This window comes from Galleria mellonella, unplaced genomic scaffold (assembly GCF_026898425.1).
Source record: "Galleria mellonella isolate WM207_F2 unplaced genomic scaffold, CSIRO_AGI_GalMel_v1 utg72, whole genome shotgun sequence".
Taxonomy (NCBI): domain Eukaryota; kingdom Metazoa; phylum Arthropoda; class Insecta; order Lepidoptera; family Pyralidae; genus Galleria; species Galleria mellonella.
Genome location: NW_026442144.1, coordinates 319849 through 378384, shown reverse-complemented (window position 1 = coordinate 378384; position 58536 = coordinate 319849). Strand labels below are relative to the sequence as shown.

General features: G+C 31.5%; 1 protein-coding gene across 4 annotated transcripts; it reads left to right on the top strand.

Annotated features, from left to right (window-relative positions):
* Nucleotides 1–2175: 2175 nt before the first annotated feature.
* Nucleotides 2176–47220, top strand: LOC113516802 (FYVE, RhoGEF and PH domain-containing protein 6-like). Of its 4 annotated transcripts, none has more exons than XR_003402243.3 (9): nucleotides 2176–3417; nucleotides 15755–16016; nucleotides 17412–17498; nucleotides 24012–24329; nucleotides 27386–27526; nucleotides 35172–35385; nucleotides 42357–42449; nucleotides 43706–43759; nucleotides 46486–47220. XR_003402243.3 is itself a non-coding variant. In XM_052900883.1 (9 exons), the coding sequence occupies exons 1-8, from the start codon at nucleotides 2297–2299 to the stop codon at nucleotides 44907–44909; spliced, it is 2277 nt and encodes a 758-aa protein (XP_052756843.1). In that variant the 5' UTR covers nucleotides 2176–2296; the 3' UTR covers nucleotides 44910–44920; nucleotides 46486–47220. The 4 variants fall into 4 exon arrangements, 3 of the variants coding, with proteins under 3 accessions (XP_052756843.1, XP_026757078.1, XP_026757076.1); XM_052900883.1 differs by lacking the exon at nucleotides 43706–43759 and adding an exon at nucleotides 44869–44920; XM_026901277.3 differs by having other exon boundaries at nucleotides 43706–43755.
* Nucleotides 47221–58536: the final 11316 nt, after the last annotated feature.

Genomic DNA, 58536 nt, shown 5'->3' with positions numbered 1-58536 from the left:
AGACATTCTAAAACTTGTTTAATTGATATTTCATATACTGCGTGTTTACCAAAAATATTTACATACAGATTTTACTTCACAACAAGCAATATATTGTTCAGCAAAGAAGAACGTCACAAACGTAAAATGGGATCAATACGGGAGCAAGTAAACTCTGTCGGCTGTAAAAATAATTGAAAAGTCAATTCAGTATTGGCAAAGTAATCGCGTAATATAGTTGAAAAAAAAAAAAAAAATAACAATATCCTTCTTTTGAAAAAGTTTAAAAATTAATTCTCATCATCATATTAGCTGTTAACTATTCATTGCTGAATATAAGTTTCCCCTTATTGGGGGGATATGCCAGTAGTTGTCACAATGGCAACGCATGGGGGTATCATGGGCGAAACAGTATACTCTGTTATGTCCATGGTGCTGTTCATGTCTATAGGCGACGGTTACCACTTTCCATCAGGTGGACCGTCAGCTAGTTTGCCATTCTAAGTTGTATAAAAAAAAAATTGTCAGGCGGTTGCCAGTCGCAGTTACATTTTGGTGATGTTTAAAGAGAGACGCTGATGCCTATCTTGTAATTACTATATAAGAACAAGATCCTTTATTATAATATAGTTGTATTTTTGCATATGTAGCATTCTAAGTTGTATAAAAAAAATTTATTTAAAATCGAAAGCGAAAGCGAAGTCAAATGGTCTGCCATGAAAAAAATACTAATTTTCGGATTAAATTTTGTATTTTTGTTTAAACCAAAATTGGTCCAGCAAATAGAGCTTAACATTTCGATTCTACCACAAAAGTACAAAGAAACGATATGATATGAAAGAAACGATTTTGAGTATTTTTAAACGGTATGTATTTAAACGTTAGATATATAGAAAACATTTCACGGTAGACCCCTGTTTGTTAAAATTTAACAAACAGAAATACATACTTAGTTTATTTAAATATTTAGAGTATTTAAATAATTCGCCATAGACTAGGTATACTTATTATCTGCGTCCACTTTCACATTGTATCATCTATTTCATCATCTTTTTATACGATACTGAATAAAAAAAATAGGAAAAACAAAATAAATCCAAATAGTGACAATTTTGATAATAATATGAACAAACATTGCGCAGCGCAATCGCATTTAGTAACTCTCATTCTTCTTTGTTTTTTCATGAAAAGCTATGTCTTGAATTTAAACGTTCTATTAATGCAATCTCTTGCCTCGTTCAAGAGGCAGGTAAAATTACACTTCTCTAATTTGACATTAACGTTTACATGTAAATTTATTTTGTCTATTTAGTATATTTTTTTATCTATTATTATTTATATTATATATGTTGTTTATGTATTATTATTTTCAATTATATATGTATTTTATTTAGGTTATAATCTTATTTTTATATTTAGAATTTTTTTTTCATTTTGTCTGATTCCTTTTTTGTGCATTTACTGTGTCTGATTTGCGCCATCTACCTTTCTCTCTGTACTTATCCATTCTTTATGCCAGGTTGTCTGTAAGAGATTATTTTTAACAATTGCATATGCATTTCTGTATAAATACTCCTTGACAACGGAATAAAGAGTTTATTATTATTATTATTATTATAAATCCAAATAGTGACAATTTTGATAATAATATGAACAAACATCGCAACCAATCGCATATTGTAACCTCGGTTCTTTGTTTTAAAGTGAAGTATGATTTTGAATTTAAACGTAATACTTAATGCAATAAGATTGGTTTACACTTAATGTGACATTAACGACACGTAAATAAAAGTTTTGTCTTCTCAGTGTTTTTTTTTATCTTTATAGACTGTGAATTTTGTGTCTAGGTATTATCATCAAAATAGCAAATTTACATTTATAGCATTCGTAATTGTATGAATTTTTTCAAATGGAAATTAGTATTTTTATAACATAAGTATATGGTTTACGTATTGTGTGTCGATTAAATAAATAAGAAGTTTACTTACATTTGGAAGCTAAAAATTTACATGCACAGATATAAATAATTTTCAAATCCATTAAAATCCAATTGCTCGTACATTATATGTGTTATTAATTAACAAGAAGGTACATATTGCGTGAAAGTTAATTATTCACGTCACGTATCCGGCACGCAGCGTATGCACGGGCTCGAGGGTCGACGCGCGGGCGCTGTCAGCTGAGTTGTCAGTCGTGTTTAGTTACGAGACGGCGTACGCGTCGGTTGTGCGCATTCGTTGTTCGCTTGATATGTACTTAACTACTAGTGAAATCCCGCGAGTGTATTTATCGATACCTGGAGTATTAGCTTTTTGCAATGACACGTGAAGGACTCTACGGTCGTCCGGATGATGAGTTTCAATCATCATCCGGTAATGTTTCCGATGACGAAGATATTGTACTAAGGAAGAACAAAGTGAAAGATATGATAGTTCGTTTTGAAAAAACATCACTAACAAACAGTTGCCGTGGTTCTAGTGAATCCTTAGAAAAATCTAAAGACACATTGAGTTTAACGAGTGTTGTTAGTCCGATACAAGCTCATTTCCAACATTTGTATCCAGTCACAAAATCTCAAGATAGAAATTCAAACGTATCAGTGAATTCTTTGCTATCGAACATATCGGAAAATGGGTATGATTCGAGTTCTTCTGGTTTTGTCTCTGATAGAAAGTCCTGTAGAGCAAGTTTGCAACCTCACAGACCTGCTCCACCACCACCTGAACCTTTTAATGATAGTTCTTCATTAGAAAGTAAATCGCCTGCGCCGGAGGAAACTAGGTTTACAGAAAGGAGGTATTCCTTTACAACTCCTAACACATCGCCTCAAGCAAAACGACGCTCGCGACCACCACCTGTTATACGAAGAAAATCATCGGCAAACGGCCAAACACACTTTGGAGGAGAAACCCTTTGGACTTACGGTGTTAGTCAAACCGAATTGGAAAAGTTATTGAGACTTAAAAGATCAGTACCCTCTGACAACGAGGATGAAGCAAAAAGTGATAGTAACGATTCGGATGCAGGTAGTAGTAGTGACAGTGATAAGTCGAATAGGGGTGCAGAATACGTTGTCAATAAAGATGACGATGCAACGGACACTTTATCAACGGATCATTCGACTGATACGTTGATAAATGAAGACGATGGTGAAGAGCAGGACAATGTTTCAATTAATTCAGGTGATTCTAGTGAAAATAGTACAAGTAATATGGACAATGTTGACAATGTTAGTATTAAATCTATATCATCATTTGATATGGTTCCGTATCAAAAGTACGATAGCATAACAATATCATCAGACGAGTACGGTTCGGAGGTGTGTCATGCACCCTCTACAGAATTCCTTACAGTGAGTGCAGTGAATGAATGGTGCATATCGCAATCAGTAGAACCTGTAGTCATTCCAGTGGAATCTAAAAAACAAAAGTATCGAAGGTGAGCTTTGACTTGTTTTCATTTTTAGATAGCAAGCGAAATATTTTCACTATCGCTGTACGACTTTGTCATACAGTGATAACAGGTAATGAATATTATCGCGTTTCTTTTAAAAGAAGTATATGTAGATATGATTAGATTACACTTGTCCATGATATTATCTAACTAGTTGTACAAAGGTACATGTTTATTCAGAATTGTGACTATATTTGAATATTAATATATGTTGTTATATGTACAAAGTATTCAAAGCAGACCAAAATGTAATTCATAATTACCTGCATGCTGCGGTACTTGACTATCATATTTACGTAGGTATTAAATGGAGTTTCACCTTGATGTGTATTCATTTAGTTCCAGGCATAGGTATGCAGTTAATTAATATTAACCTAGCGTTTGAAGAACAGGTGTCTTGTCTTATTATAGGAAATCTACAAGTATTTATATAGATATAAAACTTTTGCTGTAATCTTGGAAACTACACATTTGGTAAATCTATGTTGAAGGTTTTCTTACTAGAAATATTATATATCTCTTTATTAATAGAATTGAATACCATAATTTAAGTTGTTATTTCTTTTTGCAATGCAAAGTTTATTTGTTTCGATAATTTTGATTTTGCTTTGATGACGAGTAACAACGATATTATCAACGTGGAGTGTAGGCTACAAGGTCGTTCAGTACTTATTATTCTGCTAAACAAACCACGCTAAATCAGTCTCGACCATGGTATAAATAATATCAGTAAATAACGTTTGAGTTGGTAACTCCGAATATGCTTTGCAATCTATATTTTACTTCCTTACGTACAATTATATATCTGATAGCAAATTTATTTGCATAATCTTTAACTAGATGCATTATTGATAAAAGTTTTTTATAATAAATATGAGTAATTGTAAAATTGCCATGTAGTCCTGGCATAGAATAGGCCACTCCTTCATTTCCCGCGGGTGTTGTAAGAATTGACTAAGGGAGGGCGTGGGATAGGCAGCAGCGTCCCTTTTAAAACATCTCTAAAGCTCAACTGTGGTTGCCAACCCGCCTTTCAAGTGTGGCAACTACTGATGGGAATCTCCCGAAGGGGAGGTTTATGTTTAGCAGTGGATCGTTAAAGGCTGATATGATAATGGTGATGAGGAATTGTAATTTTGTCTATTTTGATTTATATATTCAGTAATTATTGTCACTTCATTATCCCATAATTAATTTTGGTTTATTTTCCTGTAGTTTATTGTCAAGCTCTGGTTCAATATAATTAGGTACAAAGTCAGTATGTAATTATTCTTTGACTTCGAATATTTCAAATGTTCATCAATTACTCTAATCTTAGAATGTTATTTAAATGTTATCATGAGTAAACATTCGTCAATATATATTTTGTACCTTTCAGTACTTATTTTCCGTATTTTTCTCCATGAGGACTGATTGTTCTGCGTTCTTCGAATATCTTTCGTGTTTAAGGTTTTTGTGCAATAATTTTATATTTATTATTTTTGGTTATGCATTATTCGGTCAGTGAATTTCTTCTTTTATATTATTTTAATAATATAATAAAATTCTGGTTATATGATGTCTGTATATGAGAGATATTTAACGAAAATGGATATAGATCCGGTTTCCGGACATGTTCTTAAAGGATATTTTTTTATACAATTTAGAATGGCAAAATAGCTTATGGCCCACCTGATGGAAAGTGGTAACCGTCGCCTATAGACATGAGCAGTACCATGGACATAACAGAGTATACTGTTTCGCCATGCGTTACCATTTCTGAGGACTTAGGTTTTACTCTTCTGTACTCTGTAAATTCACTGTCATATCCTACCCTTCCAACTGAAACACAGGCATGCAAACACAACTGCTTCACGGTTAAAACACGAGTGGGACAGAGGTACAAACGACTTTTGTATAAAGTCTTCTGGTACGGTTATTTAAAATAAACTTACATTGAAGCACTTTTGAATAGTCATTACATTTTTTTTAATCTACCGCTCGTTCGGAAAGCTGTCTCATCACAAGAAGAACGACGAAATAATTTTATTATTACTTTACATTTTTAAGTTTAAGTGTGTGAATACAAACCACCAATTAGCACTAATTCAATTAAATACTCAAAAAGAAAAAATATTGAATACATAACCAACTAGTTAAACAATTAATTAATTAAAAATTGATATATAGGACATATGACAGGATATGTTCTTAACTTACAAACTGGTATACGTTTCATTTTGATACGCCATCTAGAAGTGATCTATTTAATTGGTTTTCCTTCGCACGTACTAATGGTATTGGAAATAAACAAAATAATTCTATTCAAGTAATCAGCAACTTCTGAAGTTCTCGCGTAATGTAGCTGCCAAAAAACTAGTATATAGATAAAATGGAAGTGACATTTGCAGATTCCTTTATTAGAATTTACTTTAACGTTAATATGGTCAATTTTTGAGTCTATTAATTTGTATATATTGAGCGTATGTTAATAATTTCAATAGTAGACATTTTGTAAATAATATTTTAAATTCATTAACACAGTGGTTATTCATTTCTACTACTAAACTACCTGTAGATGATTTTGATTTGCATTCTGTTATTATATAAAGGAATTGGTGTAATTCGATATAATACATTATTACTATTTTGTAGGTATCGAGGTACTATTTGATATATCAAACGATAATTTCGCAAATTTACTAATGTTAATCGATGTAATCAAGACTTGTCGTTGCTGTCATTTATTAATTTGACTGTGCGTCATTAATTTTGTCTGACAACCATATACAGAGTACAAAGTCAATAATACAGCTCGCCAGGTGTAGGAGGCAATGGTCAGTCATCATTATGAATATCAAGTAGTCACAATAATAATAAAACAATCAGGTTTTTTAACGTTACACTTTAATACGTTGACGTTATATATGTACTTATACTTATCTACAATAAATACTGTATTGATATGCTCTATTTATCTTGCTAAAGTGTATATTATATTCAGTTAATGTAATAGATATTCATTGTCGGCAATTTGTCCTAATCTCATATTTCGTTAAAATTGTATGTCATTTATGTACGACATGATAATTGACGGAATTTCGAGAAAAAATTAAATTAGCTTAAATTCGTGTAAATTATCACGAGATCATGGACGTTCACTTTATTTTGCTTATTTCACTTAATGTTAAATTATTATTTTTTTTACATCTTTTCACATCACATTGAAATAGGCACAACAATTTTTGATGGTGCATATTACTTATGGATTTTCGATTTTAGTAACTAAAGAATAAACCAAAAGTTCAAATTCGAATAAATTGCCAATATGAAGTAATGGTAATGACACAAACGATGATAAATACAAGTTATTACGGTCGTCTGTTTATTTTTACAAATTAAATGCGTTTTGCGATTTTAATTTTGATAGAACTTATAATTTTATTTTGTTTATCTGACGAAATCTTAACTGTCTTGATAATTTTAGTTAGTTTAAAATTGCTTAAAGTAATGAAAGATATTGAAATTTGTAAATTGTTTTTTGCATTATGTACTCGTTTTTCTCTTTACTTCTTTATTCCATTAGAGAAATCGGAGTGATAATAAAATTGTCAGCTTCATTTATTGATGAAATATGACGGCATGTGCTATGTATCTAGTTGGTATTAAATTTCATGGACCTGACTCGTCTATATAACTACTTTATATACAGAGTATATAGATAAGACCAAGTTTATATTTCTAAAAATTATAAATGAAAGCATTTATGTTTGAAATGCAATACAATACATTTTAAATATGGGTCAAAGTCTTTTTCAGGAATTAGTGCAACGGCACTCTTATTTTGGAATTTGGAATACATCCCACAGCATTATGTTTTTGGTATTCTTTATAATCATTGTGATATAACCATCACATACCTTTTACTACAGGCAGTGTTAGGTCTATCTGAATAGTTCCTGATAGACCTACTGCTTCCTATTCTATTATATATTATTATATATATTTTATATTCTAATATATTAATGTACTTTCTATCAGGTAACGTGGTTTGACATTTCGAGTTGTATATAAAAAAAATGTAATGTATTTTTTACTCAATCCAGGAATATACTTTTTACTTTTTCTTGAATGTGGATTAAATAGGAATCTCGAATATATACCTAATTACAATGGAATTAATTATATTTTCACTCAACATCGTTGCTTATGACCTCAAAATCTTGAAGATACATTTTCTCATTTGTCTTAATACACTAATGTGTAAATAAAGAATGATTGTACTATTTATAATTGATATCCAAACGAGTGTTACTCTAAACAATGATATTTAGGAACTGCTAAACATAGTAGTTCCTAACTGTGACGTCACAGTGAGTATTTTTAAAAGCGCGCAGGCGTTGATGCCAAGGTTGATTACGTTTACATTCCAACGTGGGAAAAGAAAAACAAAATTTTTTGACATATTAATTAGTGTAATATCAAATTAACTATTAAGAAATAGATATTTAATACTTAATTAGTATTGGCCACTGATTAAACAATATCGAACTCGACTAGAGACTAGTTTATCTGGTAATGGTAATCATAGTATATATACATTACAATGTTGTAACGTAAATATACGTTACGATAAAACTTCTCATTATTCTGTTCTTTGTACTTTGAACTGTATGTTAAAGAGAATCTTATATTGTTTAAACTTATTCTAAAATAAATAAGTACCTTGTAAAACAAAGAAAGCTGGAAAGGAAACGGATAATACAATATAAAAGTGGAAGAATGCAGATGATATTTGCATTCGTCATCGCAGAGGCTTTGACTGGCTTATGAGGAGGAGCAGTTAAGTATTCATAACCGGTATCTATGCAGGATACGGGGTTTTTTAAATAGATGATAATGAAATGGTAATCTGCCTGCGCCATCAGTATACCCTTAAGAATGACGATAGGCGAGTATGAAAGCAGGTTAGTTGACTAATAGTGACGAATTTGAGAATAATTAATTAACTATGATGGTTTTCAGGCACCATTTCCAGGGAATCGCATGGTAATTGTACTGATAGGTTATATTACTAATAATATCGTTGTTAGTCCTCATTACAATAACAATCTCCTGTCCCCCCAAAAGTAGGAAATGGGTTCTAAAACTGGAAGAACCACTAGAAGTGTGTAATATATGAACATACTCAAAGAAGGTGGCTTAAAATAGGTAGGAAAAAAATAAAATTAAATCCAATTAATTGATAAATTCATAAATTTGAGAAAAAACATTATCATTGAGAACGAAAATTAAGTTGACAGCATACTTGATAGAAAATTTCACAAAAACATGATCGATATATCACGGACATCATTATCATCATATCAGCTGTTTACTTTTGTACAGAGGGATAACACCTTAATCTTCAGGAATGGCAACGCATGGGGGTATTATGGGCGAAATAGTATACTCTGTTATGTCCATGGTATTGCTCATACCTATAGACCACGGTTGCCACTGTCCATCAGGTGAGGCCGTCGGTTTATTTGCCATTTTAAGTTGCATAAAATAATAACCGTCCACTACTAAACCATAAACCTTCCCAATAAGGAAAGTTTTGCCTGTAGTTGCCACGCTTGGCAGGAGGGTTGGCAATCGTAGTTAGCTATGGTGTCTTAAGAGAATCATGCTGTGTTATTCATGATACTCTTAAGGTCCTAAAGTTCTAATATTTTTAATGTAAAAGCTTATAAAGGTGACTAAATGGACTTGAACGAAATTTGATATACACATAGGATAAACATCTTGAATTAATATATCATTATCATATTAGCTGTTAATTATCCACTGTCAAACATAGGTCTCTTCCACAAAATCACGTTGTAGTTCAAAAATATATTATAAGAAGTATATTTAGTAATTAATTAAACGGATAGAATATGTCCGAAGTAATTTTTTGTCATTGATGTGTCAGAAAATATATGAATACAATAATCCTTAGTAATTAGGATACTAGAGAAATGGTTTATAGCTATAAATATTTGCCTTTAAGAAGTTTAAATTACACAGAAGTGAAAGTTGAAACAATATTATGCACATGTGCACGGATTCTTTTATTTTGATACATAAAATAATGTGCAAGTTGTTGAACGTTAATATGGTTAACTACAGCTTTCTTTTTAATATAACGACATTTTAATTACGTAGATGTACGTGTAGATGTATTTTTAAATAATATACATTTTGTGTTGCTTTAATAAGAAAATAGAAAAATCGCCACAAGGCGATTATATAAATACAGAGAATTTAAAAAGCGTCATACGTACAAATAATTAGAATAAAAGTAATAGTTATTTTATCGTTATTAGTATATCTACTGATTAACCAGAATAAAAAATAGTTTATCCTAATCTACTTAAAGCTAATACTTTACCATTCCAAATACGTGAATGGATGCCAAATTTCTTGCCAAACTCGCTATATCAGATTTACAATATTAGTAAGGATGAGTACACAAGATACTCGTGCATTTAAAAAAATGTATTATATAGAAAATAGGGCAGATACTATTTGTTCTATTATATAAATTGGAAAGTTTGTAAATATGTTTAGATATTTGTTGATCATTTATATCCAAAGATAGCCGAAAGAGTTTCAAGATATTTTACTGAAAAACAAAATAATGTTTTAAACAAAATTATTATAATTCAATAATCAGTGAAAGAACTTCAATCAAATTTGATGTACAGATGGAGAAAGCATACTTCGGATTAGCATTAAGGCTAATTTGTAATCCTAATTTTTTAATAAGAGGGTAAAATCGAGCGATAGTTTACATTATTACAAGCACACTAGCTGTTTAGAGTATATATGTTTATAATGTTTTTTTATTAGGATTACTCTATGTATGGATATAAATAGGGCTTACTTGTAAAAATCTTCTTCTGTATATTTTGCTTTGTGTTTTGTTTTGAATTTTACATAAGTCGACCTATCTATTTTGATACCTGTGTAGTTGTTTATCAGTACATTTTATAATATCTGTTAATACTCAGATAGCTTATCAATACAACTGATAAACTATTAATGTACATATATACCATACATGAGATGGTTGCAAGGAACCAATAATAAGAATCAGTTTATTTATGTGTTATAATTTCAGATATTTCGCAATGAAAATCGACTACGACTTTAACAAAATGAGTATAGGACCAAATAACCAAGTAAATCTTTTTAATAAAAAAAAATATAAAATCTGAATTCATCATCATCAATCAGCCTTTAACTGTCTACTGCTGAACATAAGATTCTCCCTTGGGGAGTTTTGTCAGTAGTTGCCACATTTGGCAGGCGGATTGGCAACCGTAGTTAGGTTTTGGAGATGTTTTAAGAGGGATACTGCTGCCCATCCTTCGCCCTCCCTTAGTCGCCTCTTAGAACACCCACGGTAAAGAAAAGGATGGATGGATGATCAATATAATAACTATTATCATCAAAAATAATTTATTTACTAAACTGGCAGTATAATTTGTTTCTAGTTCGATATTTTTTTTATACCACTGAGGTGGCAAACAAGCATACGGCCCACCTGATGGTAAGCGATTACCGTAGCCTATGAACGCCTGCAATACCAGAGGTATTACGCGCGCGTTGCCGACCCTGAAGAAACCTCTTTATCCCCTTTATCCTCTTTATAACGATATTTATAAATATTCTCACTAAAAGTGATTTTATTATTAAAATTATATTAATAAAATGACTGAGGATGCAGACATGTTCCACGATCATATTTAAATAAATGTATTTACGATGGTTATTTTATAAATATGCAGGAGGATGACGTTCCAAAACTGGTTGCATTAGTAAATCTATATAAAAAACGAGCACCAAATACCTATATATGTAAGCGTATCACTTTAGAACGGCTGCACCCATTTGGCTAATTCTTTTTTTGTTGTATTTGTGATTGTTATATATAAATAAAGTAGGATACATTTTTTAAAGAAATTGTTTGAAAAAATATACAGAAAAAGTTTAATGAAAGACTATGGGATAATATAGTTACAAAAATCAATTCAGAATTCACAACGAAATCGATGTAATTATCGTAATGATGCCAAAAATGTAAGTAATATCATGTACAATATTGAACGCATCATATGAGATATATAAAGAAACATTAAAATACAAATACCTACGAGTATGTAAAGTAAAATAATATAATCGTAGTGTAAAGTCTCTGAATAAACCTCGACAATAATGTTTACATTGCGACGCATGATTCATCGAGACAATTTTTGACCTAATTGATAATTAATGTAATAATATTTTAATGTGGACTTATCTTTTTACTTTAATTGTAACTAGCGACCAACCTCGGCTTCGCATAGGTACAAATTGTATATATAAATCCTTCGTATAAAATATTAAAAGTGCAATTTGGAGTACTAGTTCTAGCGTGATGGTACAATGAAAATACAGTGGAACAGACAGGAAGACAAAGATCCTAAAAGTTATTTTTTTATTTACTCTTATTTATATTATTAATAATTATAAGTTTATTAGATTAGCTAAATTATAAAAATATTAAGTTGTAAAATAAATATTACATAGGTAACTGTAGATTGAAAGAATAGGCCACCTGTTCCTTTTTCGTGGATGTCGTAAGATATATTGATTGGTGAATAATATTATTATATTAATAATTGTTGAATAAGAGAATTAAATGGTCGAGGGATAGGCGGCAGCATCCCTCTTAAAACATCACCAAAGCTTAATTGTGTTTGCTAACCCAGCCGCCGAGCATGGCATCTACTGGCAAAATACCCCAAGAGAGAGACCTATGTTCAGAAGTGGATAGTAAACGGCTGATATCATCATCATTATCAACGATAGACTGTAGACATCGTACAACTGTGGACATGTGCTATATAATTATTTGTAATGCAAGGATTGGTATGCATCATAAATGATAAGTAAATATGTATACCTAAATGCATGTATGCAATATTATGGTACTTGGGCTACGATATATGGTATTGATTTCATATATATTAGGTTAAGTTAATAATACTTGAGACTTTGTACAAAAGTCGATTGCTTGGGTACTTCTTACCCATTCGTGTTTCAACCGTGAAGCAGTTGTGTTTGCATGACTGTGTTTCGGTTTGAAGGGTGGGATATGGCGTGAATTTACTGGGTACAGAGGAATAACAACTGAGTCCTCAGGAATGGCAACGTATGGGGGGGGTATCATGGGCGAAACAGTATACTCTGTTATGTCCATGGTACTGCTCATTTCTATAGGCGACGGTTACCACTTTCCATCAGGTGGACCGTTAGCTTGTTTGCCATTTTAAGTTGTATAAAAAAAAAAAAAACACCTAACGAGTTTCTCGAGTTTATTAGCGTCAATACATAATACAAGTCTTAACAGTACGTATATAAAAATTTCCAATTGAATATCTATAAACAAACCATATTAATTATTTATTAACAACGTATGTTTATCCTAAAATGAGTTTTGACCTGATTGATAAAAAATAATATGCTTATCTTTTTATTTTAATTAAGAATCTTCGAATATCACGTTTAGTAGGTATTTGTTAGTATGTTTTATATTACTGCAAATTATTTGTTTTTATTTTATACTGAGAATCCGGTCCAGCTTCGCTTCCACGGTTAGATAGAATATTCGAATATAATATATAGCCTACTAACTTTTACTCGCGACTTCGTCCATATGATCAGGATATGTCTAATGATCGGGATAAAAAGTAGCCTATATTTTTCTCCACTTGTATAGTACGTATATATCAATTTTTATAGTAATTCAAACCAGAGGGAGACTTTGTACAAAAGTCGTTTGCTTGGGTACCTTTGTCCCATTCGTGTTTCAATCATAAAGAAGTTGTGTTTACATGACTGTGTTTCGGTTTGAAGGGTGGGATATGGCGTGAATTTACAGGGGAGGAATAACATTTGAGTCCTCATGAATGGCAACGCATGGGGGGTATCATGGGCGAAACAGTATACTCTGTTATGTCTATGGTACTGCTCATGTCTATAAGCGACGGTTACCACTTACCATTACGTGGACCGTCAGCTTGTTTGCCATTCTAAGTTGTATAAAAAAAATTGTTTAAGCCGTTAAGGCGCTATGAGGTACTAAACTTACTTTAATATTTATAGTATAAGTAAGGATGTCATCGTCGCAGACATATTGCTTTCTATATATAAAAGAATTAATAATAATTTTGAAAATATGTTGAATAGTTTTTGAGTTTATTATCCATTATAAATAAACAATTAAATCTTTCCTTTTCATAATATTAATATAGATTATGTCATACTTATCTGTTTTCACACATTACGTACTTATATAATTTAAACCGCTCGAGATAACCTCTTGTTTTTAATAATTGGAAATTTGTAGGTACATACAGGATCACATAAAAAATATTTTTATTTACACCAACGAATACCTTAATTATTAACTCAAAACCTTATATTTTTACTTACAAAAATGTTGCAACTATGAAGATAGTCTTCATTAAAGGTTTCTGTGCCTTTTGTTATGCAAAATTAATTCTATCACAAATTAATTTAACAATGGTATCGACTCAGAGCCATCATTACCTCAACTTATCTTTAAATTTACATTTTTAAATTGATAGTTTAGCAAAACTATTATGATATGGATCGAGAATTAAATGTAAGGCGGATCTTATGGGATTCTATTAAAATTTAGTTTGTACTGGTTCTTAGAATAATATTATAATTATGCTGTAATATTAAATTGACATTTTAATAGTAGAAATAGAGAACGATGCTTTACTATTGTTGATAAAATTTATAGATTTGTATCAATATCGATACTTTTTTCCTTCAAGAAATATAGAGAAAAGAGTTTATTTTGTAGTCAATAAATGATAATAATGTAGGTATCTATCGTAGATTAATATTTTTTATTAATAATCACCAAAACCTTCTAAAAACCTATTTTAATTATCTTTTATCACTTTTTTCAAGGTTAGAAAAAAAAATATTTTAATAGCCAAAGTAAATTTATATTATTATGTATATATATATCTACATAAAGATGGTTATATCTATAGAAAAGTTGATGTGTGATGCTTACTTGAGAATATGCATTTATGGTCTGAACTTAGTGAAACTATAAACAAACAAACAATTGTTCGAACCATAAAATATCCTATTGATGTCTAGTAATAGTACCAAATAAAGATATTGATTGATATTTTGATTAGTTACTAACTTTATGTAGAGTGTTTCTATGATTATAACAAGATTTCAGTTTTATTGAAATTGAATAAAGTCGAGACGCCATCTGCTTTTTATATATGACCTTGTCACTTGGGGCTACAGTGACACAGCATTAAAAGTTAGGTTAGCTGTCGAAACCGCGGTGATTGGCAAGAGGCAGAAAAATGAGGCTGTGTGCAACACGCAAATCTTTGCACCGCTTACCATAACGACTGTTAGACCGTGGGATTCAAGTGTGGTTACGAAAAATTTCTATCAGTGCATCGTGTAGGGAAATGCAGTTTGCAACTCTTTCATTAAACACCTGTGCTTTAGGATTTTTTTAAATTAATCCAGTATCGGTTCTGAGTTTGTTTAGGTAGCAGACCGATTTACACAATCTTTATATATATATATATATATATATATATATATATATATATATATATATATATATATATATATATATATTTACGTCGAATTATTGTATACTAAAAGATTGTGAAATAAAAAAGACAATCACGCACCTTCTTGACCTTGTTTTACTCCAATTCAAATATTTGAGTATGTTTTAATCGATGGAATGATAACCCCGGCTACGTTGTTGGTATATGCTACCAATGAGGATTGATAGGTGAGGACGAAGTAGGGCAGTTGGTCAAACGTGATCAATTTTACAATAATTAATGATGAGGTTTCCAGGGAAACCGCATAGACTTTGACCTTATAGGGTTTATTTCTAGCAAACGCTGTAAAAATTTACTACTAACTATCCCTTTCTTCCTGTTATTTACGTAATACGTGAATAAAGCCAAAAGCATACATACACTCACACACACACACACACACAAACACACAAACACACACAAATACACACACAGACACAAATACATACATACAAACACACACACACACACACACACACACACACACACATACACACAAAACACACAAACACATACACACACACAAAGCATTAACCTTGTGTTTTTGGACTTAGGCGATATTTTGATTTTCTGTCTAGTACGTATTTAAATTGTTAGTTATAATAATATATTTGTGCTAATTCTATATAATATTTGTTTCTTTACAGACGATTAACGGAACGTGTCAATGAGTTGTTACACACCGAGCATGTATATGTGGAACGATTGAGGCATGTTGTTGAGAACTATATGCCGGAGTTAGGTCTAAGAGGACATGACACTCGCATGCCACCGTTATTGATGCAGCTCAAGTCAGCTATTTTCGGCAACATCGAAGACGTATTCAAATTTCATTCCGAAGAGTTCCTACCAGCAATGAGAGACTGTGAAAATGACCTTAGGAAATTAGGACAATGTTTCAGGAAGTTTGTAAGTATTCCTAATTTAATATCAGACTTTTAAAAACAGTGCGGAGAACTATGATCGATTATATTATAAATATATTTTAATCAAATGCAAATCTATAAGAATCGCTTTATACACAGTCATATGTATTTATGGAAACACTTTGGTACTTTAGCATAAAAATATATTGTCAGTTAAATAAATTACTAATAAGACAAAATATTTTTTTAAGAGTTTTCATATTAGAGGTAATCTACTCAATATTGCGTAAAAATTTGGATTCTGTTTTACCACGTGATGGCGATCGATTCTCGATCAAGAATCACGTGATCAAGAATCGATTGAGGCGAGATCGAGCTACGTTTTAATATTCAAGCATAATAGTTTTGTTTGTAAAGACTTGGCACCAGTTTTATATACTATATATTTCAGTCTTCGTTTTAATCACCTCGAGAGTGACTACAGTTGCTAAGATGGACTGTCACGTCACGACCATGTCATGCATTTACTTCATTATGTTATTAGTAATGCACGATTCTATTGCCCCGCTGTCGCCATATTACACTGGTCTAGTTTAGATTTAATCCGGTGAAAGTATAGGAATTTCGCTAGAAATATTCTCACTTAAAAAATTGTGTAACAGATAATTCACGAACAGTGACCAAAGTGTAGGATTTCTTTAAAAACAATTACCTAGTATCGTGTTGTATTTTGAAATATGTGTTGTATTTCAAAATACATCACTATACTAATTGTTTTCATGCTTCGCAAGAACAATTAAAATTCTACATCATTTACATGACGAACGTGTTACTGTAATTATTTTTATATACTTTTGATGAATCGTTAGAACACCCGGATGTCTCGATATCATATCCCATTATCATTAAGAAAACTGGTTAGAAATTAACATAGGCTAGACTATCAGGCGGATTGTATATTTGATTGAAATTTCTGTAGAAATATTAAAAATAAGGTTAATAAATCTCATCTGTAGTGAAAAGGAACCAAACGCAGTGCAAGGAAGGAAAGATATGAAAAAATATCTTGTACAAAGTTGCCTGGACAGTCCGTCAATAGTTCTTAATGTATGATAATGAAATGGTAACCCCGTCTGCACTATCGGTATGCGTTGGCAGGACATCAGTGAGTGGGGATAGGTGAGAATGAAACTAGGTCATTCAGCCCATTGTAACGAATCCAATAAGAATTAATCACGATGGTTTGCAGAGATACATTGCTAGCAATGGGGATTAATGTTTCCATCACTAACCATCCCTCTCTTCCACCTGTCGATAGTAAGTTGATACTTTACTATTAACTATACATCATTAGGGCGTAATTGGTAGTTATGAATGAATAGATACATCCCCTACCTACCTGTATTCTCTAAAGACAATAAAAGTTTTTTTTTTGCAGGAGAAAAAATTTAACATGTACGTGATGTACTCTAGAAATAACAAGAATGCTATTAGACTAGTGTATGAATACAAGGAGTTCTTTCAGGTGAGTTGCTTTTAACATTAATATATTGTTAATAATATAATTATGAACGGTTGAATAAAGGATTTCCCAAAGTTATAAAGTAGATAGTGACTCGTAAAATTGTGTGTAGATTATTTTAAAAAGATAAAAATTTTATCGCGTTAGTGTAATGTTTTTTTAATCATGATTTTTGGTGGAGCAAATTATTTATATTTGGAGTCGCTTAAAAATGTACGTACTCGTATATAGAAAATTACACGGTGAAAATAATAGGTTAATAAACATATTATTATGCATTCATACACAAAGTGTAGGTAAAATAATTATAGTATACATATTATATACTTTATGTATATAGTATAGGTATAGTAAGAAAACCTTCAAAACCATAATTAACTGATAATGAGTTGTTATGATAAGGATAGTTATCGAACAAGTTAACATTGCTTGTATTCGTCATCCTTGTGTAAACTGGTAATTTGATACCTTTAGTAGATATAGTCAAGACTATAGTCCTTAATTGGGTAGGCAGTTAGAAGGATTTGTAGAAATGCCTGTTTTAATATTTATTACATTAAACTGAAAAGATACCCGTTATTAATTCTCTTCGTCCAACTACACCATATTTTAATTGTAATAGTACAGAAATAAAATTTGATTTTGCGTCTGCATATATTGTAGCAAAACAGATTTTAATAAGACGTACGTTTAGTAGAAAAGCTATCTTTTAGACACTTTTTATTTTTTTTTATTCTGGAATCAATAGATTATATCTAGAATATTTTTTTTATTGGATGAAAATGGAATGGTAACCCCGCCTGCGCTAATGGGATACGCTGGCGGGGCACCAGTGAAGGGTGATCGATGAGGATGAAAAGAGGCCAGTTAGCCCATCATGATGAATTCATCAGGAATTAACCATCATAGTTTTCAGGGGTAACCGCGAGGAGGTCGATCTGGTTGGGTATATTGCTAGCAATGGAATTCTTAGTTTCCATTACTAACCATTCCTTTTCCCTAATAAAAAATATATACATCATACATTAGCCAATTATTGATTCCCATTTTGTATATATACCAGACGATATTATGTTTATTTTTGGAGGGTAGATTAAATTAAATAGAAAAAAAAATTATAATTATATTTTATTAATATGAAACTGGTAACTGAAATTTGCGTTCGTGATTTATTTTTCATCCCAAAGGTTGACTGTTAGAAGACGCTATTAACAGTAAGTTTACCTTTTGTACTATATTTTCATTTGGTCAAGTTACTTATTTATATATTTTTATTATATAAATAAATCCAATCAATATTTTTTTCTCAGGTAGTTGTTATAATTAGTTTTTACAATTAAGATGCCGAACGGTTAATACTTGTCTCTTATAATTTGCCTGCAAATGTCTAGTTTAGAGGTGAAACTATTTTCACAAAACGTACGTGAACAAAATGGCAGTTAGAGATTGATGGCTAATATGGAAGGTTGTGGAACTTCTGGTAGTAATAGGGGTCAATCTTCTACTGTTGGCAGTCACACATACTAATCAATACACAACTAGTGATATGGACTTCCGCAAGATAATACCTAGCTTAGTAAAATATAGTCAGTTTCGTTCTTAACCTAGTAAGTTATAATAAAACAGTAAAATTAAGGTTCAGTGCAACTCTTGATTTATTTTAGTCGTTATGCGAATATGGTTTAATTTTATTTGACAACTATTTATAGTTATTCAATTACTTTTTATGTAAGATAGTACCGAAGTAAGTACTGGCACCGTTTCACTTTAAATATTTTAAAATTCAAGATGCCATATTCTGTAGTTTTTAAACTTCTCGGAATTCCGTTTACTGAAAAAGTTCCTTCATGTAACTACTTTAGACAATGTAGTAGTAGCTACTTTCTAACAAAATGGCGTCTACAGCATCGTCTGTGGCACTGACCTTTGATTACAAACGATCGATGTAACATATCAACGCGGCAGGATGGAAGCAAATTGTCATAAGAAACAAATTGATCGTTGCATTATCGGCTTGTATATGCAGCCGGTAGCGGCGCCGTTGGTCGGCGCGCGCTATTATTTCCTCATTTCATGTAACTTACAAATGCGGAGAATTGTGAGTACTGTTAAACAACATCTAACTGTATAGACATCACCGTTACACATAGTAATACGTGTTAAAAACCATCATATCAAGAGATTACAAAAAAATAAACGCCGTTAGAAATTATAATTTGTTATAATTTTCATCGACATCTGTTCCGCGTATGAGTTTTAGTAGGTTGGTGGAGCGTGTTACTCAATAAAACATTTACTCTTTTCAAAACAATAGCTTTTTCGATATACTACAAAATGATTAAGAAAAATTGAATTAAACTACGTGTTTAATTACTGCTCTCTTTTATATGACAACTTAATATTTTAAAATTACTGCAAATGCCATATATTTAAATACAACAATTTAAATATATTGCATTTCAATTGTTGGTTAAGACGCATAAAAAAAGTAGTCAAAAAGCCGATCGGCGACCATTAGGTATAAGATAGTTAACTCATGAGTTGTCCTATTCATAGATTTTACAATGAATATGACATCTATTTTCTTGTGTAATCTTATTAATATAATGAAATTGTAATTAGACGATGTCTATATATGGGAGATAGGTTACTATAAATTGACATGAGAGATTTTAATAAGAGCAATAAAAACCATAATAGTAATTTTAAGAAATTGTCTGTTTATCTGTATACTTGTTTCGGTGTTTTGCAAAAATTACTGCATGAAATTGAATGCGATATTCATAGTTGTACTCTTGAAGGTCTACCTTAAAAACTTATATATGTTTTATCTTAATATGCCGTCTAGAATCGGTCTATTTCGTTTTTTTCTTCTGTACTTGTAAAAAGTAATGGCCAAAAAGGTAGTTTATTTTATAAAATACGAAATCCATCTATCTTCGTACAGTTTAATAAAATAACTAGATTAACTAAATGAGTTGTGCGTTCACAAAATCTTTTTTTTTTTCATTATAATAGACATCATGGACATAGACACCGTGTAGAATTTATATGTGGGTATGTGCCAAGTATGATTCCTTAGACATATCAATAATAGTCTATAGCAATGAATAATAAAAAAATATTCCTTCAATATGGCTCCGCTTGTATCATCAATCAATTCATTTGGGCAGCGTACTATTTATATACGGTCGTCATTACCCACATTTGCGGTGATTTTAAACACGTGTATTGTCATCTCATCCATTAGTAAGTTACAATATGCTTACTAATAGATTAATATATAAGAAATTTATTGAATATGTAATATGTATTGTATTTTGTAATTGTTGACACTCAAATAAATTGCCACATTTAAATATATTTTGTCTATTTTTGTATAATCTAATTGTAGTTACTTTGTATAAATAATAATTTACCCATAATACTAAAGGAGGCTGGGGCTCTCGCTCTAAGTACAGGTTCTGTTATATTAACTTTTTTAGGAACCCAATTTTTAAACCACAATTACTGTATTCATTTACAATTATAATACTAATATAAGTACTGTAACTTATTTAAACTACAATTATGTTTTTTACGAAAATAAAATTTAATTTAATTTTTAGTATCATAAGAATGTAATATTCAATTGTCTTGTAAAATAATATTAAAACATTAAGACAGTATTAAACAGTTGTAAATAATGGATTTAGGTATATAATAAAATATCTAAATAATAACAATATTCAATAATTTGGATTGAAAAAAATTTATAGTTATAATTTTTAGCATTGATTTTACAATATTATAAATAAGATAATTTAATAAACTATATAAGTTATTTATCGAAATTATAAGAAAACTGCAATGTTTTTCTTTAATAACTGAATTAGGTTTAGAGAGAAAATACTGTTAGTATCTTGGGAACGCAATTTCGATGTGTTATGTACTGTTCTAAATATAATTGTACATTTTCAAAAAATAAATGACGATTTCTTTCCTTAATTCAGGACAAGGGACAAAAGTTATATCATTACCATGTTTCCATATAAATATGAATAATCGCAAAGAATTTTTTATTAATTCCTCGATCATATCTGTACAACTTAAATTACGTCAATAGAAAACTATTTTAATAAAAAAAAAGATCAGAGATGAATTACTTACACATCCCTGATCCAATTTTTTTGGAGGACATAAATATAAAACACGAGAAGAGGAATAAAAATAGAAAACATTTTTCTTTCTAAATAAACAAACATTTGTGTGTGGTACCGTTGTACATATATCAGTATATATATCATTAATCATTATCGATAGCGTCTGAGACAATTCCCAGACTACATGGGGTCGTGAAAATAGTCAAGTGAATTTATCTCGGCTGGCTTAACTCAGCAAGCAATCCAACCCCCTGCTCTGATAGTGTAATCTACTATTCAGACAAGATATGGAAAGTGTTCCCCTGCAGGAGATATACTTGGTAAAATAAAAGAACAAACTTACTCCGAACGATCTAGACGCTTGTTTGCTAGTAAATGAATATGAAATGAACGTGAAATCAAAATATTATTTATTTGTTATATAGGGAAATTTCTTCTGTTCAGCATAGCACTGTTCACAGACATGGAATGAATAGATGTCGCAACAGCATACACTTGTGTGCTACTTTATTATTTAGTAAGCTTAGAAAAGACTATTTGAAATCTAGCATTATTTCAAAATCTATGTCTAAGTATGTATTGTATCCAACACAAAAAATAGTGGTTCCATTTGTGATAATATTAATATTGATAATAATTTCACTATTTTTATTTTGAAATGAATAAAACGCATCGACAAATGTTTAGAGATTTTGTATACTCATAAGATTTAAAATGTCAGGATTTAGAACACAGTATCAAGTATTTACCTGCATTTACTGGGTACAGAGGAATAACACCCGAGTCCACAGGAATAGCAACGCATGGGGGGTATCATGGGCGAAACAGTATACTCTATTATGTCCATGGTACTGCTCATGTCTATAGGCGACGGTTACCACTTTCCATCAGGTGGACCGTCAGCTTGTTTGCCAATCTAAGTTGTATAAAAAAAATTACGAATACACATTTTTGAACATTTTGCTTCATAATAAACAGGATATTGCTCTGCAAAGAATAATAGCGGCTAATACTAAAAATTGTTATGCGCTTATTTGCATTTTCCTTTTTGCGTGCGTCTTCTATCACACTTTATGTCTGATACCATTACTTTACCTAGGCTGTGTAAACAAAGCAGAAAACGGATTTGTAATTCGAGAACTCTCCTAATCTATCAGCAAAGCAGTAGAATGAGGTAAAGAGTTGTCAGAGACATATAAATCGACGGAAATAGCAAGAAAAGAAATGTTGTGAATATCTAATAGAATAATTCTTAGGCTTCGTATGAGGTCTTCTGAGTTTTAATACAAAGTTATTACATAATGACACTCCACTGATATACCTAAAAGCTAACGGTGATCATAATAGAAATGCGGATTTGTTTCGTTGAGTTAATTTTGTAATCACACACAGTATTATTTGAATTTCAATCCAATTGGAACAAACTTGGTATTAATTTCATTTAAACATAACTGAACTATATTTATCTATTAATAAAAAAAAATATTCCAAAGAACACATTTAATTTTCAACTTAAATGTAATCGATTAAAAAATCGTCAAGTCAGTTATCATTTCAAATTCAGCGTGAATTTGAAATCAGAAAGAAATAAATTGTCATTTTTTTGGTGAAAAATCTCATCAGAGATCTGGTTAAAATATTAGTATGGTGAAAGTTTATATTATTGTTGCGCGCCATTTCCATTCTAACCTTCTCAGTCTACTTGCTCGGATAAATTCTGCTCCAGTAATCCCGATCGTGATCACATATCATTCGACCCAAATTGCACACAAAAGCTGGTGAAAGGCGATAAAATGTTATTGATACTAATATATTAATGTTTAGCGTTGACGAGAAAATATTATGATCGTTATTTATTGATTGGATACTATCCACAAGTTACAGTTTTCATGTAATTTGCTACACGAGAACCGCATACAGTATTTTCACCGTTGTAACGTATATAAAACTTTATTATGATAAAAAGGAATATATATTTGATAATGTAAAGGTATACATTTTTGTACCACTTTATTGTTTGCATTCTGTAATTATAAAATGGCTAAGCGTTTTTGTTATATTGTTGTTTAACCCGACCGATTTGTTTAGCACTAATAATTAAAATAATACTAGAAATAAAATGAATTATTGAATATATCTGAATTTAAAATAAATTGTAAATTTAAAATTAGTCAAATATAATAGAAATTAAAAATTCGATAGTAATTACTTTCTGAGAATTAGTGAATGGATATGACTTTTTTTTAAATATTTTTAATTACCTATTCAGTTAAGGTTTTTATGAAAAAAAGTAAAATGAAATTGGAACAGGATAAAAAAGAATTGAAATAATTCATATTTGTTTAAATAATATTTTTTCACGTTTTTTTTTCAGAAAAGACAATTTGAAATGAATGATAGACTAGACTTGTCGAGTTATCTGTTAGAACCAATACAAAGGATTCCACGATACAAACTATTTCTACTGGATCTAGTGAAAACATATACAGCATATGAGAACGAGAGATCTGATTCAGACTCTCGAATATCTAAACTGAGTGTTGATAGCGACGAGACGGGAGGCAGTAATGGAGAATCTTCCGATAATGAAGAAACGCCTTTGGAAAGTTTAAAGCAAGCAAAAACCATGATTGAAAGGATCTTGACAGCGATCGATGAAATTATGGCGTTGGAGAATATTAAAGATTGCCCGGTAAGTAAGAAAATTGAATAAGTAGCATCGCTTATGTTTATAGATATAGTGTGAACGTGATAAAGTTTGTTTTATCATAAAGTATCTACATGGAAAAAATCTATTAAAATTACAGTTTAAAATGTGTAAATATTTATATATAAATTTTTTTTTAATGGATAGAAATGGGCTGATAACTTCGTTTGCGTTTTTGTTTAGGCTAGCAAGATACCAGTAAGCCTATCATGATACCTATGACCTTATCATACATAAGTCAGATAAAGTTCCACCGTTAGGTTTTTATCACAATGGTTTCTAGAAAGACCGTACGGAGATCGACAGTATATTTATTAATTTAACACTTTATTGTACCAATATTATTTGAATTGTTGAATGATTTTTGAGTAAATGTAATATAGTATTTTTTTTTAATGGGTGATAATAGATTGGTAACCCCACCCGCGCTATTGGTATACACCGGCGGGGCACCAGTGAGGATGAAGCAGGTCAGTTAGCCCATCGTGAAGAATTCAACAAGAATTGTTCACGATGGTTTCCAGGGGGAACCACGTGGAGGTCGACCTCATAAGGTATATTGCTAGCAATGTCGAACTCCATTGCTAACAATCCCTTTCCCCCCTGTAATATAGTATTAGAGGCGATCTTATTGCTAGGCAATCTGTTCTAGATAACTTTTGGGTAGAATACGAGGTCTGTCCGGAAAGTTCGTATAAAAGTGTTCTGGAATGCGAGAAAGAGGAGTGGGGAGGCCAGGTAAGCGCAGGACCCCTTCCTTATGTCCCTAACAATGCTTCAGTTCTGGTCTGACCGCCGTGCGGTGCGACCTGGCTTGTCACGCCATCTGTGAAGTTACCTCTTAACGAAACCCCGTCGGCATGGAGCCCGCTTCCGTTGAAGAGCAGCGCGTCGTAATCAAGTTTCTCTCGAAACTCGGCAAGAATGGCCGTGAAATTTTTGCCGATCTAATTCGATAAGACATCCGGGGAACCACGAACAAAAAAATCAAGAAAATCCCGCTCAAATGTCAAGACAATGTTGATTGTTTTTTTCGATGTTCGGGGGATTGTCCATCAAGAATTCGTCCCTCCAGGCCAGACAGTTGATGGAAAATTCTACGTCGATGTGCTCAGACGCCTCAAAGCTCGTGTGGCACGAGTTCGTCCAGAATTGGCGCGAGAGGGGCGTTGGATTCTTCACCACGACAATGCCCCTGCCCACACCTCTCTTGTTGTCCGTGAGTTTTTGATAAAAATTCCATTACGGTGACCGAACACCCCCCTATTCGCCGGATTTGGCCCCGTGTGACTTCTTCTTGTTCCCAAAAACCAAATTGGTACTTCGGGGGCGGCATTTGGGGGACATAAATGAGATAAAAAAAGCTACGACGGGGTAGCTGAGAAACCTACAACCAGAGGACTTTCAAGGAGCCTTCTCACAGTGGAAACGGCGTTGGCACAAGTGCATTATGTCACAGGGGGAGTACTTTGAAGGGGATAAAATTGATTTACCTGAATAATTGTAAAATAAAATTTTTAAAAAACTTTTATACGTACTTTCCGGACAAACCTCGTATATTAAAGAATGAATGGGTAGGTGATGCGTTAAAATGATGTTAAGCTAAATATCGTAGATAGGTACATTTATAACTATACATAATTATAATACACAAAGGTATGATCATCATCATATCAGCCGTAAGCTGTCCACTGCTGAACATAGGCCCCCCCTTGTAGATTTTGCCAGTAGTTGCCATACTTGGCAGGCAGGTTGGCAGCCGCAGTTAGGCTTTGATGATGTTTTAAGAAGGATCTTGCTGCTTATCTATCGACTATTATATTCCCTTAGTCGCCTCTTACGATATCCACGTGTAAGAAAAGGGGGCCTATTCTAGGTCGGGATCACACGGTGATATAAATGTATACGTACACAATACTGATATACATATATAACACGGAATATTAGTAAGCATGAAGGATGATCAAGTGATTTTAGGGATAGATAGCAGGTATAGTTTAAGGTAGTGGAATTTACCTAAGTTTTTAAATAAAATAGCCAGGAATTGAGCGCGCCGTATAGATATAGGGAGTGAGTTTCATAAACAAACTACTTGCACAGAAAAGGATTTGGAGCGGACAGAGAAAGAAGAAGAGTATAGTAATGGCGTAGTTAGTGTGTGTTGCTACAAATTCGTTTTATATCTAGGTTTAATAATAGTGATTTACTTAGTAGTTCTTTAGTATTGTATCCCGCAAATTTCTCTGCATTAATCTTTATTTAAATCCATTTGACATAGTTTTAAATTATCACATTCATAATATTAGTAGTATTTACTTATATTTCAAGATGAACCATTGTTTTATTGCATTAAAAAAATGTTCTATAAAACCTACTAAAAATATATAGTAGTTACTTTATTTGAATGAATTAACAAATGCTGTGTCATGGACACGTAATAATACAATAGTTATTACAATACGCCATACACGATTCGCCATGTTTAATAATGATAATGATTTGGAGTTCCCCACAAAATATTTATTTAGTGTTATTATGTAATGTACTAACTGGTGTTGGCCTGCCATCCCACATTGCTATCATTAAAGAAAAATCCTGCTTTATTAACAATTAATCGATAAATTAAAAATATGAAAAATCCCCGAAACACTAAACAGAACTTTATTAGGCATAGATATAATCAACCTGGTTACCATGAAATCTACCATCTACTATGAAATGTAATTAAAAATTTTCGGACATGGGACGAAAATTTTGATAACAAGTAATATATGAATTGATTTGTGCTAACACATAAGGAGAGCTAACATGTTTTATTTGTCTTAAAGTCTAAAAGACGTAATGTGTCTGAAAGACACATATTTTGACAAAAAATTTTTCGTCACATCAAATTTCGTCGGCTTTAAAATTTTGAAAAAGTTTATAATAGACATGCCGTCGATTTATATAATGTCGATCTAAGAATCGGGATATTGAAATTACATTTTTTTTTAATGTTTGCTTGTTGCAAGTAATTTTTAATCTGTTGTATTGGTTTTCAGGCTGAGCTGAATCTGTTGCAACAAGGACGCTTGCTGCGACAAAATGAATTTTATGCGATGGACGTCGTTCGACGGCGAAGACAGCTTGTAAGAATATTCCTGTTCGATAAACTGGTTCTGATCACCGTAGTGTATAGAAAGGTTGGTAAATGTTTAAATTTATTTATTTATTCATTACACTTTATTTACATTGCAAGCGATTTTAACTCTGCAAGAGTTCTCTTCTAGTGATTTTCATTCATATATTGTTTTAATATTTATTCTAATACTCGTTGCTGGAGCTAGTTCGTAATTATACATAGTATTGTAGCAAGTATCTGTTTCTTTTGTAGGGATTCTTTTAATCCAATTTGAATTGTAAGACGTTTTTATCATATGTACTGCGCTGACGTTGAGTTGAAATTATAATGAAATAATTAAAAAATAAAATTGAATATTTTTTTCTTCTAAAAGATTCTACGAAAATTTATAGGATTAATAAAATTATTTACTTCATATATAGCACAATATATGAAGTCCTCAGTAATAATATCGTAACTGTGGGAAGTTTTAAAGTTAGAAGTTTCTAGAAAAATTGAAACCATGATGTCTCACTTCCCGCTTGTTGAAACTTGGCGTCTTTTTGTTTTACTTTATCTAGTTTATCTCTCTGTTTACCGTTCTATTTGGCTTTTAGTTTAAACTAACTTTATCAAACAATGGTAAATTTAAAAATAATAAAATTAACAGTGAGTCATGTATATGTATATGACATTTTCACGATTTACTAATGAATCATTTCATTATCAATAACACAATGAATTAGCGCATATTATTTTATGCAAACAATTATTGCCTGTGTCTGTACCTATCCTGTGATAAGGACCAATGAGTATTCATGGGAAATACTATGTAGCAGTATAATATACCCATTACTTACATATAATTGTATAAAGATAATGGTTTCATGATTATAATCTTTAGTTGTAGCCAGATAGATTTGTCGACTGTTACCGTAAACAATTTCGGTGTTACCACAAAAATTAATTAAAATACGACCTATCTAATTAATGTTTAATAAAACTTCATTTAAATGATTTAATATTGCTTAGCCAATGTAGTAATATTTATTTGTAATTTTACATGTGAATAATCAATAACTAATAACAAAATTTATGTTAAAACAATTGCAATAAAATTTATTATTTGACTTTTTTATTTTTGACGAGACAGACAGTCGTTTGTTTAGACATGAACAGATTTTGGACATTCTTTAGTAGTATGACGTCTAAACATGTTTTGAACTCCTGTCTATTGCAGGTTTAATTTTTTTTGTAGTAAATACAAACTACTTATTGTCATATTTTTTTTTATTTAAAATCTATAATTATTATATAATGAAGTAAGTACTTATATTGTACTTATGTCAGGACTATTTAATAGGTTCGGTAAACAGTTGGCGCCAGAATGCTAGGGCAATGGCGCGTGCTCTATATATGTTTAAGTTATAAGTACATTTCTCTGCGGTAGACATAATTATTGTGATGTAAGTTTAAGTGGAAGATACTATACCTATTTAAAGATCTGAGTGGCACTTACTGATATAATTAGTGCGCTGTTTTGCGTCATAAGGAATCTAAATTTGATATAGTTAGTGTCGCACTAGTAATATGGTTATATTTATGGGTTATTCTGATGTTTGTTACAATCAAGATTAATGGAATAATATCGAATTAATATTTGAATGAATGAATATTTATTTACAAGAAACATGATAAGTATATTGATGTCAACAATACGTTCTCATAAATAGGGATGCAAATATTGAATAAATAAAAAGTATAAATTTTGATTGAATTAAGCATTAAAACAATTAGTAATGTTAATAATAAATGTAATATATAGATAGGCTGAATGGATTTAAATAAAATTTAATATCCGAATAACTCGTAATTCTAGATTAATATCTCATATATATATATATATATATATATATATATATATATATATATATATATATATATATATATATATATATATATATATATATTTTTTTTTTTTTTTTTTTCAATGCCAATTAATGACGAGACATAACTGTGGTCATAGTAGTTGGTCATTAAATAAAATTGCACATGAAATACTAGATGGCGCTAGAAAAGAGACTAGTGGTTTTTGTTGATTATTTTGTAATTAAAGACAATTTAAGGCAAAATTTTTAAATTCTCTAATTATTTCATTTATTTTTTATCGATATAGTAACAATTTATCATAATATTTGTCTTTATTCTCTTATATTGTACAACTTTGTAAAAAACATACACTAGCAAGAAACATTGCGATTGTGTAGGTTATAATTTATTTAGGAAAAGATGACGTATTGTCTGTCATTTCACATTCATACATAACATTAATAACCACTCGCTAATTTAGAAATTTTGCCTCTAATTATCTTTAATTACAAAATAATCAAGAAAAGCCACAAGTATCGATTAGTATTTCGTGTCCAATTTTGTGTAATGACCTACCACCTTAAGTTGTCTAATTGGGTAGTTATGAGAGGTTTAAAATTTATCCATTATCACATTTTAATGAATATGAATTTACGAAAATGACTATAGGGTTGGCAACGCGAACGGATGCGTGACATCCCTGCTGTTACGTTTACCGTCAGATGGACCATATGTTTGTTGGGAAATGTTATACTTGAGAGTATTGATTTAAGTTAATCGTATTAAATTAATTATGTTATTGTAGTTTATATGAATACTCAAGGGCATTGCAATTTAATTTTTTGATGCCCATGTCATAGTCCACGTGACAGTCTATTCAGTGGCGCGGTATTGTTCATATCTTATGCACCAGTTACCACTTTCTATCAGGCGGTCCGTGAGCTGGTTTATTGCATATAAAAAATATAAACGTTGTAAAAGATACAAGGATATAGTTCTTTTTTGGTGAAAATGTTTAATTTTTGGAAATATACAAATGCTGGGTGCATAGAATTTTTAAACGATTGTTTGTTGTAATATGTCAACGCATGGTGAGAGCCAGTGACCTTCTCAATGCCGCGCTAATTTACCACGCGCCGTCGGTTTCAGTTGTTTGTTGACACAGGAAGTCTAATGAACGTAATACGTGAGAATGTTCGCTTTGTTGTGTGTTGTATCAAATATGCCATTCGAGGTTGGTTGAATTGATCAGTATCACAACACTATTCTTGAGTTAAATTAAACTGTACATGGAGAAATTAAACCATTGGTATTTTGGAAAACTTACATAATTTTTTTGTTGTTTATTGGTTTATGTTTCTTGGAGGATGAATCTTGTTTTCCCGGCACATATGATTTCATACAATTCAAAAGCAATAAATTCTATTGTTGTTATTGTATGCGTTATCAATTTAAATAAATACAACAAATTACAGATGTTAGAGAGAGAGAGAGAGAGAGGGAGTAGAACACTTCTTTAAAATACTGTGATGCAATGTGTTATTTTAATATTTATTTAATTTATTATTTCAATTCTATTGTTGTTATTGTATCCGTTATCAATTTAAATAAATACAACAAATTACAGATGTTAGAGAGAGAGAGGGAGTAGAATACTTCTTTAAAATAATGTGATGCAATGTGTATTAGAAGAGACTAACAAATAATTCATCATCATCATATCAGCCATTAACTGTCTACCCCCCCCCCCCCCCCCACCCCCGGCTTCCCTGGGGTTTTGGCCAGTAGTTGTTATGCTTGGCAGACGGGCTGGCAACCGCAGTCAGGCTTTAGTGATGTTCGACTCGGCAATTAAGTTCTCTTAGTCGCCTCTTACGACACCCACGTGAAAGGAAGTGGTGGCCCATTCTATGCAAGGTCCACTGGCTAACATATATTTATTTATTTAAACTTTAATGCACAGTAAAACTCTATGTATATTTGACCGACTTACCGGACGGTGTTCTCTACTAGTCAGCCATTGGGCAAATCGAGAAATCAGTAGGCGGTGCTTTATTAAATAGAGGAAAGTAATTATGTTGTATTTTTTCATTATATTTTGAGTTCTCATCTCGCATTTATAATACGTGACAATAATTTGTGTCGGTAATCTCATAGCCATACAACGAAAATGATACAAGATTCATGAAGAATATAAAACGGTAGTAACATTACAGAATAAGGAGGCATAACATAATAGTTGTTAGAAATTAACACATGAGAGGCACCGTGGGCGTTACAGTAGTGTATTTTGTCATGCCCATGTTGCTGTTCATGTCTATAGGCGACGGTTACTGCTTTTGGTCGGGTCGTCACATTTTTTGCTTCTTTAAGTATCATAAAAAATAATAATACCATAATAGGTGTTTTATGGGAGATTAAATGTGATTAAATCCTTTAATTTGTATAAAATTTTATTACAAGTTAAAAAAATGATATCGGGGTAAATTCTGAGGTGACATTTTTCTATCTATATATCTTTTTAAACTACCTATTATTGATCACAGCGGAATATTTATTCTAAGGATCAATATGAGTTACATTTCTAATAGATTCAAAGATTCTTTTAAAAGGGTTGTATTAAGGTTTCTTCAGTAACAGCAACGCGCACGTGACGCTCCTAGTATTGCAGGCGTCTATTGGCTACAGTGACCATTTTGGTAAAAAAAATTAGTAAAAACATGTTACATATTTAGTTTATAATGGTCCATAAAATAATAATTTCTCGAAAATATCAAATTAAATTATCTGGTTAAGAGAGGTTTAGAGACACCAGAAGTCACCCCATTGTATACTACGAGGTCTGTCCGGAAAGTTCGTATAAAAGTGTTCTGGAATGCGAGAAAGAGGAGTGGGGAGGCCAGGTAAGCGCAGGACCCCTTCCTTATGTCCCTAACAATGCTTCAGTTCTGGTCTGACCGCCGTGCGGTGCGAACTGGCTTGTCACGCCATCTGTGAAGTTACCTCTTAACGAAACCCCGTCGGCATGGAGCCCGCTTCCGTTGAAGAGCAGCGCGTCGTAATCAAGTTTCTCTCGAAACTCGGCAAGAATGGCCGTGAAATTTTTGCCGATCTCAGAACAGTTTATGGGGATGATGCTGTGAAGGAACCAACCGTCCACAAGTGGCTAAAAAGATTCAGAGAGGGCCGAGAAAGCGTTCAAGATGACCCACGTTCAGGACGTCCTTCCACTTCACATTCCGACGAAAACGTGGAAAGAATTCGAACTTGTGTTAATGGGGACCGTCGTTTAACGGTCAGACAGGTGGCTGAAGAGCTTAATTTGGGCAAAACCGTGGTCCACGAAATTCTAAGAAACGAACTTCAAATGAAAAAAATTTGCGCCAAGATCGTTCCGTGAGTTTTTGAGTAAAAATTCCATTACGGTGACCGAACACCCCCCTATTCGCCGGATTTGGCCCCGTGTGTATTCTTATTGTTCCCAAAAACCAAATTGGTAGTTCGGGGGCGGCATTTGGGGGACATAAATGAGATAAAAAAAGCTACGACGGGGCAGCTGAGAAACCTACAACCAGAGGACTTTCAAGGAGCCTTCTCACAGTGGAAACGGCGTTGGCACAAGTGCATTATGTCACAGGGGGAGTACTTTGAAGGGGATAAAATTGATTTACCTGAATAATTGTAAAATAAAAATTTTAAAAAACTTTTATACGTACTTTCCGGACAAACCTCGTATACCATAGATGCATATCCCACATACAAATTTTCCTTAAAAAATATCTGAATGACATAAAACCCGTATTAAAGTACGTTGCTTGGTTTAGAAGATGTAGTGAAACGGACAGAGCGACAGTGTTAGATACTATTTGAAAAAATAAGACATTTCAAATAGTATTAATTTAATCATTGTTTCTTCAATTATTCATTTATTGTAATTGTTTGTATCTACAATAAGTTTACTATAGTAATCTTTTGGAGGAAACAATAAAGAGTGTTTATCTACTTATCTATCTATATTATATACATTCAATATATATGACAAGAAAAAGATATATTACAATGCAAACACACAATACGACATTAAAAGCAAGCTTAGTAAATATGGGTGGCATGAGGGCATGACGCAACAAGGCTCACTGTCAACATGTTGAGTAACGTATAGAATGTACTTAAAACCCGGTCAAGTATGAGTTGGACTCACTCGCCTAGGGTTCCGTACATACATATCTGTAATCTGTAAATAGGTTTTTAATTTCTTTAAATAAAAATATATGTGTATCATATACTTATATATTGTACTTCTTGTATGTATAATAACTATGTATCCATTTTGTGTATCCAAGTTAAAATTTCAGTTAAGTTAGGAATATCTTAAACCATGACTGTGGCTAAAAATTCCACCACTTACTATGTTTGTTGAGGCTTTTTGATATATATATATATATATAAAACTGTGCTAATTAGAAACATCGTTATAGTTTTCCTATAATATTCATATATATCATCATATAAACTGTAATCATTTGACTTATTTGACTCCGTAAAGGTAGGAGATGGTTCCTCATCTCCTATGTTTGCAATGTATGGGGACTGGTAATTTTTTTTTACATTTTCTATCATAAGTCTTATGAAGCTCCTTGAGTTGTACATTTTATGTTATATAGTTATTCTTCATACTCCAAGTGGTCTAGTGATCTTATTTTAAAATTGTAATACCCCTTTTATGAACTCTTAACAAAGAATATAATTTTTTTTTCAATTATTTCTATTGGGATATATGTAAGTTAAAAATCTAAAACTATTTCAAATTGATAGCATCAGTAGTTGCTGAGATATTATGATTTGGCAGACGGACGCACGGACGGACGGACGGATAGACAAAGCCACACCATAGGATCCTTTTTGATACTGAATCCTAAAAACCATATGAAGTAGTAAAAGAAAAATATAAGGAATACCTATGTAGTGTACGTATATAACAAGATGGATGAACTGTGTAATAAGATTTGAATGATTGTGATGTAAAAAATGGAATAACCATCCAGAATGGTGGTTCTCTTCCTGTATGCATGATTAGACACTAGGCATTATGTTTATTGCAAATTGTTCTAGAAACACTATTAAAAAAAGAAAATTTATTCCACGAGTATGATTGAAAAAATTTCAAAATGGTGTTCGAACTCGAGCGGAAGCGGCAACTCAACCGGTAAGAGCACTGGCCTCGGAATGGCGTAAAAGATGCATGTTCAAATTGCGATTACGTCGAAAAATTTTTGATAATTATTTTTATTAAAAAAATTCTTGATAACGCGTAGTAATTATTGCGATTTCTTTACTATTACTATAAATGGGAAAGTATGTTACCTCTTAGTGCTTTAACGGTTTAACCAATCGTTATGAAATGTGACATACATGTACTTTTTATCTAGGTCAATGAACATATAAGATCAGACCATAACATAGAAGACGCGGGTATAGGATAGTGATTCTCATATTTTAAAGAAATTTCAGGTAGGTACGATTAGTATGAGAGTAGAGTAGAGCGTGATAGATATGTATATATGTATGTTTAGATAGGTAGTCATTGTTTGACAGTTGCTATTGTATATTATATCTAATATTCCATATGTTTAATTTTACAAGAATGTTTGAATGTAACGTGGCAGGCACGAAATTTGGACAAATGTGTATTTTTTTTGATAGTTTTATTAACAATTTTTTTTAAATAGGTCATAAGGTTCTTTCAAATATCAATAATAATACACCGTACTAATTTGATATAAAAGATTTAATTGGAAAAATATCAGATAATATTGATAACGAAAAATTTATTTGTTGTTGTATTGTTATAATTTCAGAGCCCAAGAGTGGAGTGCTTCATGTACAAAGACCACATACCTGTGGATGATCTAGGTATCACGGCAAAAGTAGAAGATCACTTTAAATTCTCTATATGGTACAAGAAGAGAAACCTCAAGTCCTACAAGCTGGAAACCAGTGACACAGCCGTCAGAGCAGCGTGGGTGGAAGAAATCACTACATTGCTTTGGGAGCAGGCTATGCAAAAAAAAGGTAAGTAATCTGAAATAAAATATATTCATAATAGTTATAGAATAATCATATAGTTAAATCGGTAGTTATTACATTAAAATATAGTTATAGAAGTTTACATAGATAATTGGGTAATGAAGTACTGTGTAATCAGAAGAGGCGACGCATGAGGCGCGTCATGAGCGGAATAATGTATTCAAAGGTGTTCAAGTGTTGTTTATATATATAGGTAAATATTATTATTTGGGGGGGGGGGGGAAGGGATTGTTAGCAATGGAGTTTGACAGCCCCATTGCTAGCAATATGCCCTATCAGGTCAACCTCCGCGTAGTTCCCCCTGGAAACCATCGTGAACAATTCTCGTTGAATTCGTCACGATGGCCTAACTTACCTGTTTCATCCTTGTCTATCATCCTTCACTGGTGCCCTATCAGCGTATACCGATAGCGCGGGTGGGGTTACTATTTCATTATCACCTATAAAAAAAAATATTTGTTAGGCTATTAGTTATTTAATATTTTTATACACATAAAAATAGAAATTCAGTCGCATAAATTTCATTTTGAGTAGTCCATTTTTCTAGTTGTTATTTTTTACTGAGCGTTGTAATGTTATTGACTCATTTACTGAGCAATATGTAGTTTTTAGCATATTCGAACGCAGTAAGAATTTTAGATTTTAGAGTATTATGACAAATTAATAAAAATTGTAGAAATTGTGTTGCCAAATGAAATATTAACTTGTTATTAATATCACGAATGAATAAAATGTTGTCATTGTGGTTTATTTTAGGTCATTTAGACACTTTATGACGGGGCTTGTAACGATAAAACATCCCTCCGTTTATGGGCCCAATTGAGGTAAATTACGTTCCATAGTAGACCAACAGTGTGTTATAAATGAAGTTCAGTTAAGATGTGAGGTTGTTAGTGTTGTAAGATTGAAATAATTTAATTTAATTGTTGTAAAATTACGCAAAATAGTTGCAACATTTGTGACAAATTATCATTGTCCAAAAAATAAGAAAGTATTATTATACATACAGGACGGTGATTTACAGTTGTTTATACGTCATTGAGTCATCTAATCTACAAACCTATATGAAGATAACCTACAAAATGTATATTTATGCTGACGTATTTGATTATCATGTGATTGGCTACTATGTTTGTTGTATGTATTGTCATATTTATACTGAAGGTCATGGATCGATCTACCATGAAAGATGAGTAGTGAAAATCTTATGATAAGAAACTGTATGTTTTTATTTATATCTCAATAATCTCCTTGCATTAAACAGTTTTAATTGTAGTTTAATTGGACATGACCTTCTTTTATAAGGAAAGAATCTTATAGATTTTTATCAAGGTAACATTTATCAGTTGAAGTCGTTCTAGCCCTTTTATTACCTTTTATTTACTTAGTTAATAAAACAATTTATCTGAATAACTAATTACTTAAGGTAAATTATTATATTCGTATTTTTTAATCTAAAAAAATAGCTCTCGAGTTTCTAGTGGATTTTTTTTTTTAACAAATTACAACATTCTTGTCTGAGCATTAGAATCTAAAAATATTGACTAATTTAAATTACTTAGGCACTTAGCTGTCCCGGCAAATGTTATTTTGCCATCATTTACCGAGTCTATTTTCTTTATCTTGATAAGAGCTATTATATCTTTTAAGTTGTAGCAAACAAGACACGTTTATAAAGTTTCATTAAAATCTGTAAGGCGGTTATGGAGATCAGCGTAAACGAATATTGTGACACGGGACTTTGATACTTGCAATAGTTCAATTGTAACCTTTTATTTATAGATTCTTTCGATGTATTTTAGCTCAAGGATTTTACGTGTTTACGATCGCTCGTTAATATTCTTGTAAACCTTGTATTGTGGTAAATTCTAGAAGTTAGAACCATAATATGTTGAACAATATTCGAGTAACGATGAATAGCTTAGGTATTATGCAACGAAATAACTAGCATTGTACTGAGTTATACAGTATTGGGAGTATTTGAGAGAGTTACAGCATTACTCTAGCCTGGTTAATGTTGTTATGAGAATGTTAGCCTGACTATTACTAACATAAAGTAATTCTAATATGTTCATTGTGGATGTAAATGTATAAACGGAATGTTACTCGATCATAAAGGCAATAATATAGATAATATTAATACAAGCAATATAATCTTGAGGGCTATTCGTATAGTTAATGCTCGGTCGGTGACCTCTGTCCATCGAGACTCCTGGCCGAAGTTGAGTCGAGCCTATTTCTCATAAAGAAACTTGTTGAATCCATCTGGCACGCAAGCCTAACCGAACTAATCCCGCATAGTTAATGCGAACAAACTTTTTAATTGATCGTCATCTGCTCCCTGTGCTCGTGCGTGACGGAAGAACTGCGAGGTTCTTTATCGTCACTGATGTCTGACGCACTCGGGGTCGACGACTGTGTTTTTTATTGGACACTTGTCGACTTGCATGTGCACTGAGCTGCATCTGTGGGAACGCGCCGGAAATATTTTTTTCTATTCGATTTGTATCTTGCATTTGTTGCTCGTTTTTATTGAACAATTTTGCTTATGTGTAAGTGTGTTCTAGTGTAATAAAATAGCAGAATAAAAGTTTGAAGTTAGGTTTTTTATGCAATGTAGGGTTTTATTAAGAAAGAAACAGTATCTGCAATCTATATTTATAAAACAATTTCTCCTTCTTCTTCTTTATGTTTAGCTCAGACGATACGGCAAATATATATAATTTTTTGTATATTTTTATAATATAACAACAATACATTTAGTTACTTTTTGTTCTTAAAGGAACGTGTAGAATATTTGAACAATATATATCTGAAGACTGAACATCTAATTTTGGTGTTTTGAATGCCCATATTTGAGAACATTATATTCGATACTTTATTTACATTAACATCGTCACATGCGAAAAAATCTTACTGAACCATTGCGATATCGAGACCGCTGAAACTCTGCTAATAAAGAGAAAAGGTCGCACGCTTTGCTACTTAATTATTCTGTTTTGTTTACTATTTATTGCATTGAAATGTGTTGTAAGTACTATTATTCCGCGCAAACGACCGTTCCTTTCTGATAATTACACAAGGGAACGCTGCAAACGTTACAACGAAAGTGCGATCGTCTCTGACTCGCGCTTTTACCATTCCACATTCCTCGCGGAGATTATTCAGATAAGAGTAAACTGGCATTTAAATCTTTCTGGTAACGCTTTTCTTTGTTACCACATGGCTATTTAGGGACAATTGCCATTTCCTCAAATAGTACAATAGCCTTTTGTCTAGTGTGAAACACATTGGAAAACATGTCGTGATTTGTAAATGAGTCAGTCACGTAAGTATGCTTGTGATTACTGTATTGGAGTATTTGATTAGTGTACTTATATAAATATTATAAATTTTATTTGATTTACTATCGATTATAATATTTTCTTTTACTATGACAAAGAGACTATTTGCTCTTTCATATCTCTTTAGATCATGCTACTTCTATTTGTAGACCGGTTACTCGTGCCGTCAACAAATTGCTTTAGTCCCTATTCGTAATAGCAATTTATAAGGATATTAAATTACAATAGCATCGATACAAAGTACATCCTAATCTATTACTCGTATTACAAATGCAAAATACTTTTTATGTTAAAGTTTTATTAAAATAATCTTGTTTGTAACAAAGTGTAATTTCAAATAAAATATTAACTACAAGCTATCTATATATCAATACGTGAAGTAAAAAACTTTGTACCCTTTTTTACTAAAATAGCTCGGACGGAGGAGTATGAAATTTGGGACACTTAGTTTATATTTAGAAGGAGTGCAGAATGCTAATTTTCTTTTAAATTATGCATAAAAATATATTAAAACAATAAAAAAACATCATTACACACACTTGCATGTATTTGACACACGCATACATATACGCTCTTTTGTTTATTGTTAAAGTTTGTGGTTAGATTGAGAATAGATTAATATTGTCTTTAATATTATTTGTCTATAGTCTTACTGAATGTCAAATATAACCATAATAAATTCATTTATTACAATATATGTTATGGTTGTATTTTGACCACGGATTGACCACTGGTATAAGATTATTTTAAAAATATTATACATAATGTATAAATCTCTTTATCTTCGTTTAGTAGACGGAGTATAATCTTTATAGTGTTACAAGTAGTTTGATAACGTGTTAAATAAACGAAACCATAAAAATAAACCTCTTTATCAGATAATTTTGTTGTCTATTAATATAAAAGTTAAAGGTACAACTGCTTTCGTCGGAAACCTCATTATTGGGAGTCATGACAAGTTTGAATATTTTATTAAAAATTTAATGCATAGTGTAATGTATATTTGTAATCTCTACCAGTCAATCATATTGTAAACAGAGAAATGGGTAGGCACTGCGTTGAAGAATTAAGAAAATATGAACTAATATTTAACATATTTATACATTATAAACATATAATTGGACTAATACAAACACATACATAATACACATACATAAATATATAAAATATTATTATATCAAATAAATTAACTGTATTAAAAGAGCAAAGAAAACCAACTATGTCTCAAACGAAGTGACCAGCATGGATAAGAAATTTAAAGGGAAAGTGAGAAAAAATATAAAAGTATTGTAATATAATATAATTGGTCATCTATTTTTCCTATGGCACTCCGGCGGGTTCATAGCAAATTCCGTTCATGTAGAGTTTAAACTTCTTAGGAATATCACGTGTGTGTTGCTTATTTGTAATTATTTCTTCTCCATATTTTAAGAGACTAAAAAAGAAGAAAGGCAGGGTTTCTTAAATTGTTTTTGTTTTGTTACTTTATATTTTTGCCAATTTTAAATCGACTTTTATCAATTTTTTTTCTTGTATTAATTATATTAATTTTCTTACAAGGGGGAGAGTGAAGGTATCGTTAGTAATGGGGTCATATAGCTCCATTACTAGTAATATATCCTGGCAAGTCGACCTCCACGTGGTTGCCCCTGGAAACCATCTTGTCTTATTCCAGTTGAATTCGTCAGGATCGGCTAACTGACCTGATTTTATCCTCATCAGTCATCTATCACTGGTGCCCCGCCAGTGTATACCGATAGCGCAGACGGGGTTACCATGTCAATATCACACATTAAAAAAAAATTCTTACAATAGACGTTGCTGTTTTCAAAATGAAGAAGGTTCTCAATTCGGTTGCATTTTGTCGTGTGTTTGTTACTTTATTACTCCGTCGATTGTAAACTGATTTGATTAATTTTTTATGTGAAAAAATATACTTACAGATTGGCCTCATACAAATTTTGTCAAAAATGGTTTAGTAGTTTAGTTTTTAAATAAAAATAACTTGTTTAATTACAAGTATATTAGAAATTTATTCTAGTTTTAGTCATAAAATCTTGCTGTCTGCAGGGAATCTTTCTCTACTGAATATACATGCATTATGTTTTATTGAAAAGTATCGATTATTAAATAAAGTGAAATAATACATATTGGTGTTGAAAGATGTGTTACTGCAAGTGTAATCCTTCCCATATCATTAGTAGAGGTACTGAACAATAATTCCTCGGTTTGATATGGAGAAACTATTCAAACAATACATTACTGATAACCATTGTGTTAGTTCTTCGTCATAGTGCAATTTAATTCATAACCTTAAATACTAATAATGAAGAATGATAACCATTATTATTTTAGCCGCTAACAGTCCACTGCTGAACATAAGTCTTCCTCATAAGGGCAGTTTTGTCTGTGTTTTAAAAATGACGCTGTTGCCCATCCTTCACCTTCTCTTAGTCGACTGTTACGACAGTCACGGGGGTAACAGGTGTATTGATGACAATACATTGTTAGAATAGTTTGTATTTATTATGCGTTAATTTATAACAAACATTAAAAAAGATATATAAACCGATAAACGCATTTAATTATCAGATATTAGATTAAATTTTTTACCTAGTACTCGTATGTTATAGGACTATAAAAGACTAGCTTTTACCCGTGATTTTGTTTGCGTGACCGAGATATGTTTTCTGATCCGGATAAATAGTAGGCTATATCCTTCTCCATCTCATATAGTAAGTGTATAACGCAAGGTAACAATCAAACAAACTCACTCTCACGTTTATAATATTGGTTAGGATATTACGTTTCTAAATTCGTATTTCTCATATTTGAATCTGAATATTAATTGTAAATATGTCGCAACATTTCGTGGAACGCAGGTACTTCTTATCGGGCTTGAGGTTTATCAGTAAACCTACTTAGGCAGGTGCGGTTTAGACTGATAGGGACTTGGCACTTATGTTGATACAATTTTCTTGTTCTAATGATTTTAATGGTGATTAGTGTTGAAATCCTTTTTATTATAATGAGATGTAAATTATCATTTCAATAAGTGAAACATGAATAATAGGTGTACATAATGAAAATATACTACGAAATATAGCAGATCGGGCCAACATTGTACAAACCTATACAAACACACCAGCTTTTTTTATCATATATCGGTCTAAAAACTATGATATGTCTCAAATTGGAACAGATAATAAACACAAAATGTCATTAAAATCGGTCGAGCGGTTTCTGAGATTAGCGTGAACGAATATCGTGGCATGGTATTTTTGTATAATAACATTTAATTATATTTACAATTAGTTCCCGATAACAAACAGGCCCGATTTTAAGGCGTCTTTCTCTAAACCTATCTCAGAATCGATCTTAATATCTATAAGTTGTTATAATTTGTCCTAGATGTATTCGTATTTTTGAAGATATCTATACTAAGATTTATTCCGGTGACGAATTTATAATAATTTTGTTTTAATTTACCGGGTAATTAAAAAGTAAAATCGATCGGATTACTCGAAGAAAAAAAAATCGTTTATACAGTAAGTGAACTCAAACATCATTACATATTATATTTATTATATAAAAACAATGGTCTCATTTCAGAACTGTTGATGGAGCAGCGCAAGAAACGGATCTCGACGATTTCGATGAATACGCAACAGTCCGACGACAGTGACGGCAGAAACGATGATAAATGTAAGTAGGCAAAATGTTTTCCTTCTTATCAGATTAACTGAATTTATTTAGATTGGAATATAATACTAAACATTAATCTGTGTAGGCTTCTTTTACATTATTCACTGCATTTGCGTGGAATTTACTATCTTCCGTTTCAGATGGTTTTTTCTTAAAATCTATGTTTGTGCACGCCTAAATCACATATTTGTTCAGAAATTATGTATAGTACATATCATTTTTAGATGCAATCGTATAAATAATGTAAAAATAATCTTTTAGATTTTAGCAGTTTATAGGTCAGTAGAGACATCTGTGTAATTATGAGATTAAAATGTGTATGTATATGAATTACCATATTATTCATAGTACGATAATTCATTGCATTATTTTTAAAATTTTGCGGATTTTACTGCCATAGAAATTGAACAATAGAGAATAGGCGAAGCAAAATGCTGGGCCACTTTATACCATATGACGATTTTTTAAAGAGTATAGTAGAAGGAAAAATAGAGGACAAAAGAGGAAAAGGAAGGCCGAGGAATAACTACATGGAACAGACAAAGGAAACGCTAGGTATCATGTCGTATGGGGAGGTCAAATATATGGCATGGAATAGAGCTGCCTGGAAGAAAATGCATGAATTAGTTGTACCGACAAGACGAAACTTTTAAATGAAGAGTAAAACTCTAAAATATATTGTATGTGATTTAAATGTATATAAGAGTAGGAAAGAAAATACTTTTTTTTTAATTCGCTGTATGAAATAATATTATAATGTTGAAAATACACCGAAAGGCGCACCTGGCGCACCGGAGTGCATTTTTTAATGCGTTGGAGAAATTGAAAATATTTTTACAATAATTTTAAAATAATATTCAATCTGGAAACTAGTAGTATAATAGATTATGCGCACATCCGTCCAGATTCCAAGTTGTGTAAGTTTAGTGCAATATAAAATTTTAATATGAAAAAAATATTTTAATTTTATTTACTGTATTGTATTGTATAAAGTGATGTGTTGCGCCCGATGCGCACCTTTCGATGTAAATTGTACGTAAGCTTGATAAATGTTAATTGTACATTTGATCATATTGAATCATTACACCAACACAATAACAGCCTAAACCGCCGTTGTACTCATATTAGGTACTTACACAATTTAAATTTTATTCACATAGGTTAGTTAAAGCTTCTAGTACAAAATATTTTTTTTATTTTTGCATTACACAACATACATATTTCAATAATATCCTATATATTTTTTTGTTTTTCAGAATTAACACAGAAGAAATAAATCCAAATCCATTATAATAAAATACAAAGTGTAGGTAATATAAATTTCTATCAAAATTGTGATGTACCTAATAGATGTCAATTGTTCGTTTATATCAAAAGACATTTTACACACTCAAATTTTCTGAATCTCGTCTATAATTATGCAGGGTTAATCGTAATGAGCATATCAAGCCAAAAACCACTGATAGTGGTTATTCATTAATTTATATCACTTGTCACAAGAAGAACAATCGATATCTCAAAATACTTTCAGAACTTTTCATTTTAAATTGTCACGTGAGTGTTCGAGTTGTACAAAAAGTAGATATTTTTTTATTTCTCGTCTATTAACTAAAGGTGACTCCAAGGTGTGAAGGTGTTCAATTAAATGAAATCATTGGGTTTTTGGCTTGGTTATTACGAATAATTCTGTATATGTACATGCCCATATTCTTTCTATTCTTTATAATAAATACACTGGTTGTGTCCGCGACTTATGGTAGTGGAAATAATTTATTGTGTATTTGTTTATATTCTTATTAAGCCATTTTTAGTAATGCGTTAATAAACAAACAAGTATCATTTCTACCTATAGATTCCACCCGAATTAGTTTTCGTTGTTTATTTTTAAACTCTGTAGTTAATTTTTCTGTAAAATTTCCTAATGTACAGACATTTGATTTCTTACAATTCCGATTCTCCAATCCAAATAAAATTTTTGCCGTTCCCTGAACACCATAATTCGACTTTTACGAGCATTTAAAAAACAGTCAAATTAGTCCAGTCGTTTATTTAAGTGAATTTCAAAAGGAAGAGGTGATCTCAATTTATCTGTTTTTTATTTTTTGCGACGATTACGATGCCAATTTAATCAATGAACCGATTTTCACAATTCTTTTTCAAATCGATAAGAACAAATATTCCAGTGTTTGTCCTATTTTAATTTAGTGAGGAAAAAACCGTTGTTTTTCTTTGAAGAACAAAACTACAGATATTTACAATGTAGGTTATCTACGAAACATCTCATTGTATATCAGTGCGTTTATAATTGAAGTCGTTCGTATTAATACAGAATTAAATAGTATTAATTTCTTAACTAAATATTTAATTAGGTTTCTTAATAACATAACTATGTAGCTTTATACAAACATCTTTCCTCCAGGTCTATTAGACGGTTTCGTAATCGTGAGGTTGCACCACTGATTTGCTTGTAGGTCAGTAAACTTTAGGCAATCTTCCAATCTAATTTAAAACAAGGTTTGGCTCTATATTCCCTTAGCTTTTGGACGCAGACATCATGAAATCCGTATTGTTTCAATGCTTGCACTCTATTCATTTCTTATTTCCATTCATTTTTCTTAAACATATTTTTATGTACTTACTTTTTCTGTGTGAAATGTATTCAGGGGTTTCATAAACTGTTTGTCTTATTACTTTTTTTTGTTATTATTATATTAATAGTCATTTTACTGACTGTGTGTTTGTCATCATTTCTTAAATACACAGTCGGTACAAAGGTGGTGATATTTTCTTCTAATTATTATAATTTGGATGTTTTTCTTTCTTTTAAGCTTCTATTGAGTATTTTTTGTATGTAATTATAAAAAATAATACATATAGATATATTATAGTTTATTTAATTTATTATCACAAAGATTTATCACATGGAGATTTTGTGCAAAAGTTGTTTGGATAAGCGTTTGCCTCTGCTTGCATGGTTAAGTCGTTTTAGGGAGTGGGATGTGGTAGTAAAATTAATGTGTATGGGATGTAACACTTTAGTTTTCACAAATGATACTTTAGGAATGCAAGAGTATGGTAGGAATAGTATGATGAGCGTCACAGTGAGATCCGTGAAGTCTGTTCGTATCTCTAAACTACTTTTGGTATTATAAGTTGGGATGTAATTTGTTGTATTACAAGTTTATATAAAGTTTATATCAGATACAACATGACAAATTAATGCAAAGGCAAAAATAGTTAAATTAGTATATGGTGGTATTTTGCACAGTTTAATATAATATTTAGTTATTGTGTTTGAATCATATTCATGTAAGATTCTCTGGCTTTTACTATTCTTTTTTTATGTTTTTGAGACGTGTTTTTATGATTATTTTGTAAGGTTTTTTTCTCTGATGGTTTAATACTAATATGGTCAAGATTGAAGCACGGTTTTATTAAAAAAAAACCTTAAATTATGTAATGTAGTATGATTCAACCGACCTATCTCTGACATATGATATTTTATTGTTGATATTACGTTTTTATATGACATATCTAAGTAGATACATACCTAAGATAATACAAAATATATAGATTGATATGTGTAACGTTCTTTTTTTTTAATTTTTGGTAATATTAATAATTTAAGGTTTTATTATACAAAAACTGTGACTTCAATTATGGAAATATTTTTACGATATGTAAATAAACCATATTGAATGTAAAAGAATTAGCAAATTTGGTTCAGAATGGGCCAAAATATCATGAACTTTCCTCTTTTTGATGTGAAAGTGAAACATTGTATCACGTTGTATCATATTGTTAGAACTCAGAACTAAAAAAAGACCCTAAAGATAAATAATGTATTTTCGCCAATTCTGAACCGATTTCGGTGAAGTTTTTTACAATTTATCCCCTTGTTAGTTCAATATTAATATAAAAATATTATAATTGAAATAAATATAAAATCTCAATGACCTGGTGTTTGTAAATATTTACTAAATTTATTTTGTTGCCGTGGATATACGCAGTAATTATATTTTTGTTATTTTTTTAGATAACTCACTTCGGGGAGTACCAGGCGAGGTTCGTAATAATGGAGAGAAGAAGATACGAAGGACCACGTGGTATTGTGAATGACTTGACAATAATGTAGTTGATGCATTTCAATGTGTTATTTTTAATAATAGGTTATCATTGCCAAATATAAATAATCCTGATTCTATTGATTCGCAAGGATTGTAAATTGCAAAAAGTATTAACATTTATTTTTTATACAAATTTAAAATACATGTAAGCATAATATTAATGTTGTTTATGTCTAAGATTAAGTGGGAGCAGAGAATAAACTAGGTATGAAATTTGATAAAATGAGGAGATAGGGGAATAATCATACATTTATTATATTATTGCCAAAGACATATTTAATGGATAATGCAAATATAGGTACATGAATGCTTAGATATTTTTAGCGTTATAAATATGTTTATGTCACTATTCGTGTATTAGTGATAAACATATTGAAAGTAGAAAAAGAACAAAACGACAAAGCCCTAACGGGTCATAAACTTAAGGGTCGCCAAAAAGTCGTAACAGAATTTTATATATATTAAAAAAAATATGTTATTCGAAAATATATTTAATTTCCTATTATTGTAGAAATATCAGTCATTAATATGTTGAATATATTATGTTATTTAATGTTTAGATTTTTGTAAATAATTATTATTGTTATTATAGACGATAGTATATCAACAAAATAATTATCAAAATAAAATAATCATTGACAGCATTTTTCTGTTTTATTTTAAATCAATCAAATCCTCAAGTTGTCAGATAAGAGATGATGTCAGGTTTAGATTAAGGAATGTGTTGTATGTTCTTAATCTAAGATGTCAGGGCATATCATAAAGTACTTATAGAGATAGGGTATATTTAGAATTTGTGTGTTAGATTTAAAATAACAGTTTGAATGACCAAAAGTGTCATAGTAACCTTACTAAATATAGCTTCCATTTTTGTAGGAAAAATAATTTATACAATAATAGATGCTATTATTGTAATATTATGTTAATATAATATATATTTAAAATTTGTATATATAATTTAAAAATTCTACATTTTATATAGAAGTAAAGAACTTAGGGTGACACATCAAATGATTAAAACTATCGGAATAATTATTCTGTCCCATTCGCGCTTCTATCGTTAAGCAGTTAGTTGTGTTTGTATGGTTATGATTCGGTTTGAAGAGTGGGATATGGCAGTGAATTTACAGGGTACAGAGGAATAACACCTGAGTCCGGGGGGGAAGGGATTGTTAGTAATGCGGATTAGCACTTCCATTGCTAACAATATACCCTAACAGGTCGATCTCCACGTGGTTCCGCCTGGAAAACATCGTACTAAATTTCAAGTGTAGTCATCACGATGGGCTAACTACTGACTTGCCTTTTCAATCTCATGTATCATCCCTCACTGGTGCCCCGCCAGAGTATACCATTAGCGCAGTCGGGGTTACCATTCCATTACCATCCATCTGTTATGTCCACGGTACTGTTCATGTCTATAGGAGACGGTTACCACTTTCCATCAGATGGGCTGTCAGCTTGTTTGCCATTCGAAGTTGCAGAAAAAAAGGGTATTCTTTTTGTGCAATTGCAAACTCCTTGAACGCAATTATGATAAATTAAATATATAGCTTTTTTTTTATTAATAATAGAACTAGTAAATTAAACGTTGGTGCTATTAGAAACGCATACTTAAAATATAAGTAGTCACCATCCACAGTGATTATATTCGGCTGTATCTTTGAAATGGACTAAATATTTTTTTGTAAAGAATGTAAAATAAAACATTGAAATATCTCTAGGTACTTGAAATCCGCAATGCGAAAAATTATAGCTATGCCTGCGAAGTGGGGCGGAATATTCTACCTGAAGGCTAAATTTTATTGCCTTGCGCTGTTTTCGAACAATTGCATTAATAGTGTATCAACGGAGCGCCCCGCCGGCTTCTTTACGGCTATGGAGTCGGGCGTCGGAATACAATTAAAGTTTTAATATTTTAACACCGTGGAATCACAATTTGGACTGGAGCAGTGAGCTCTCCGAGCCGCTATTATTAAATGCATAAAGTAAACTAATTCTTGTTCTTATTTGCACTTTAATATTCTCTTATGTCGAAATTCAGTTGCCTACTTATGTTCCATTTATGATTGTTAACTATTTGCTCACATAAGGAAGAATAATTTGTGTAACAAAATTAGTTGTAATTTTACAGGGTAAAAATAAACGAACGAGCAGTAAATGTCTAGTATTAAATGCACGTTTGCCTACCTACCTCGAAAAGACTGTTCAAATTTCATTACCTCTAGTCGTAAAATATTATAGTTTCGAATATATAAATAGAGAGTGAACCTTTCCAAAATAATCGTCATATTCAAATTTGAAAATAGAATTTGACGTGAGTTGTTCAAAGGTTTTCACAATTATTATTCTTATTATTTTTTGTATTCCAAGGAACAGTTTCGAGGAAAGCGCGAAATGACGTCTCAGCGGATGGGGAGGTTTACGGCGCCATTTCTCTGAGCCCGACTTGTTTCGACAGGAGTTCTTTGGCGGCGTCTTTAACACTCCCTTGAGGTTTCATTTATATATTCGCAACACGGAGGCGGCAATAAAACTGCGTTATCCTGGTCATTATTTAGTCATCGCCTGGCCTCATCGCCTTTCCATGAAAATAAAATGCAACGGAATGCCTGTTGATACGATGCAGGTTTATGCATTGAGGCATTGAATTTTATATATGGATATTCTAAAGTCTTAAAACTTATATATAAGAAACTTATAAGAAATATTTATTAAAAATGAATATGCATGGAAATGAATTCCATGTATAATGTATTTAAACTTTTCTAAAACTGGACTGTACGTTTTGATACATAGATTCCAATGAGTGATTATCGGTTGATGGTAACGTTTTGGATGTGATGGTGAGTATTGTAATAATATTTTAGAGAATACAACCAGTTGTATAAGCACAAATTTTTTATCTCTTAACTATTTTTGTGCAAGCATAACTTTGTGAATTGGGATTAAATGGAACCTGTTTTCAATTAGGTCTTGATCAGACCATAGAGCTATGATTAATATCACTATGTAACAATTTTTAAATTTCCAAATATCAAATTTTTAGATTTGTAATTATTAGTGGAATTTACTATACTTATAATTATTACTACATAGTTTCAAGAGAAGTACGAGATATGGCATGCATTTTACATGTTCTAAGGGTAGCTGACTTATAGGCATATCGGGTTACTTGAAGTATTAAAGTCTGTATAATATAAATCGATACTGCACTTTAGTCATACAATATTTGAGATTATTCAATATTAAGGTGACAAACACAACTGCAATAAGAGGAAGGTGAAAATAAAATTATCGAGAAACATTAGTTAGGGGATTGGTCATAGGTCACGCTTGGTTACGAGCTAGCTATTTTACGAGTCCGCTCCGGGTCTCGCCGCTAAATCTCCTTATTTATCCGGGAAAACATAAACCGAGGCCTCAGCAAAAATTAATTGGTCACCAAGCTCTTTCGTGTCACCTATTAAGTATTAGTGACGTTATTATTTTGTTGTTCTACCGCCTTTAACTTGTATTAATGGGTCTGTTGTCTGTTCCCTATAATTTCGTATTTTATATTTTTGATCAACGAAATAAAAGTAAATATATATTTTTTCGCTGCTGCTTATACTTCGACCATTAAGTTCCCTCAGTCGCCTCTTAAAATATCCACGGGAAAGGGTGATCCATTCTATGCCGGGACCCATACGCCTACAACTTGACACTAATTGAAGTGAAATTAAGCATAGTAATTCTAATTAAGCAATCTAAGTATGAACTGTCAAGGGTATATGACATCACCGCTCAAAAGAAAAAATAATATATACATATACATATTATGATACTTTTGTTTATTTTATATTATTTTGCAAAAATATTGATTACATTTAGTTTATTTAACTTCACTACGAATATTCTTAAGAATAAGAACGTTTTGATATTGAGCTGATACGAATTATAGCGGAATAAAATAAAACGATTTCCAATCAGTAACACTAAGTACCTATACATTGTAAAAAATATACATTTTCAGAACATCTTAAAAAACTTGTCTCTAAGGAGCTTCTAAGACGTTGTCTGGATCTTGTGGAAATAAATAAACTTCACAGCACGTGTTATACCAGACTACTTTGCTTTTTATTTTTATGGGGGGACCAAATTTGGCGTGTTGCTGAAACGGCGGATCATAACCGTTGGACACAGCAACTGTTTGCAATCCTATCCGTAAACCAGGCGCTGTTTTGTTCACTAAAAACCCAAGACAATATAAATATGAACTTTGTTTTATACGAATAGAGTTACTTATTGCGCCAACATAGTTCATGTGATGTGGTTGCATTTATGAGCTCTCTTTGTTCACGCGTAGCAATTTTATTTTAGTTTTCATAAAAACCGCCGCTTTCACCTGCTATATCTTAAAGTGCTGCTTGGGAAAACTGTTGGACACACTTCATTAAAACTACCTATTCTAGTTTTTCTTTAAAAGTAGAAAAAGTGACATTTAAATTTTAATACATCACTTAGGATTTCTATATCAAATGCTCTATTTTTTTGTTAGACTTTTAGTGGTTCCCCACGATTTTTATATGAATGAGAATAAGAATAATGAACGTCACCACACTTTTTTGTAACATCATGCAAGTTTTCAGCATTATTTTTACTTGAATAACTATTTAAACAAGTAGAATAAGGGCTATGATACAAAAGCGAAAAATCCTCTTGTTTAAATAACATTTTCAATGAAACATAAGAAAAATAAAAAGCTTTGAACAAGTAAAAAGGAAAGGCATCGCAGCATCCAGATTAGCGTTCTGCTTACGCGACACGTACTGTATAGGAACTAGTAGAACAATGAACACAGTAAAGATCACATATGCGGCCTTCTGTTGGGTATTGCATTGCCAACAATAGAATGGATGAGATTGGAAAATCTCCAGGACGGTGCACCTGCGCGAATGCATACCGTGCATTGTTCAACTTTACTATTCGAACTCATTTATTTCATTTACTCAGTATTAGGTCACTGAGAAACTTTGTCGCTAACATTTCAATTTTAAAGTTTCTGAAATCTTTTAAGTGGGAACAGTTACATTATCTGCTATTGTTTTAAAGTTATCGGTAACTTTTATTACAGTGAACTCAGTGAACGGGTTATAAATTCAGGATTGGATTTGTGAAGTGATTTATTATACTAACTACTAAACTAACTATTGGAAAATTACACGACAGTTTATTCTTATATTTTAGGCAACATATACTTATTAAAGTATTATATTACATTACATATCTTTTAATCATATTACACTTTTTGTACAAGTCAGCATTTTCTTCTACCCCTTTAAGTCAAAACTTTGGTCTGAGGAATAACTTACTTCAATTAGAAAATTAATATATTTGGTATATAATATATTATATATAATCAAATTGAAATCTGTTTTATATATAACCTTTAACAGTTAAATAATAGTCCCACTGCAAGGCTTCACAATTTCAAATTTATAAACTCACTTCTGAGTTAAGACTTAAATCGGTAAGTATACATCACTGTGATGACGCTCTCTGAACAAAATTCAAATGAATTAATTACAAAGTATTGCAATTTTGATATCGAAATAACAACAGTTAGATCTTTTGTTTTGAAGTTACTGATAGGAACGACAATTGTTCTCAAATCGATGGAAGCGCAACTCCTAACTGATAGTTGCGTTTGTGGTTGACTAGTATCTAAATAACAGGATGCAGTTAGTCAGGTGTTGTTTAGACACCATATCACTGCTAGCACTGATCCATTGCGATGGCCGCGTAATCCCAGCTAGGGGCTTTGTCTCACGTCCAGCTTACTTTTATTACCGTGCCTGCATCGCGAAATAAAACAAAATTGGCGGGAATTTATGGGACACAGCCTCTGTATGGCTAGTGGGGTGGAAAGTTTTCAATTTGAAACGAATAACTTGTTTGTGTAGCGTAATAAGGACGGCTTTGTGACGGGTAATAAGGGGCCGCAATAGCTGTCGCGGGCTTCCTTAAAACTACTTTCTTGGTTTTATGGCCGAGTGTGTATGTGGCTTAAGTAATAGGTTGTAATAGTCAGGTGTAGTATTTGAGGGTGTGGCTGCTATACCTTGTTTGTAATAGATATTTTGATGGTCCTCCCGTAATGCTTTTTTTTATTACGTATGTGCATAAAGGATGTAGTACAGACACGGTAGGTGTCGCAACTGTAAAGTACATTTTGCATTTTTAACTACTAAACTAATCTCAATAGGTAGGCTCGAAAGTCGGAATAAATTAGAGGTGACTTCTGTTAAATTTTAATTTGAGTACATATATAAAACATATGCCGATAAATGTTTACAGATTTATTTATAATAAATTAAATAAAATATTAAAACTAAAATTTTAGATTTAATGACAACTGCATTATAAATTACTTTTATAAGGTCAAACCAAATGTAGTAATACAGAATTTTCTAAACGCTTAGTTTTAATAAAATAAATTGCCGTACTTACGTTAATTTAATTTCTTTAATATGTCTGTACATAGTAGTTGGTGACTTTCGCTTCAGGTAACACTAATCATATTCCTACAAATCAAGTGATGGTGGCGTCATCTGTTGTCAAGTGTCTTGATCACTTTCATTGTATACAATGTTCTCTAAGATGGACTAATTGTATCTTATATATGAGAAATAGTGCATAGTTTAATAATAAGCATATAATATGTTTCAATCAAAAATTGAAAATGCACAAATGACAAAGTACCTACATGTTATAGAAAATCGTTTGGACGAATAAAGCTGCTTTGTAGCGTTGTGTTCCTGAGTTAAATATGTTCAGTCGACAGAGAGTTTCAGGATCAGTACTGTGCATGTAATACCTCTAGTTTTGCAGATATCTATAAGCTACGGTAATAGTTATCCAGCAGGAAAACTGTATGCCGGATTGACTCTATCATTATGTCAAGATTGTTTTATGAAAAAAACAGATTTCAATTGTGGCAAAACCCAGTGATTTTATTTTAATAAACTACTGAATCAGTTTAAATAATTTTTTTTTTTGTAATTGAACTGAAACTATATCCTTTCAGCAAAAATAAATATTCTATATTGGTTTACAACTAACGAAGTTATGAGGTTATAAAAAAATACAGCCGAATTGAAGATTTCCGCTTTTAGCTACAAAAGTCTAGTATTCAAGATCTAATATTCCAAGTTATAGAAATGCATATATATATTTATGACGTTCCATAGAGCTGTTAAGTTTTTTTACACTACTATGGTGGCAAACAATCATACGGACCGTCTTATGGTAAACTGAGTTATTATCGTCTACGCCTGTAACATCTAGGATGTCACACTAGGATGAAACCTTAATACGCCGTATTTAAGGAATCCCATGCTGTAGTGAAATCCTTAGCAGGAAAATCATTCAACAATCTGAGTGTTCGTAGGAAGAATCTCCTCTGAAACCATATCGTGTGTCACCATTCTGGCTCTAAGATGTAATCATGGATTTCCTGCCAATGGCGAGTGGTGCGATAGTGAATACAATCCATTATACAGGCGGTAGAAGACGTAAAGAGAAGCAAAAGGCTCGTCTTAAATTAAGGGACTCGACACTATCTTTTGGGTTCGTCGACAATTCTTATAGCATGCCTTTGAGCCAAGTCAAAAGGACTAAGCTGGTAACTAGCTTACCTCCCTAGCTTAGCTCCCGCGTAGTCATATACTGTCAGGTAGACTGTATACTTCATCATCTATGGTTGCCAGCTGTCTTTGTGTTCATGACACTTGCCTTGAGGTGATGTATAGGTTGTAGGAATTATCACATATAATTAGAATTGAATTAAACATACATATAGATATATAGAAAATTGGGTTTAAATGAATTCATAAAATGATTACCTACTGCATATTAAACTGGTAGTAAATATTTGTTAATAGATACTAGAGATTGTTACTTATACACTTTATACAGTATACTCTCTAAACATTAACTGTAATAATAAAGACATTGCTAATGTTAAAGTCAACAATTGCAGCTTGGCATTATTTGTAGTCGCGGCGTTTACAGTGCTATAACGCTTCTTCAGGTAGCAAATTGAATGTTAAAACGCGTTACCTGCCCCTAACTGAATAAGTTATGAGGTTGGAGCTATTGGTAATGAAACTTGAATGACCTCGGGTATGTATACCGTCTGTGGGATGGAGTTTCCGTGTTTACGCGACTCACTGACGGTTTATTTTGCTACGTTAAGTGCCGCTTCTAAATGTACGACCTTTAAAAGGATAACAGATATTGGATGAAAACCGTGCACTGTGAGCGTTCGGATGCCAGAGTTATTATTTTTGCTTTGTAAAATTATTAATGGTTTCAGAATGAATATAAAATGTGTTTAAGTTTAATATATATATATATAAATAATTTTGTAGTTTTTTTTTTTATTATTTAAAATTGGAATCTCATTCGAAAAGTTTAGTATCATTTCAAATATTTATTATTTTCAAAGTTTCCAGGAATAAATTTACATTACATTTACAAATAAATTTACCTCAAGACGCTTTCGTGGATAAGAATCCCGGCTGGCATTTACTTTATAAATTAGTAAATATTTTAAACAAACTCAGTTGGAAGCGAGTGAATATTCGATGACCACGGACCTCAATAAATACGAGTTGGAAGACAGGAATGACAGGTAGTATTTCACCAGAAGCGTTGAATCACAAAGAGAAACCAGTGTAAACTGAACTAAACTGAATAAATTTGAAGAAGCATCTCTCACCTAAAGTTTGTGAAGAATGCCAGTTACAGTGTTAGTCTGGATGCCGGTCCAACTTTCTATTTTTCGATTGGCCCGTGTTAGTAACTTGGCAAATGTAGTTTAGCACCAGTTCACACTATTCGTTCCACAACTGCATTTCATAGATGCATGTAAGTTGCTTTTGCATTCGAAAGACTTGTTTACATTACTAGTATAGTCATGCCGTGCAAGTCAGGCAGTTTTATTGTTCTGTAATTCACTATCTGTGTTGGACTTTTCCTATGTTGAAACGTAATATAGTAAAATAGATTTGATATTCATGAAATTCAATTGTTTAATAAAATTGTAATATCTATGAAAAAGATTTCTTTTATGCAACTTTGAATGGAAAATAAGCTGATGGTCCATCTGATGGAATGTGGTAATAAAGTGGTAAAATGGTTGTAGTGGTGGTAAAGTGTTAAGTGATTTAAAATTAATGCCTATAGGCGATGGTTAACACTTTATATCAGGTGGGCTAGCCATTAAATTGTTTAATATTCAAATTTAAATAAAAAAATACGTTAAAAATTAAGTTAAAAAATATTGAAATATGACACTAGAACCTGCAGGTAAGTCCTCTTAGATAACTCTTTAAGACCACCGCGTAACTGAAGCATGAATAACAATGACTTTGAAATAAACTCGTGTACTTTACGGTTTATTGGATCATATATTATCATACGTTTCTGATAGCGAATAGTGTATTGAAATCTTTTCTTTAGAGAAATAAGATTATTATCTAAAAGCTAGCAAACAATTTTACAAATTGCTTGTTGTATATGACTTATATTCATATAATTATATATTATATTATTTTTTACAATTTTACTCCTAGCACTTACATCATATTTTCCTTTTTTTCAATTGACTTCAAAATGGAGCAGGTTTTAAATTCGGTTACATATTTTCATGTTTATTACATTAGAATACTGTCATTTATAAACCGAATAGGAAAAATATTATTTTTTATAATAAAGACTTTACTTTCGGATTGGTCCTATAGAATTTTATAAAATCTGTTGAGTAGTTTAGTTTTTAAATGAAAATAACTGCTTTTACCATGGCTGAAGTCTGTATTTTTTGTAGAAAAAATGTCTTATTCTTTATTTTAACAATTATATTGTAAATATAATTATATCTGTATAGGTGTATTCGAGACACAGTGATATGCTATAAAAATATATAACTAAAACACAATAATACCCGTAAGACCAAGAAAAAAAATAACCAACTATCGCTGGTATGAATAAGTAAGTAGAGATAATCAAAATTCGAGAATTTTTATACAATAAAATGATGTATTATCCAATGGAGTTCAATCGGTAGCAGTATTTTTTTTTTAATTTTACAGTATTATTATATAGATAAAAGAATTATATTCATGTTTTGTTTGAGCAGAAGGTGTCAATGATTTCGTTGAAAAACAGCGCTGTAGCGTCATAAAGGCTACAATAACGTGCTGAGCGCAGATCTTATTAACGAACATTACAACATTTAGAACACATACACAAATGTACGTTCACATTATTTCTGGAATAGAAATATATGTGAATGTTACAAAAATGAAATAGATAAGCTGCTATTAATATTTTTTATTTTTGTGGACGGTCGAGTAAGAACATTATGTATCATCATTCTTTTTTTTTTTTTTCTTAGGATGTCACAAGAGGATGCGAAAGAATAAAGCGCAATATATCAAGTATAAGCGAAATAAAACTCGAAATAATATCTTATTTATTGAATTAAAGCTGGTTTTACAGCGTAATGGCAGGCTAATATTCTTTTCTTATGGAAAGACTTGTATCCAGCTGTGGGATAATAATGGGTTGTTATGGATAATTGTTTAGACATATATATATATATATATATTTAGCAAAACAAGCTGACGGTCTATCTGACCGAAGGTGGTAACCGTCACCTACAGACATGAACAGTACTATGGACATAATAGAGTATATAGTAGAGTCGCCCACTCTTCAAATCGAAACACAGCATAAAGCATATTCATATCTTATATTATACAGCTTTATTTGGTTCCGGTAAGGTGGAAGTTTTTCCTACTCAAGTCATATCTGAGATAGAGTCAGATTCAGTAGCTATACTGTACTATTATGTGTATAAGCCATTTCCAGTATTTCGTAAGTAGCTTTCAAACCAGAATAGCAACGGAGGGTAACGCCCAAATAATAGTGTCCTGTGCCGAGCAAGCGGTCCTTGCTGTTTGGTGTTCTTGCGTCATTTTGTAAGGTTTCAGTCGACGATTATCAAAGCAATCAGCCGCTGTGTGAACTGTTGCAACAGAATAGTAACGAGCATACTGTGTGTTTATCGATATCGATACTGTTTCTATTTATCATCAATAATTAGTGAAACATCAGGAACAGTTATTTGGAAGTTATTTTGTATAGTTTTGCACAAACTTTTTAAAATAATTAACAAAAAATTAAACAGTGTAAGCAGATGTAACTGAATTATCCTGGATGACCTCTTACTGCCTTAACGACTCAACTAATCATCAGAAAATTTGGTATACAAATGCTATTTATAATGGAGAAAGATAGTTTTTCCTGGTCAATCAATATGCGGTCATGCGGACGTAATCGCGGGTAAAAGCTAGTGAGTTATAAACGGAACATTTCCAAGCAATAATATGTTAAATTTCACTATTTATTATATTTTATATACTTTAAAATTTTGTACCTATCACTAAAATCGAGTACTATTGTGAAAAAATTGATACAGCATTAATATTGTAAGATTTATTCCCGTGTTAGTTTCATTGATGGTTAAAAAACAAAATAGATTTATAATTGACAAATATATAGTATTACGTATATACAACAATATACTAGAATTTGTGATGGATTGAAGGTGATTATCTCCTCTTAGAAATAAAATATTAAGAAATAATTTAATTATGGTGAATTTAACATTATCGATGCAATGTATAGTGGCGGTCCTCACTATTGCAATCGAGGAGTGTTTGCTCGAGTTTGGGCGGTACTGGGTGGCGGAAACGGTCGAGGGTTGACTAGTTTAACTGTTGCGTCTTTTGATTGTCCGCAGTCAGCAATCTGCGACTTAGTCCTTATAACTTCAAATAGTAATAGCTTACGTAGATTCAAACCAGTTATTCAACCAATATCTTGGCAATAGTTGGCGTACACTATTAAAT

Coding starts and splice junctions, on each gene's coding strand:
- LOC113516802 (XM_026901275.3), top strand. CDS start 2,297: ATGACACGTGAAGGACTCTACGGTCGTCCGGATGATGAGTTTCAATCA. Junction 27,527..35,171: donor TCACCGTAGTGTATAGAAAG/GTTGGTAAATGT, acceptor TTATAATTTCAG/AGCCCAAGAGTGGAGTGCTT. Junction 42,450..46,485: donor CGGCAGAAACGATGATAAAT/GTAAGTAGGCAA, acceptor TTATTTTTTTAG/ATAACTCACTTCGGGGAGTA.